The sequence below is a fragment of the Thamnophis elegans genome, chromosome 1, assembly GCF_009769535.1.
Source record: "Thamnophis elegans isolate rThaEle1 chromosome 1, rThaEle1.pri, whole genome shotgun sequence".
In the NCBI taxonomy this organism is placed as follows: Eukaryota; Metazoa; Chordata; class Lepidosauria; order Squamata; family Colubridae; genus Thamnophis; species Thamnophis elegans.
In genome coordinates, this window is record NC_045541.1 from 182,988,491 (window position 1) to 183,060,579 (window position 72,089).

Sequence of the window (72,089 nt, forward strand, 5' to 3'; positions counted from 1 at the left end):
TTGCAAAATCCCCTTTCCCTCCACACTCTGGGGCCAGCCAGAGGTGATATTTGTCGGTTCTCCAAACTACTCAAAATTTCAACTATCGGTTCTCCAAAACCTGTCCGAACCTGCTGAATCTCACCCCTGACTGGAAGGAAATATAATTTCATTGAAAGATTCATTCTCTCCTGGGGATGCAGAACATCCTACCAACTGGACATCAGGTCTGTTGAATCAGGAAACATGGCAGCTATTTGGTGAATAAAAACTGCTTTGCATGTAATATATTTGAAATCTGACTTGTGTCAATCCACAAAGGTTTCGGATTCAGAAGAACTTCTGCTTGAAACTCAAAATGTAATCAGAGACTGAAACAATGATTTCTAGGGACTGCTCCTGTTCAAATAGATCTTCATAATTCTTTGTCTTAGCTGTAGCTCAAATGTTACAAGCCTTCCTTTGTATGCGGAGGTCCCAGTTCCAATTGCCAGCATCCATCTGTGGATTAGGAATGGCACTGGCCATAGTCCTGCATGACCTGTTCTTGGTTTCTGGTAGACCCTGTTGAACCGTCTTCTTTTGAAGGCATTGTGAATATGGAAATAGGATTATGGAGAGCAATAAATAAACCCTTTCAAATCTCTTAGTCATCTTAAGCATTTCTGCTTTCTCTTTAAGGAAGTGCCCTTTGCCAGGTGTGGCATGAAGAGGTGCCAGCCAGGAGAGAGGAGAAAAGTTCCAGAGGGAGAGCAGGTTTGCTGCTACCAATGTGACCTTTGTCCAGAAGGGACCATTTCTAATCAGACAGGTAAAGCAGACCTCAAATGTGGATCTTTCAGCACTAAGCAATCCATTCAACAGATCATGTCATTTTGTTAAGATTGAGATGGTTCAAAGCATTCATATTTTTCAGCAGAAACTCTCAGTTTATTTATCTAAACTCCTCTCCCCTCCCCCAGGTCACCTTTCTCATCTCTCATCAATTTAGAATAGAATAGGATAATAGAGTTGGAAGGGACATTGGAGGTCTTCTAGTCCAACCCTCTGCTTAGGCAGGAAACTCTAATCCACTTCAGACAAATGGTTATCCAATATTTTGTTTAAAACTCCCAGTGTTGGAGCATTTACAACTTCTGGAGGCAAGTTGTTCCACTAGTTAACTATTTCCTGTCTAAGAACAACCTTGAACCAAGGAAGATGTGTCCTTTCCGGTGCATCATAAGATAATCTATTACTTTCTTTTTAAGTTGTCCCCTGCAGGAAAGGAGCCACATCTGAGCCAGCCTGTAGGATATAGAGATTGTCCTTGTGGCAGATGCAACTGAAAAGGTAAGACAAAGAATCTTGATTTCAGATGCAGCTCACTGTGACCCATGCCCAGAAGACCAATGCCCCAACAAGGACAAAGACCAGTGCATTGCAAAGAAGCTCCACTTCCTTGCCTATCAAGAGAACCTTGGATACTTTTTAGTTTCCCTCACTCTTCTTCTTTCTTTGATGACATCTGCAATTCTGGTGATTTTTCTTAAACATTGTGACACGCCAATAGTCAAGGCCAACAACCGAGATCTCACCTATACCCTCTTGACCTCCCTCCTGCTCTGCTTCCTCTGCTCCTTCCTCTTCATTGGTCAACCTGGGAAGATCACCTGTCTCTTCAGACAAACTGCCTTTGCTGTTATCTTTTCCCTAGCAGTTTCCTCTGTGTTGGCAAAAACTGTCATGGTGGTTCTGGCCTTCATGGCCACCAAACCAGGGAACAGGAGAAGGAAACTCTTAGGAAAACCACTGACCAACTCCATAGTTGTAGCCTGTCCTCTGGTCCAAGCACTTATTTGTGTCACCTGGCTGGGAACATCTCCCCCATTTCCCAACTTTGATTTCCACTCACTGATTGGAGAGACCATCTTGGAATGTAAGGAAGGCTCTGCTTTAATGTTTTATGTTGTCCTTGCCTACCTGGGTTTCTTGGCTCTCATCAGTTTCACTGTGGCCTTTCTGGCTAGGAAATTGCCTGATAGTTTTAATGAAGCCAAGTTCATTACTTTCAGCATGCTGGTTTTCTGCAGTGTTTGGATCACTTTCCTCCCCACCTACCTGAGCACCAAAGGGAAGTCCATGGTGGCTGTGGAGATTTTCTCCATCTTAGCCTCTGGGGCTGGTGTCTTGGCTTGTATCTTTTCCCCCAAATGTTATATTATCTTACTGAGGCCCCATCTTAACTGTAAGGAAAATATGATAAGAAACAAGAATCGTTAACAAATGATAGAACAAGCCACAATTTTTATTTGTCTTTAAACCTTATTTAGAATAGGGTGAAATTTCTGAAAGCTCATGTGATGAAATAAGCTTTTGTCAGTTAATAATTGGTTATGACTGGTCACCATATACTAATGTTATCAGCAAAATTAACTTAGCATTTTCTTTTCCATATCATCCATTCACCCCCATTGATGTTCCCGTTCCCTACAGGGAAATAAATTTGATTTTAAAGATGTGTTTATTTCTTGGAAAACATTTTCTAATAAAACTATAACATGTTAGTGTTTTACAGTGCTGCGTTCACTACCAAGGTATTAGAATTGCCACTCAATGAAAGGTTCAAACTGCAGAGTGTGGGGAATGAAAAATAGTGGATGTGAGAGAATAGCAATAGCACTTAGACATATATGCCACTTTACAGTTCTTTTACAGCCCTCTCTAAGTGGTTTACGGAGTCAGCCACTTTTCCCCAACAATCTGAGGTCTCATTTTACCAACCTCGGAAGGATGGAAGGTTGAGTCAACTTTGAGCCTGGTGAGATTTGAACTGCGAAGTTGCAGGATGCCTATCAGTCAGCAGAAGTATCCTGCAGAACTGCACTCTAACCATTGCACCACCGTGACTCATATTGAGAAGCTCTGCATTATCTTTAGGAAATCCTTCAACAGTCAGAATAATGGATTAGACTGTTTAAAAAAAAGAAAAATAAGAAGAAAAACAAGAAGAAACCAATAAGTTTGCACAAAGAATTATCTGATAAACTGAAAGACAAAAAGGTTAAGTACAAAAAATGTAAAGAGGAATACATAAAAAGGCAGAATGCAAGCATATAGCCTGTCAAAGTTTGTTGCAGAAATCAAAGCCAGAAAGCAAACAGGAAACTGATTCAGCAGGATTCATTAAATTCTTTATATACATAATAACACATAAGGCATATATACAATACCAAAAAGTGGTTCTTCCAATGTGGTGGAGAGTAGAGATTGTTTTCAGTTCAGAGTTAAGAGACCAGACCAGATTAGATTAATACAGACAAAGAGAACTTCCTCTAAACAGGGCAGTTAAACTAAGCCTAAGGCATGCCCAGTCTTGCTGTCTCAGCTCCCAAACACCCCTCATTGGCTGGCTTAGTTGCTATGCCTATACATTGGCTGACCTTTGTTACCATGTCCTATTCCAGCCAGTCCCCAATGGCTGACCTGTTGCTATGTCCTATTCAGTTCATGAATATTCTGACATAGCCCGAATCTGCAAAGATGGTCAGTAAAGCTAAAATTCAAAATGAACTAATACTTGAAACAAAAGTCAAAGATAACTTTTTAAAATGTTTCTTTCAACATATAAAAAACAAGAAAAAAGTCAAGGAGACCATCTGCTAATGGGAGATGATGGCAAGAAATTGAGGTGCAGCAGGGAGAAAGCAGAGCCGCTTAATTCTTTCTTTGCATCTATCTTCACACAAAAAGAAGAAATAGTGCAACCCACCAAAACATTAAAAGACAGGGTAGGAATACAAATTAAAATAGGCAATACAATGGTAAGAAAACATGTGTCTACTCTAGAGGAGTTCAAATTACAAGGAACTAATGGATTATGTTCCGGAGTTCTGAAGGACTTGGCTGATGTGATCTCGAAACCATTGAACCGCATCTTTCAAAGCTCCTGGAACACCAGGGAACTACCAGAGGACTGTGATGAAGTAAGCAGTGGGGTAAGCCAAGGTTCCATTTTAGGTCCAGTATTTTTCAATATTTTCATAAATGACTTAGATGAGGGAATAGAAGGAGAACTCATCAAATTTGCAGATGGCACTAATTTGGCAGGAATAGCCGATACTCCAGACTTGAACACTGGCCCCAATCTAATAAAATGAATCTCAATGTAGAGAAAAATAGGAGTTTACCCTCAGACCAAAAAAAAAAAAAAAAAAACAATTGTACAAATACAAATAAGATGAAATTTGGTTCGATACCAGTAACTGTGAGTGGGATCTTGGAGTCCTCGTGGGCAATCATTTAAATAAGAGCCAATAGTGTGCAGGAGCCGCCAAAAAAGTAAATGCAATCCTAGGCTGCGTTAATAGAGGAACAGAATCAAGACCACATAATTCACTTTACTTTATTCTCATTGCGCATGGTACAACGAAATTAAATTAAACTTACATGAAATGTTAATATTGGTTTACAAAGCCTTAGTAAGACCATACTTGGAATACTAAATTCAGTTTTGGCCACCACCATATAAAAAAAAAAGATATTGAGATTCTGGAAAGAGTGCAGAAAAGAGCAACAAAGGTGATTAGGGAACTGGAGGCTAAAGTATATCAAGATATATGAAGTTTGCAGGAATTGGATATGTCTAGTCTTGTGAAAAGAAGGACTGGAGTGACATGAAAGCAGTGTTCCAGTATTTGAGGGGCTGCCCAAAAGGGGAGGGGAGTTAATCTATTTTCAAAGCACCAGAAGGGAAGACAAGAAACAATGGACAGAAACTAATTAAGGAGAAATTCCTAAGGAGGAATTTTCTAATAGCAAGAAAACCAGTGGAATGGTTTGCCTTCAGAAGTTGTGGGTGCTTCATCACTGGAGGCTTTTAATGGACAGCCATTTGTCTGAAATGGTGTTGGGTCTCGTGCTCAAGCAGGGGTTTGGACCAAAAGACCCTCAAGGCCCCTTCCAGCTCTGTTATTCTATGTTCTAATTTTAAGATCTACGGGAGAAATTAGTTTCTAATTTAATATACTGCTATATCAATAAACCAGTAATTCCATCAAAACAGAGGGAATGTTAGATATCCTTCTATTCAACTTTCTTTTAGAATATGGTATGAAGTTTAAAGTCATGGCAGATTCATTGAGACTGGGGGGGGAAATGCCAGTAGGTGGTTGTGTCCTTAAAATCCTAATTAAATGAAAATTGTGGTATAGTGATGGTATAAAATATATAAATTCTATAATGTACAACCCAAACTGAATGAAATATATGTAATGATTGTGGAAGAAACGCACGAAATATACCTGTAACCAATGGATACGCTTTCTACAAGATGCAATGTAAGATAATTTTTTCTTGTGTGCTTCTCTTTAATAAAAACAATATTTTTTTAAAAAAAACATTGGTATGATTGCTCACACCTGCTAGGATTGATCATCTGCCACCATGCCATATTAGCACACTTTCTATCCCAACAAACTATTACGCAAGTGCTTGCTTTCATGTAACTCAAACACCCACTTTCACTTTGACTCTGAGATCCATTTGCTCTGCGAATTAGCAACAAGAGATGTAAACATGTTTTTTCCCATTCTAGTGTCAGGACAACATGTCAGAACAGTAATTGTTAATGTATCCCCTGTAGATTTCCACCCTGACAAATGTTCCAAAGTAAAACCTGTTATAAAACATGTGCTCCTAGTTCTCCCAGTGGGGACAAGGCGTGTCTATCACTTTCTCTTGTCTTGCAAATAGAGACTCCTGGGTTTGCTGAGACTCAGCTGGCCATAGTTTTCTCTTTGGCCACAGCCTGAACACAGATAAGAGGAAACATGGTTGATATAAATTTTCCCTGAGGACATACAGGTAGCAATGGGTGGTGTCTATAGTGCTAAAGCTTTGGGGAGGTTTCAAGTGCTACCTGCAAGTTGGCTTCTCCAAAAACCTTGACTTATGATCTAGGAGGGGAGGTGACCACAATGGCTAGGCTGCCTCTCCTGCTGCTGTTGCTCTTCTGGCTCCTGCCTCCAACAGCTGCTAAGAAGATGCAAACTGCATGTGTGTTGAGAAATTATTTCCAGTCACAGGAAAGCTACTATAGGCCTGGTGATCTCATTATTGGTGGGAATGTGCACCTGGGAATCATTTATCTTTTTGTTGTTCCAGACTTCCAAACAGACCCATTCTTGCTTTCTGTGCCAAGCATGTAAGTTTCACCTGGAGGGATATGATGTAGATAATTGTGCACTTCGTTTTAAATCCAGGGACTCTTTGCAAAATAATACCGGTTGTAGCATCTAGTGTAGTTTAAATCTTTGCTCTTTTTTTCTGTAAAGAGACAAACTCTTAAAAATAGGTAAAATTCTCTATACAGAAGTTTTCATCAGCAAACAAGAGAAGTGAGGCAGGACAAGAGCCTAGAAATTGTGCTAGCCAAGTGAAGAAATTGGGGTATAATATTAATTTGGATGGAAGGAGGAGTGGTAAGGGGAGAGAGGAGAAAGGAAGGGGAAGTAGAGTAGAAAATGATGGAGGGAAGACAGGATGTAGAAGAGTCGGAAGTAGAGGAAAGAAGAAGATAGGAAGAGAGGGATAGGAGAGAGGGTAAAGGGGGAAGATGAGGTGTATAAGGAGGAGTGGGAAGGGGAGAGAATAGAAGGAGAAAGGAAGGGGAAGTAGAATAGTATGGAAGCGGAAAAACACTAATGAGAGGAAGACTGGGAAGCAGAAGGGAGAAGAAAGGTGGGAAGAGAGGGATAGGAGAGAGGGTAAGGGGGAAGATGAGGAGGATGAGGATAAGGAGGAGTGGAATGTAGAGAGAGGAGAAGGAGAAAGGAAGGGGAAGTGGAGTAGGAAAGGAAGATGGAGGGAAGATAGGAAGTAAGAGAGAGGTAGAAGAAAGAGGTGTATGGAGAGTAGAAGAGCTAATAAGGGGTGTTAATCTTTTTGGGGCGTTGAGGACAAGAGGAAATGATGTAATCATTATTTAATACTATATGATACTGGCTATGTATAGTATACATGTGATTGTATGTTATGAAAATGGAAATAAAAATATGCGAACACACACACACACACAAATTTGGACAGAAGCTCATGGTGAGAAGCTTAAAGAGAATTTGATTATTTTCCAGTGTACAGGAGTCGGATAAACTCCCGTCAGTTTTGGAATCAGCAGGGCTGACAGTCTTGAATAAATAGATGCTGAAGAAGATGCTCCAAGAGAGAACCAAATTAAGTAGGGTGCTAGTAGAGCAATGGGGAAGGATTATAATCACGGCAGCAAAGTGAAGAAGGGAAGAACTTTAGAAGGTATAAAATGCTCTGTGATGTGAAAAGAGACACTTTTCTCCTTTCTCACAAAGTCATACAAGTTTTATCAAGAAACATCTAAGGACTCAAACCAATGAAACTTGGGATTTCTGACTCCAACCAACACCCAAAAAATGGCAAGGCAAATCCAACATCATGACTTTTTCTGAAAATTTCCCCACTGATTTTTCTCACAATAGACTCATACCCAAGAGCTACCAGCAGATCCTGGCCATGGTATTTGCAATCAGAGAGGTCAACAAGGATCTGGTTCTCCTCCCCAATATCACACTTGGCTTCCAAATTTCTGACAATCACCAGATTGAAAGAAGTATTTCAATAATCAGCCTTTCCATGCTCTCCACACAAGAACGAATGGTTCCTGGTTATAAATGTGATAAGCAGGACACACTGCTCTCTGTCATTGGAGGCTTCATCCCCAAATCTTCAAGGCAGATGGCCTCCCTCTTCAGCATCTACAAGATTCCACAGGTAAGGGGGATCCAATGATGGACACTGGCACAGACAAACAAGAGAAATACACAGAGAAACCAAAAATGTTTACTGGGACACATCACAAATATGTGACTTAGAGAATCCACACGAGAGTTGAATTTATTTTTATGTTGATGTGCCAAGATCAATTTTTATATAACATGATAATCATTTAAATATGAGCCAGCAATGTGCTGCAGCAGGCAAAAAGCACAATTCAATGCTGCATAAACAGAGGGATAGAATCAAGATCATGTGAAGACTTAATATCACTTCATAATGCCTTGGTAAGGCTATACTTGGAATACTGCATCTAGTTTTAGTTGACATGATGTAAAAAAGATGTGGAGACTCTAGAAAGAATGCAGAGAAGAGCAACCAAGATGATTAGGGGACTGGAGGCTAAAACATATGAAGAACAGTTGCAGGAACGAGGTATGTCTAGTTTAATGAAAAGAAGGACTAGGGGAGACATGATAGCAGTCATCCAATATCTCAGGGATTGCCACAAAGAAGTGGTAGTGAAGATATTCTCCAAACCACCTGAAGGTAGAACAAGAACAATGGGTGGAAACTAATCAGGGAGAGAAGCAACTTAGAACTAAGGAGAAATTTCCTGACAGAATAATTAATCAGTGGAACAACTTGCCTCCAGAAGTTGTGAATTTTCCAACACTGGAAGTTTTTAAGAAGAGATTGGATTTTGTCTGAAATGGTTTCCTGCCTAAGCAGGAGGTTGGACTAGAGGACCTCCAAGGTTCCCCAAACTCTGTTATTCTATGTTAGAGGTATATAATGAGATATTTCCTATATGCTGACCATGCCAAGAGGAATTCTTTATGTAAAAGTTGCTTCCTAATTAACTAATACTTCATAAATTTTAGCCACCCTTTCAGTGCAGTTTATTCCCTGTATCAGATGGATGGTTTGTTTTCTTGCCTTCCGACCTGTCGCAACCAAACAAAATATGTAACTTTTCACTCTTCCTAAGAAGGAAGAAGATTAAGCCTGCCAGTCAAAGTGAATCAGGCTGACTAGTGGGTCAATCAACCATACAATGGTGACCCCCTAAAGTCACCATAAAACTTTACTTTGTCTTTGAAAGAAGATTCTCACTTTCTCCAGCTTGGTGTTGGCTTTGAGTTCTCTCAGGGAGAGAGAAGAGTTTATCCTTCCTTCTTCCCGATTAATCCCAAGGAATTTCCTCAGTATGTGGGTTTAGTCCGGCTGCTCCTATATTTCCAGTGGAATTGGGTTGGGCTGGTGGCCAATAAAGCTGACCATGGAGAACGTTTCATCTCATCTCTGTTGCCAATGCTCATGGAGAAGGAGATTTGTGTGGCCTTCACTGAAATATTGAAACCGGATAATTTTCTTGATACCTGGAATGCATTTGTTCTTTTCTTAAAAAACTGTTGTAAAGCTGAAGTGATTATTCTCTTTGGAGACCCTCATACTAATGCAAATGTCCAGTCAGCTCTGCATTTTTACATAACATCCACCAAGTCATCACCTCAGAAAGTTTGGATCCTAACTTCCCAATGGAAACATAATGCGGGGGCAATTAAAGATGCATTGCCAGTTATAAAGCCCTTCCATGGGGCTTTGCAGTTAAGGGACCACACAGGGAAGATCTCAGAATTCAGCCATTTTCTCATATCTTTAGACCCCTTGGACCCAAAAGGGGACATCTTTCTCTCAAAGTGGTGGGAAAAGGTTTTTGACTGCAAGATCCAGAAACCAGGAAGGATCATTCCAAAGAATTGTACAGGAAAGGAGAATATACAAAATGTGCCCACTCACATTTTTGAAACCAACATGACAGGTGAAAGTTACAATATCTACAATGCCATTTTTGCTCTGGCACACGCATTACATGCCATGCATGGATCCAGAGTTCGACCATCCATGATGAGGCTTGGAAAGAGGATCTCAAATGTTCATTCATGGCAGGTAATTTATGTGACTTTTTATTTATTCTCAGAATACAGAGTAGGATTCCAAAGATGTCCTCATGGGTCCTAGTCTGAAATTTATGAGCTCTTTCTTCATCAAAGACTAAATGTTGGACCATTCTAGATAGTGAAGTGATATAGATGTATTTGTCACTCACAAATTCACATTCACAAGGCCTTGGGTCAAAATAAACATAGAATGAAATTTGGAATACAGAATTAACAGCCTGATATGTAGGGATCATTCCAGTACAGTTGAAACAGAAGAAGCCATGATACAAATGTCCAAAGAAAAACTTTTGTATTGCTGGGGAAGGAGCCAAATATTTGGTTTTACTCCTGGTTGCTCAGGAATGTGTCTAGTTTTTCAGACATGCACCTAAGGTGCTGACGGTCACTGAATGTAATGTATGAGCCAGTAGTGTGCAGCAGCTGCCAAAAAAGCCAAGTGTTAATGCCACTGTATAATGCCTTAGAAGGCCACACTTGGAATACTGTATCCAGTTTTGGTCGCCACGATGTAAAAAAGATGTGGAGACTCTAGAAAGAGTGCAGAGAAGAGAAACAAAAATAATTAGGGGACTGGCGGCTAAAACATATGAAGAACAGTTGTAGGAAATGGATATGTCTTGTTTGGTGAAAAGAAGGATAGAGGTGACATGATAGCAGTCTTCCAATATCTCAGGGGCTGCCACAAAGAAGAGGGAGTCAAGCTATTCTCCAAAGCACCTGAGGACATGACAAGAAGCAATGGGTGGAAATTAATCAAGGAGAGAAGCAAGTTAGAACTAAGGAGGGGGGAGGGGCTGACATCGCAACAACATGACTTGCGATCTCGGTGCTCCAAAATCACAGTCAATATTTCCGCCATTGGATGGTCCATTCGGACCTAAACCATCCCGCAGAGATGGTGATTGAGAAGGGAACCTCCTGCTGATCTCAGGGACACCGCAAAGTCCCTGAAAGATCCAGGAATAGCCTTTATCTCTGGTGACAGAAATGCAGCTAATGAAGCTGCTGAAGTTGGGATAGCTCCAGAGAGAGAAGAAAACAGAAAGAGAAAGTGTGTTGAATTGATGAGGAAATTTTATCATTAGAAAAAGAGATTACCCCAAAAAAATTAAAGCTAAATTAAAATTGAAGACAGAAGAGTGCAAATGGTGAAATTAAATTACATTAAACTTAGTGTGTTATCCTGTTTCTAACTTTTTTTTTTATGGATGGAATTTTTGCAAAGGCTCCCTATTTTTAAACTAAATGGATTAATTTTTCTTCTACTTTTCACTCTTGCTTATGCCTATGAATTAAAAACATTTTTTTTCAATGCTTGATTGGATTGATTGGATTGTTTTTGATCTCCATCTAAGGATCTTTTTTCTTTCTTAAGTTTGGAATATAAAGAAGATATAAGAAGAAATATAAAGAGGGTTGTAACAACAGGAGGAAAAGCAGTAACACTGCCACTTAGAGGCTGGGGGCTGGAAACATTGTTTTTTCTTTTTTCTCTTTGATCATTTGATACTCAAGTTTTTTCAGTTTCTTTACTGAGAGTGATAGTAGGAAGAGATGTTGTTTATACAGGCGCTTTTCGGGGGTTCTATCACTAGCTACTGGAGAGAAGACAAAACCTTGACTTGAAAGATAAAAATGAACTTGTTTGAAGTTAAATAAAAAACCTTGAATCCTATAGTGGCAGTGCCTGCAAAATTGGAAGAATTGCGCTGAAAACTGTAACATTGCAAATGATTACATTTGAAATTCAAAAACTATTAGTTGTAACAGAGAATTGAAAAGAGATTGGAGAATATGGAATACAAAGCAGAAAAATTTGATGGAAAAACTGAGGATGTTTATCAAATGAAGAAAGTGGAGGACAAAGTTCAAAAAATAGAAGAAAAAAATGAACCAAAAGATAAGAAAATTCTGGATACTGACAACAAAGTGAGCATGGTTGGTAATGCCAAGAGCAGAATATGGAAAGGGGAGCTAGATGGACTAGAACTCTATCCCAGACTTCAAAGTATAGAAGAAGAAAAAGAGAGAAAAATTGATGGAGATAAGGAGAGAAACCTTGACAGAAGCACCAGTGATAACCAAAGATAAACTGATGGAAAGAGCAAATGGTGGGTTTCGAGCTTTTATGAGACACAAAAGGAACATGTCGTGAAGAGAAGTTCATACAAGATCTATCAAGAAAGTAACTAGAACATCAATGCCACAAATGGCAAGAGATATAAGACTGCACTATTACTGGAAAGATATAGGTTGATGCAATGAAAATGTAGAACAAAAACCAAGTTAAAATTTAGTTATTTAGTTATTTAGTCAAAGTATGTATAAAATGAAGTGATAATAGCTATAGTTAAATAATGATTAATAATGATAATGCATATAGATATATTAGTTTGATAATATGAAACTTTATATAAACTATAAATAGAGATTATGAGAAGAGATTTAAAAGCTTGGGTATTAAATATAAACAATATTTATTCTTTATTTTTTTCTTTATATAGAATATGTTATAAAGATGTATTGTTATTGGATGATTTTAGGATGATTTAATAGACTGCCATTGTATATTCTTATTCTAGATTTTGAAGGTCACACTTCCACTCTCTGTGACGAGCCTAATGACAGAGAGTGGAAGTGTGACCTTCCTCCCATACTTGGGCATACCAGGGGTTGTGACTTTAAAGTATATACCTCCCACCCTGGCTGGCTGATAAAGGAGTCGTTCTCTGTAGCTCAAATGGTTAACTCCCTGCCTGGGAGGCAATAGAGCACAGGTTCGATTCCCAAAAACTTGGGTATGGCTAGCTGATGAGAGCTAAATAGCTTGAAATAGATCTATACTAGTCTCCCTTTATTTATTTATCAGCATAAATATAACAAATGTAACAAAAAAGGCAACAGTAAAAAATATTGGGTTTCTGTCTGGATGGTCTCTTGTGACGAGCCTAATGACAGAGAGTGGAAGTGTGACCTTCCTCCCATACTTGGGCATACCAGGGGTTGTGACTTTAAAGTATATATATATATATGTATGTATGTATGTATGTATGTATGTATGTATGTATGTATGTATATGTTCGATTCCCGGTAAGGGTATGGCTAGCTGATGAGAGCTAAATAGCTTGAAATAGATCTATACTAGTCTCCCTTTATTTATTTATCAGCACAAATATAACATACACACACACACACACACACACACACACACACACACACACACACATATATATATATATATATATATATATATATGAATTAAAAATATGTGATTTGATATGAAAAGCAGGTGGTGACTATGGAAGAGATGCATAGAAATTTTGTAACCAACCAACACATTTTTGATCATTTGTAATGGAAGATGGTCTTTTCTTTATGTTTGTTTGCCTTTGTCTAAAAATAAATAAAAATGTTTTAAAGAACTAAGGAGAAGTTTCCTGAGAGTTGGAATAGTTAAGCAGTGGAACAACTTGCCTCCAGAAGTTGTGAATACCCCAACACTGGAAGTTGTAAAGAAGAGATTGGATAACCATTTGTATGAAGTGGTGCATAGTTTCCTGCCTAAGCAGGGGGTTCAACTGCGTAGGTCCCTTCCAACTCTGTTATTCTAAGTCCTGCCTCGCCAGCCTTCTCAAGAAAGCAAAACTTTTGAAACAAAGAGCATTTCAAAAGGAACTTTTATTGGAAGACAGTGATAAGACAGTTATTGGAGAAAGTGTAGGCAGAATGTGAAATTTGCATGCTGGAGCATTAGGTGAAACTGCTCCTTTTGAGGCTACTCCCAATATCCAGTTCATCTTTGAGCCAATCCCAGGGAGTGACGTTGCTGTGAGAACTTCAGGCTGAGAAGGTGATAACAGGCAGTTCTCAAGTGCCATGATCTCACTCCTCCTGTTGGTGAAACAAAACAAATGGCCCAAGGCACATTCTCCCCCTTCCCAACTTCCCCATAGGTACATCAAAGGGAAGGAAAGAACAAAGGAAAACTCGATATAAGCATAGCTCCAAACCTTCCTCCTCCCACCAGAATGGCAGGGTCCCGATACAGATCAATGGGACCTGACACAGAATGATAGAACCCATGAGATCTCATTTGTGGCTTTCGGGTTGATTATACTTTAATTTCTGAATGTTTCTTTTCTTTCAGATCCTTGCCTATTTGAGGAATGTCCACTTCAACAACAGTGCCGGAGATGAAGTCTCCTTCTCAGAAAATGGACTCGGATCTGCTCAATATGATCTTCTCAACTGGGTTCTCCTTCCCAATCAATCACTTGTCCCTGTGAAAGTTGGGCAAGTAGATGCTGGGGCTCCCCCAGGTCAAGATTTCATCATTAACTCTGATGCAATTATCTGGGTCACAAAGGTGAGATGGAAGGAAGTGCTGTAAATTTAGGGAAAGATTCATTCTTTCCTGGGGATGCAGAATTTCCTTCTAACTGGAAACAGAACTATTGAGTTACCAAACATGCAGATATTTGGTGGAAAACCTTCTTTGCGTGTAACACAATTGAGGTCAGATATGTGGCAGGTCTACAAAGGTTCAGGATTGGAAAGAACTTCTGCTTGAAACCCAGGATACAATTGGAGGAGACAAAAATAATTTCCATGGGCCTCTTCTGACCTCTTGGTTGCTGCCCCCCCTAAGCAGCCAAATCAGATGAGGAGGTGGCGTGGGAGTCAGGGCGGCATCAAGGCAACCTGAGAGGTCCTAGGAGAAAGAGGGAATGGAGCTGTCAGAGAGAGATGGAGGGGGAGCCTGGACATCCGTCAGCCCTCAGGGGAGCGTCAACAGCCCCCAGGTCTGGACGTGGCTGATGAGGAAGAGGAGCAATAGCAATAGCAATAGCAATAGCAGTTAGACTTATATACCGCTTCATAGAGCTTTCAGCCCTCTCTAAGCGGTTTACAGAGTCAGCATATTGCCCCCAACAACAATCCGGGTCCTCATTTTACCCACCTCGGAAGGATGGAAGGCTGAGTCAACCCTGAGCCGGTGAGATTTGAACAGCTGAACTGCAGAACTGCAGTCAGCTGAAGTAGCCTGCAGTGCTGCATTTAACCACTGCGCCACCTCGGAGGAACAGCTGGGCCCAGTGCCTGATGCACAGATGCACAGAAGGCAGAGGAGAGGAGAGCAGTGGAAATCTATGGGCCAGTCCTTAGGATGGAAGAGCTACCACGGCTAGTGAAGCCCCACCCTAGCTCTGCAGATAAAATGCAGGGGACGGAGATGAATAGGTGTGGCAGACAATGATTCAACTCCCTGCCGGACAGACTTGTAGCCTGCTATGTGTGTGAGAGAAACTTTTTGCTGGCACTCCTAATAAAGGGAACATTTATTTGACTACAGAGGGCTTGTTGTGTTTGAGAGCTGGGTCAGAACAGGACCATTTCTGTTCAGTTGGCTCCTCAAGAATATTTTTTAAGTTAAGCTCAATGTTTTTCCCCTTTACCTCAAGACTGAGCTCCCAGTTCCATTCTCCAGTATCCATTGATGGGTCTTGAACGTTATTGGCCTGAATCCCTCAGGAGATATTCCTGGTTTCTTGTGGACCATGAGTGAACCATTTATTTTGAAGACCTTCTGAACATGGAAAACGAAATGTGGAAATCAATAGTGAAGCACGGCCATTGTTTAGGCTATTCCAAGCATTTCTTCTTTTGTCTTTCAGAAGGTGCCATTTGCCAGGTGTGGCATGAAGAGGTGCCAGGCGGGAGAGAGGAGAAGAGTTCCAGAGGGTGAGCAAGTTTGCTGCTACCAATGTGACCCTTGTCCAGAAGGGACGATTTCTGATCATTCAGGTAAGATCACACTTCAAATTTAGGTCTTCCATGTTCAAGGAAACCATTCAGCACATATTAATGCGTTTTCATATTAATTAATTTTGGTAAGATTGACATGGTTCAAAATATTCATATTCTCAGCAGAATATCTTAGTTTATGGAACTGAACTCACCTTCTCCCAAAGGCCAATTATCCTGTTCCTAACCAATTTAATGCAGGGTAATTTCAGTACAGATACAGATTAACAGAGTTGGAAAGGACCTTTTAGGTCATCTAGTACAATCTACTGCCCAAGCAGGAGACCCTACACCATTTCAGTCAAATGGCAGTCCAGTCTCTTCTTGGAAGCCTCCAGTGATGAAGCTCCCACAACTTCCAAAGGTAACTTCTGTTCCATTGGTTAATATTTCTCACTATCAGAAAATTTCCAGGTTGAATCTCTCCTTGTTCTGTTTCCATCCATTATTCATTGTCTGGCCTTCAGATGCTTTGGAAAATAGCTTGGCCCCCCTCCTCTCTGTGGCAGCCCCTCAAGTATTGGAACACTGCTATTAGTGTTCAACTAATGCAGTCAGTAAACAACTTATGGGTACCTTACTAGCCTTTCTTCTCCTACTTTCACAAGCCATTGGAAGAACAGTTACCAATCTTTTCACAATAGGTGTTGCTTCTTTTTTCAGCACTACTGATCTCCCAGGAAATTGATAGACCTATATGGAAAATAAGAGATTGAGCTATTCCTATCTACTAACCTTCCCCTGGAGGGGAAAATCTGAATGGGCAGATTTGAAATACAAAAAGAGACACTGACCAAGAAAGCTCTCAATGTTGTCTTGTCTCTGCAACTGTCTTTCCTTTCTCTCTCCTATAATCAATTTCCCAGTGAATCACTTTTGAAGGGAAAAAGAGATCTTACAATAGACAATATACAGTTGCATGCCCTTTTCTCTCTCATTTTGTGGTTCCTTCAACCCAGAACAACGGACAAGGTACACAGAAAAAACAAATGCACAGGTAGAGTATATCTGGTACCTGACTCAATAGTAGTAACTGTTAGTGGGATCTTGTAGTTCTAGTGAACAAAATGTGAGCCAGCCGTGTGCAGCAGCTGCCAAAAAAGCCAACACAGTTCTAGGCTGCATAAACAGAGGGATAGAATCAAGATCACGTGAAGTGTTAATACCACTTTATAATGCCTTGGTAAGGCCACACTTTCAATACGGCATCCAGTTTTGGTCACCATGATGTAAAAAAGATTTGGAGACTCTAGAAAGAGTGCAGAGAAGAGTAACAAAGAGGATTAGGGGACTGGGGGCTAAAACATATGAAGAACAATTGCAGGAACTGGGTACATCTAGTTTAATGAAAATAAAGACTAGGGGAGACATGATAGTAGTCTTTCAATATTTTAGGGGCTGCCACAAAGAAGAGGGAGTCAAACTATTCTCCAAAGCACCTGAGGATAGGACAAAAAGCAATGGGTGGAAACTAATCAAGGAGAGAAGCAACCTAGAACTAAGGAGAAATTTCCTGACAGTTAGAACAATTAATCAGTGGAACAGCTTGTCTCCAGAAGTTGTGAATGCTCCAACACTGGAAGTCTTTAAGAAGAGATTGTCTCAAGTGATTTAGGATTTCCTGCCTAACCATGGGATTGGACTAGAAGACCTCCAAGATCCCTTCCAACTCTGTTTTTCTACACATAAACAAAATAGCAAGATTCCTGGCTTACAAAGCTATCAAAATTATGGGGATTCCTGTATAAATTGGGGGGGGGGACTCCAAATTTCATAGTTTCTCTCACTCTAAAATGTACAGTAGGCATTGATGTGTCCAGTGATTGGAGAGACCTTTTAAACTTGTCAAACAGCTCATGCTGAACAGATTCTTGTCTCTGACTAATATACCACCAGTTTCATGGACAATTTGCTTTTTTAAAATTCTCTATATAATACACATAGTTCATTCCAACACTAAGTTTGTGGGTTGGTCACAGCAGAAATGAGGCGGTCATGTCACCCTGAAGGGAGCGATAATGCTCATAGGAGATACCCCTGAAATCCTTAAACAAAGGCTCTTGATTTCAGATGCAGCCCATTGTTATCTCTGCCCAGAAGACAGATACCCCAATGAACACAAGGATCACTGCATTGCCAAGAGGATCCACTTCCTTGCCTATCAAGAGATGCTTGGATACACTTTATTATGTCTCACTCTTATTCTCTCTATAATTACACTGGCAGTCCTGGTGATTTTCTTTAGACATCATGAAACACCGATTGTCAAGGCCAACAACCGAGATCTCAGCTACATCCTCATGGTTTCCCTCCTGCTCTGCTTCCTCTGCTCCTTCCTCTTCATTGGTGAACCCAGGAAGCTCACCTGCCTCTTCCAACAAACTTCCTTCGCCATTATCTTTTCCCTTGCTGTTTCTTCTGTGTTGGCAAAAACTGTCATGGTGGTTTTGGCATTTATGGCCACTAAACCTGGGAACAAGACAGGGAAACTCTTAGGAAAACCACTGACTAACTCCATTGTCATAGCCTGTCCTCTGGTCCAAGCAGTTCTTTGTGCCACCTGGTTGATAGCCTCTCCCCCTTTTCCTAACTTGGACTTTCATTCTGTGTTTGGAGAGGCTATCTTGGAATGTAAGCAGGGCTCACCTTTCATGTTTTACATTGTCCTGGCCTATCTAGGCTTTTTGGCCTTTGTCAGTTTTACTGTGGCCTTTCTGGCTAGGAAATTGCCTGACAGCTTTAATGAAGCCAAGTTCATTACTTTTAGTATGCTGGTCTTTTGCAGCGTTTGGATCAGCTTCCTCCCCACCTACTTAAGCACCAAAGGAAAGTCCATGGTGGCTGTGGAGATCTTCTCCATCTTGTCTTCTGGGGCTGGTCTCTTAGCTTGCATCTTTTTCCCCAAATGCTTCATTATCTTACTGAGACCCCATCTGAATTGCAGAGAAAATATAATGAAGCACAAAAATCTGTGATTCATATGGGATTTGGGAATTTTTATTTTGACTTTGGTACATTTTGTCAATTTTTCCCAGAGAAGCTTTATTGATAAACATGGAAATGAAGATTGAGATTAAATATGTGTACAATAATTTCCAGCATTAAAGGTTCTGCATTTATTTTTGTCAAAAGAGTTTTAAAAAATCGGTTAGATTCCACAGTGATCTTTTTAAACATATTTCATTCCATAGATCTCTGAAGTTTTACTAAGTGTCCTACTAACATCTTCATTCAAAAACTATAGTTTTTTAATCCTAGAATTCTATGAGTCTTTTTTTACTCTTTTAACTTAATTAATGTATTTTAAAACCCTGCCTGCCTGCCTGCCTGCCTGCCTGCCTACCTACATACATATATATACATATACATATACATATACATATACATATACATATACATATACATATACATATACATATACATATACATATACATATACATATACATATACATATACATATACACATACACATACACATACACATATATACATACATACGTGTGTGTGTGTGTGTGTGTGTGTGTGTGTGACGTGCAGTGAGGTTTATGGCTGGTGAGGCACTGATGTCATCACAAACTTTTTATTAAAATGCCTTTGTAATACAGGGGTTTTTAATAAAAGGATCCACACCATTTTGTCCCATCCTTGCGCGTTTCGAAGGGGTGGCGGGCAAGAGCATATCGCCGAAGACCATATGCAGTGACCACCAGTGGCCAAGAATGACAAAAAAGAGAATTTTTTTGGGTGGGGGAAGCAAGGAGCCGAGGAGTTCCTTGTTGTGTTTTCCACAAAGGACGACAGTCCCTCCAAAGGGGGAGGGAGAAGAGAGATATGATGATGATGATGATGATGATGATGATGATGATGATGATGATGATGATGATGACGACGATGACATTTAAGTATCAAAAGCCTTTTGAGTTTGGCAATATAATACGCTATCCAAAATTTTAAATAATCTTATTTTGAGATGCATTTTTTCCCATCTCTGTTATTTTCTTTTTAAAAAATCAGACTTGCTTCCAGTTTGTGTCTTCTGGCAAGCTACAGTTTTCTTGGCAAGAGATCTAGTCTGCCATTGTTTTCATCATTTTCATTCAAGATGTTGTAGGGTGTAGTACAGAGTCAAATGTTTGGTTAATGAGGGATGAGGGGGAAATAGAAATAAATCAAACTGATCATCCATAAGGTTCATAGAGGCAATATCTTCATATAAGGTCCTGAAAACTCTTCAATGGTTTCCTGAATTTCAGGAGGTGACTATCAACCCTGAAGTTGGCTGAAGTTCGTTTTCACCAGATCTTTGCTGGAATGATATTTCTAATAAAGCAATTCCTTGAGGATTTCACCTCCCTTGGAGTTTTGATTGATATGGGATTATTACTTGGAACTCTGACAGTGACTGTTTCATGCTGTCAGCCCAGAGCAAGATGACCATCTGGGTGCAAAATGATCCAATAGGGTAGATCTTGTCCTAGTGGTCACCTTTCTAGAAGTTCCTCAGTTTCTCTCAGGATGTAGCCTGGATCCACTCTGTTTCTGGTCTAAAAATTCATCAAACTTTTTTACATCAAAGACTAAATGTTGAACCTTCTTATAGAATCCGTGACAATCCATGGCAGACGTTTCCTTCCACATGGCCTCACTTAGTCAGATCCAGTTCCTGCGTTCTGCTCTCTTTGTCAATCAGCTAGAGAAATTTCATGGAATTGCACATCTGTTTCAAAGAAATTATTTAATCATTTCTAAAATACATTTGTCATTTGTAAGACCTTGGTCCAAAATAAAGTTTTTAAAATGCATGTAGCCAAGTAAAGCATTAGGAAAGCCAAACAATGACATTTGGAGTGTGGTGTTATAATCTTTGTAGCAGTGGTGGGTTTCAAAAATTGTTGGAACCTACTCTGTAGGTGTGGCCTCCTTTGTGGGAGTGGCTTGCCACCCATGTGACCAGAGGGAGTGGCTTGCCACCCATGTGACCAGATATGAAATTATGAATTAGTACTTAGGTTGGTCCAAGTAGCTATTCAGAAGTTAGTGGTTAGGAGCAATGGTAAAGCAAGATATGGAATTAAAACCAGAAATATTTTGTTGGCTATTTGAAAGGGAGTATAATATATATTTAATTTTACACATGTTAGCAGCTGCTGGGATGGTGTTTGCACAACAGTGGAAAAACAGAGATATGTAAATGAATAAATATTACAATGTGCAGGAATAAATAAATTGACAATTAAAATCAAGAAGGCTTTGAATACTTTTTCACGTGGGATTGGTTTTAGCAATTGCCAACTAATGGAAACAGAAATTAGAAATCCAAAAGTATGAAAGGAAACACCAATTATGTAAGTAAAGGTCCCTAAAATGTATAAGGAAATATTACTAGATCATTATTAATGCGTAGATAACCGCGGGACATTACACACCCACCAGTGGTGGGTTTCAAAAATTTTTGGAACCTCTTCTGTAGGTGTGGCCTGCTTTCTGGGTCCACTGGTGGAACCTCTTCTAACTGGTTTGGTAGATTTGACGAACTGGTTCTACCGAATAGGTGCGAACTGGTAGGAACCCACCTCTGCTTTTTAGGTATGAAACATTTGTTTAAAGTGGAATTGAAACTGCCATTGATACAAAGGCCCAATCACAATGGCAAACCTTTGTGGGTTTTTTAAAATATATATATTTATTTTAGACAAACATACACAAGACTACCTATGTGCCTTCTAAAGAAATAGTTGAAGCTGCAGAGGCTAAAGAAAAGCAATTCCGGCTGGGAGCCTGGCGAAAGGAACTAAACCCCAGGATTCCCTCGCACGTGGAATTAGAATTATCAGATGAAGCCTTGGGATTTATGACTTCCAAAGAATGTCTGCTAGAAGGAGAGGGGGACACCAGGGAAGCTCCAACAGACGACTGGATGATGGCTAGAAGGTCTGATGAATGGAGATCTCAGCCACCCTCACGCAGTCATTCTCTGATGGGGCTCCCAGACCAATTTGGATGGCTAAACGTGAGTGGAATAAACTCCCTCTCCTCTTCAGGACCACATAAGTGGAATCTGGCACCGCCCACATTCTCCTTTCCTAGCAGAGAATTTGCTACGCAGTGGAGTGGAGATCTTGGCTCCTTCCACACAGCAACTAGCGAATCAACCCACACCCTTACTGCTGGGGTAATGCCAAGATCAGTCACATCAGCACCCCTCCCTCCTTCTGGAGTGCAACCAGGGCCCCCACAAAATTGGATAGTTCAATCCAGCCAGTAGAAAGAGGCCTGGAACACATTCATCTCCCCCCAGCTGCAAAGGGGTGGCTCTGAGTCCATGAATCAAGCAAACCCAAGGTGGGTACCAGAACCCCTGCCAAAAAACCTTTGGCTCACCGTATGCAGAGGCAGCAGGCTGAAAAGCCTCCACCACTTGGTGGAGGTGTTCAGTGAGGAAGATAGAAACTACCTTCCACCTCACCGCCCCACAGATTGTGCCATAGACTTGAAAGCTGGGGTAACCTTACCAAAGCCAAAAATGTACTCTATGACTCCCAAGGAGATGATTAAATTGAGGAAGTACATTAAATAAAGAGGAAATCTACTTCAAGGGTCAAGATATAGAAGAAGATAAAATTAAAAAACCTATGGACTTAAAGAAAGAAATTCCACTAGCAAAAGTTTTGATAACACTGCTGACAATCAAAGACAAACTGAATAAGGAAACAGAAAGAGAGCATCAAGATTATATGGGAGATCTTATAAGCAAGGAGGTGCTAAGAGAAGTCCATACAAAGTTGACCAAGAAGATGACTAGAGGATTGGTACCACAAACGGTAGAAGATATGAGATTGTTCTGTTATTGGAAAGATACAGGTAGATAGATGGAAGAATATAATTTAAAATTAGTTAAACTTAGTTAAACTTAGTAATAATAGATATAACTAAATAAATAATTGATAATGATAATAATGTATACAATGTATAGTATTATGATAAGTAATAATTGGATATGAATATTGAATGGTACTCATGAAAGGAAGATTAGAAATCCTTTTGGATTATATACAAAGGTTAATAAAAAAAGAATCAAGCTAGATACAGTTAAGTTTTCATTATTAGGGGTAAAATGTTATGATACAGGATATAGTCAAATAAAGGAGGGATAACGATGACAACCTATATACATATACATTAGTATAATATAAGGAAACTAGATGAAAACTGCAAACAGTGTTCCGGAAAGGAGGATTAGAAAAGTCTGTTATTAAATATAATGGATGTTTAGCTAGAATAGGACATAAGGATTCAGTGTTATTGGAGGATTTTAGAAATATTAAACGAAATGCCAGTATGTGGTTGTGTGTTAAATTTTGGTATAGTTTATGATGAAGGAAGTTTAAATAATTATAGTCAAACATAAATGGAGGTATAAGAGTAACATGTATAAATATTTGAGTTAAAATACTTGAATTAATATGAATTATGCTTCATGACTGTGGAAGAGATGCATGAAAACCTTTTGTAACCAACTGATACACTTTCTACAGTATGTATGGATGAGAATTTTTAATGTTGTTTTTTATGTTTAAAAATAAAAATAAAAAATAAAAAAAAAATGGTGGATTTGAGTTTGAGGCTTCTGGATATGAGATTTTACCACCTTTGCCCCAAACAGGTGCAGTGTATAATCTGAGGTCGTTCATAACTCCTGGCTCCTGCTCAAAGTGTAGTTGGCAGTTGTATCTAGGAGATCCTTTACAAAGGTGTGTTTGGGTGCCAGTTGCACCCGTTCCTGGTTCATGAGGGTCTGTTCACAATTATTCATGCCCTGGTTGTAATGAATTCTCCTTGGGGCTGATCTTGAACAGCATTTAGTTTGTGCAAAACACAGCATTGCGGGAAGTTATGTGTGCTCCCAGAACAGCACATCACATCTCTGCCTTATGAAGTGCATAGGTTGCTGGTTCGTTTCCAGATGGAATGAAAGGTAGTGTTTTGACCTTCAATACCCTACATGGATGGGACCAGGTTATTTTGAGGAACCCCCACTCTCTGGTTTCACCTATCGGGTCAGCAGGAGGGGAAAGAACAGGTCCCATCTGCAAAAGACTTCCATCTCTTCAGACCCAGGAGACAGGACACTTCTGCTATGGAACCCAACCTTTGGGACATTTATTTTATTGATCAAATGCTAAATGGCCCATCTGACTCACAGAGGGACTCTGGGTGGTATACAAATCAAACATTAAAAACATACTTTCTCTGCTGATGTGGATTGGGAGATGCTACACTAATGGGATGAAGATGGTTTCATAGGTAACCTGGACCAATGCCATGTAGGACTTTAAAGGTCATAACCAACACCTTGATTTGGACCCTGAAGGAGATTGGAACTCAGTGAAGCTTGTGCCACAGAGGTTTCATGTGTGCCCTTCATCCGGTGCCCAAAGTTGCCAGAAAGCTGCATTCGGCACCAGAGGAAGCTTCCAGATACTTTTCAAGGGTAGCCTCAGGTGGACTATTCAAACAAGAGATGACTGGTATCTGTATGGGGGACTTTTAAAAATCCTCCCCAACACTTCCGCCCCCCTTTGCATCTGACCCACCTAGAAGCTTTAGGAAAAGTCATGGGTTGCATAATTGATGATGTGAGGTCATGTCACCTTCCCAACTTTAGATAGGATATTCAGAATAGACAAATGATAAAGCTCTTCCATCTGCTGATCTTAGAAATACAAAAACTTCATGCCATACAAAGCAATAGTTTTAAATTTAAAAAAACATAAGTAATACATCTTTTCTATCAAGGTATACTTCCAAGTTGATCACTGGAGCCTCACTGAAGACAACAAGAGGAAATGAAAAATGAAAGATGATTATCTGATATTTTATGGTCAGGCAAATCATTTGATTGCCAATTATTTAATATTCATTATTTTTGACAAATGTGATTAAAAAAAATCAAAATTAAAGTTTCCAATCCCTGCATAAACCAGAGATTCTTGCGCCTCATTATATTTTCTCTCTGATTCATATCAGGTCTTAGTAGAATAATATAACATTTGAGGAAAAAGATACAAACCAAGAGACCAGTCCCAGACATCAAGATGGAGAAGATCTCCACGGCCACCATGGACTTCCCTTTGGTGCTCAGGTAAGTGGGGAGGAAGCTGATCCAAACACTGCAAAAGATCAGCATGCTGAAAGTTATGAAATTTGCTTCATTAAAGCTATCGGGCAATTTCCTTGCCATAAAGGCCACTGTGAAACTCATAAGGGCCTGGAAACCCAGGTATGCAAGGACAGTATAAAACATTGAAGCTGAACCTTCATTACATTCCAAGATGGTCTCTCCTAACAAGGAGTGGAAATCCAAGTTGGGAAATGGGGGAGAGATTATCAGCCAGGTGACACAAAAAATTGCTTGGATCAGAGGACAGACTAAGGAGTTAGTCAATGATTTTCCTAAGAGTTTCCTTGACTTGTTCCCTGGCTTGGTGGCCATGAAGGCCAGAACTACCATGATAGTTTTTGCCAACACCGAGGAAACTGCAAGGGAAAAGAGGATGGCAAAGGTAATTTGTCGGATGAGACAGGTGAGCTTCTTGGGTTGACCAATGAAGAGGAAGGAGCAGAGGAAGCAGAGCAGAAGGGAGACCAGGAGGATGTAGGTGAGATCTCTGTTATTGGCTTTCACAATTGGTGTGTCACGATGCTTAATGAAAACTGCTAGGACTGCCAATGTGACCATGGAGAGAGAAAGAGTGAGAGACACTAAAATGTATCCCAGGGTCTCTTGATAGGAAAGGAAGTGGAGCATCTTGGCAATGCAGTGGTCCTTGTCCTTGTTGGGATACTGATCTTCTGGGCAGGGGTCACAGCGATTCAAGAAATGAAATTTTTGAGCATTATTTCACCCTCGTTATTCCTTGCCCCTTTTACTATGGCAAGACTAGCCCCATTCTGCTATCGCAAATCCACGAAGTAAGTGATGGAACAACCCATTTCATGATGGATGGATGGGCATTTCATGATGGATGAAACAAGGCAATTATGTTTATGTTATTGATGATGCTTCAGCTAGTTTAGCCAGAGACAAGGAAGTGTTCATATATATAGGGCACTTCCATGACTATTATGGCTTTCAGTGTGAGAGAGATTGCCATTTCTTGATTGCAGTGGGGAAGGAGGAAAGAATGATCTAAAACAGGAGTGTTAAAGTCCCATCATCACAGCGGCATCACATGATGTCTTGGGACTTTCCCCCCCCCATTCTGAAACCAGTTATGGTCATGGACAGCAGGTGATGCTTCTGGCCCATGGACTGATACTTTGACAGCACTGATCTACAAGTACCGTAGCACTGTTGACTCAAGTCCTTTGTAGTTCAAATCTGTTGATTCTGATTTTTGTTGTTCTTGTAGGAGAGTGTTAATAGCAACAGCAATAGCACTTAGACTTATATTCTGCTCCAAAGTTCTTTACAGCCCTATCTAAGTTTTTTACAGAGTCAGCCTCTTGCCCCCAACAATCTGGGTCCTCCTTTTAGCCACCTTGGAAGAACAGAAGGCTGAGTCAACCTTGAGCCTGGTGAGATTTGAATTGTCAAATTACAGGCAGCCAGCAGTCAGCAGAAGTAGCCAGCAGTACTGCACGCTAACCATTGTGCCACCATGGCTCATCATATGGTTAACATACATGAATAGATGTATCTCCTGTTCCTCTGATGGGTCTATCAATTTCAGAGGTGATTGACAGTGTTGATAGAGGAAGCATACCCTAAAGGTTAAAAAACAAACTGAAATACAAGTTTTTCAGGAAAACAGTGGCATCTAGTTTTCTCATTGGTATGTGTCACTACCCTGCATGAAATTCTTGTGGCATGACAGGGTTGGTTGACCTGTGGGGTCAGGACAAATTATATCCATAAACTGAGAGATTCTGTTGTAAAATATGAATACTTTGACAGATACTGATCCTAATAGGAGCCTCAGTGGTTAGAGTACTGTATTATTTCTGATGACTGACTGCTGACTGCAATTTGGCAGTTCAAATTTCATTTTTTTTCATTTCATTTTATTAGCATTTATAGGCCGCCCTTTTCCCTGAGGGGACTCAGGGCGGCTTACAATGATAGGGGAGCAGAGTGCAGGACAAAACACAAAAAGAAAATGTGAATAAAAATAATTAGCAATAAAAACCCAACATTCATTCAACATTCGGGAGGGGCGAGAGTAAAGTCTTATCCCCAGGCCTGACGGGATAGCCAGATCTTGAGGGCTGTGCGGAAGGCCTGGACGGTGGTGAGGGTGCGGATCTCCACTGGGAGATTGTTCCATAGCGTCGGGGCTGCAACTGAGAAGGCTCTCCTCCGCGTAGTCGCCAGTCGGCACTGACTGGCGGATGGAATTCGGAGGAGGCCTACTCTATGCGATCTGATGGGACGAAGGGAGGTAATCGGCAGAAGGCGGTCTCTCAAATAGCCAGATCCACTACCATGGAGCGCTTTATAGGTGGTAAGAAGGACCTTGAAGTGCACCCGGAGACCAACAGGTAGCCAGCGCAGCTCACGGAGGATCGGTGTTATGTGGGCGAACCGCGGTGCGCCCACAATCACTCGCACGGCTGCGTTTTGGACTAGCTGAAGTCGCCGGATGCTCTTCAAGGGCAGCCCCATGTAGAGCACATTGCAGTATTCCAGCCTAGAGATCACAAGGGCTTGAGTGACTGTTGTGAGGGCCTCCCAGTTCAGGTAGGGCCGCAACTGGCGCACCAGGCGAACCTGGGCAAATGCCCCCCTGGTCACAGCTGATAAGTGGTGGTCGAAACTCAGCTGTGGGTCCAGGAGGACTCCCAAGTTGCGGACCCTGTATGAGGGGTATAAATTTTGACCCCCCCAGCCTGAGCGATGGAACGTCAGCCAAATTGTTGGGAGGAAAACACAACAGCCACTCGGTCTTGTCCGGGTTGAGTACCAGTTTGTTAGCTCTCATCCAGTCTTTAACAGCCTCAAGACCCCGGTTCATCACGTCCACCGCTTCATTGAGTTGGCACGGGGCGGACAGATACAACTGTGTATCGTCCGCGTATTGATGGTATTTTATCCCGTGCCTCCGAATGATCTCGCCCAGCGGTTTCATGTATATGTTAAACAGCAGGGGGGATAAGACCAAACCCTGCGGCACCCCATAAGTTAGGGGCCTCAGGGACGATCTCTGCCCCCCCACCGACACCGACTGCGACCTGTCCGAGAGGTAGGAGGAGAACCACTGCAGAACAGTGCCGCCCACCCCCACCTCCCGCATTCGTCGCAGAAGGATACCATGGTCGATGGTATCGAAAGCCGCTGAGAGGTCAAGGAGAACCGGGATGGACGTGTGGCCTCCATCTCTGGCTCTCCAGAGATCATCGGTCAATGCGACCAAAGCAGTTTCTGTGCTGTAACCGGGCCTGAAGCCTGACTGGAAGGGGTCAAGATAGTTAGCTTCCTCCAAGGTACGCTGAAGCTGGAAGGCCACCACCTTCTCAACAACCTTCCCCACAAAGGGGAGGTTGGAGACTGGACGGTAGTTATTAAGAACAGCTGGATCCAAGGACGGTTTCTTCAGGTGGGGTCTCACCACCGCCGTCTTAAGCGCGGTGGGGAAGTACCCCTCCCGAAGTGAGGCGGTAACAACCGCCTGGATCCAGCCTCGTGTCACCTCACTGCTGTTGGCAACCAGCCAGGAGGGACACGGGTCCAGTATACAGGTGGAGGCACTCACAGCTCGCATAGCCTTGTCCACATCCCCGCAGGCAACATCCTGAAACTCAACCCAGAGATGGTTTGCCAAGTCATTCCCTTGTGTCTCGGCTGGATCTGCGGGGGTGGAGTCCAGGTCCGACCGAAACCGAGCAACTTTGTCCGCCAAGAACTGAACATATTCATCAGCCCTGCCCTGTAAGGGGTCCCCCGTCTCCCTCCTATTTAGGAGGGAGCGGGTTATCCTAAACAGGGCGGCTGGGCGGGACTCGGCGGACGCTACCAAGGTGGCAATGTGTGTTCTCTTAGCTGTTCTTAATGCCCGGATGTACTCTTTGGTGCATGCTGTCAAATCTCACCAGGCTCAAGGTTGACTCAGCCGTCCATCCTTACAAGGTGGGAAAAATGAGGACCCAGATTGTTGGGGGCAATATGCTGACTCTGTAAACTGCTTAGAGAGGGTTCAAAGTGCTATGAAGCGGTATATAAGTCTAAGTGCTGTAGCTATTGCTAATAAAAATAGCAATGAAGTTAAAATTGTGATTTAATGATTGACTTTCTTCATCCTGGAAGATCTGATTTGATATGTGCTCTACCTGTTTGATTAGAAACGGTCCCTTCTGGACAAGGAGCACATTGGTAACAGCAAACAGGCTCGCCCTCTGGAACTCTTCTCCTCTCTCCTCCCTGGCACCTCTTCATGCCACACCTGGCAAAGGGCACCTTCTACAATAGAAAAAGGGAAATGGTTTCGCTGCCACAAGCAATGAACCTGCTTTGTTTGTCCAATTACACATTTTTATTTCAATCAAAAATATGAATTCAAAGGAAATGATTCCCCTGAAACCAAAAAAAACAGCTCCAGGGTGATTGAGGCCAGCAGCATTCCGACCCATCAGTGCGTGGTGGAGATTGGAACTGGGACCTCCACATGCAAAGGAGGGTTTGTGACATTAAGCTACGTCTTTGGTGAAATTGTAAATGATGAGGAACCAATTGTACAGCGTGAGGAGTCAGTGGAGGAGTGCAACGTGTGAGCAAAAGAGAAACAGGAGGAATGTTTGCTAATTGAGGCAACATTGAAGTACTTCATTCTCAGCACACTTTATCAAAATTTCTATGGCAATATAACTGATATGCTTCTTTTTATTAAGACATTAATTCTTTCTTGAGGTCAGAAATAGTAAAAAGGTAGAGAAGTAATTTGACTCCTTCTGTCAGTAGGAGTCTCTCCCATTGTTTACTTTGATGCATACTGATAAATCCTGCAGTGAGATTTGATTCTTGGTTTGGGGGTCTCGTGTTTGATTCCACAGGGGGAATAGTCCACAGAAATCATCCTGACCTTCAAGAAGTTCTTCCCAATATCAACCCTTTCTCGACCTCACACAAATCAGAGCTGAAATGTGTTATGTGCAAATCAGATTTTTCACCAAATGGCTGCCATATTTTATCTTCCAATAGAGCCATTTTTCAAGTTAGTAGGACGTTACGCATCCCAAGGAGAGGAGAGAACGAATCTTTCCTTGATTTTATAGTGTTGCCTTTCAACTCACCTTTGTGGGCCAGACGATTGCATCAGAGTTAATAGTGAAAACTTGGCCTGGGGGAGCCCCAGGATCGATTTGCCCAACTTTCACCAGAGCCATTGATTTATTGTGAATGGAAACCCAGTTGAGAATATCATAACTAGCAGATCCCAGCCCATTTTCTGAGAGTGAGATTTCTTCTCCAGCACTTTTGTTGAACCGGACATTCCTCAAATAGGGTTGAAGCTGAAACAAAGGGGATCTTCAGAAATTGGAGCAATTGGCTGAAAGCCACACATGAGACAACGTGACACCCACCATTCTATCATGGCCCTCATTCTAGCAGATGGGTTTATGTCTGAGAAGTTCTACCTTTGAGATTTGAGCAGTCAGGGGAAACACCAAGTGCTACTTCCTCAATAAAAGAAAAAAAATGCCTTTGAGACTGGGAATTTGTATCATGGCTTCTTCAACCACTTTGAAGTGGTATCTACACATAAAGATCTTAATGCCAAACTCCAAATTTCATTGTTTGGTTTTCTTCATGTTTTACTTGACTCTAAAGGTTTTTAAGTCTTTGCATGTAAATTTGTCTTGCGACTGATAAATACATTTTAGGAATGATTCAATGATCACTTTAAAAAGAGAGTGGCATGGTGGCCTAGAGGTGAAGATGCTTGCCTCTCACTCCCAAAGTTGAGAGTTCAATCCAAGGCAGCGACAGATGTTTCTCTATCAGGGCACAAAGAGAAAATATCTGCTGTGAACTCTGCATAGGCATCAGGAAGGGCATCCAGCCAACAAATTCTCTGCTTTATTCAGATGCCCTGATTCTACACACTAAAAAAGATTAGAGAAGGAAAAAAGATTTTTTCAAAATGTTGTGTAATTCCCCTGACTTTTTATCATAGACAAAGAAAGAAGAATGCAGGAACCAGAGCCATAGTGACACAGTGGTTGGAATGCAATATTTCAGGCAAACTCTGCCCACTGCCATGAGTTTGATCCTGACTGGTTCCAGGTTGACTCTGCCTTCCATCCTTCTGTGGTCGACAAAATGAGGACCCAGATTGTTGGGGGCAAGATGCTGACTCTCTAATTCACTCCGCTATTATTTGTATTGACACTGGCAGTATTAAATAGAAATATCAGACAAGATACAGAGATAAAAGGTATGGAAATAAAAAAAGGAAAAGTATAAATTACAGGCATTTGCAGATGACTTAGTTTTTATTTTGGAAGATCCACAAGAAACGGCCTAAATTAATAAAAAATAGAAGAATATGGAGAAGTGGCAGGACTGAAAATAAATAAAGAGAAAACTAAGATTTCCAGTCCTCCCTCACTCCGAGTCGCTCTGTTCTCTGCTTCCTGTCCCCCATGGAACCTCCTCATATCTTTTGATCTTGCTTTGTCTGCTGGGTCTTTCCCCCCCATACTAGGTACCTGCAGGACTTTTATTGCTCCCCAAGTTTCCACAAGGGTTGGGCCCCTTCCCTACCTCCATCACCCTTTGTGCATTTATCTTTTGAGGATTTTCCAGAGCTTCTGATCTTTTTGCAGAGCTGTGCAGATGGCAATAGGAAAGCAGGACTTCTGGTGAAGTTGGCTGACTGATGACTAGATCAGGGAGGTTCCCTAAGGGGGTTTTCTCTGGATTATGGTGTTTTCAACTTACTAACAAAAGGAAAAGGCATTCCTTCCTTTTATTATGACTCTCCTGCATTAGGGAGAGTGCTAGAATCACCCCACATGACCCTCCATACAGCAGAGGTCTGCAGGAAGCCTCAGGAGCTGTCCTTTGAAGCAGTCAGAGCGCCGCTCACTTCATTGTTGGAAAATCAGCCATTTTGGAATTTGTTTTTCAAATGGACACTAAGTCAAAACTTTCATTTCTTAATCGCTTTCTGGGATTATTATTAGCTAAAAGAAACTCTTTTAAAGTCACAGCCTAGTGATTCTTTTTGAGTCTATCATATTTTTGAGATTTCTTTATTGTTAAACAAGGAAGAGGTTTTCTGGAAGCCAGACAAAATAAGGAAGTATAAAATAAAAAGGCTGAATGATTGTTGTTGATCACAGGTATATTACAACTAGTTACAGCACTTGATAGAAATATTTTAATGGAAAAATTCATCCTCCATGTTATCATAGTTTAGAAATTTTATCACATTCTAAATATGCCTCAAAAACATAAATGAGGCCAATTGTTGCATTAGTTAAAAATTCTTGTTCCTTACTATATTTTCTCTACAATTTAGATCCGGCCTCAGTAGAATAATGTAGCATTTTGGGAAAAAGATACAAGCCAAGAGAGCAGCCCCAGATGCCAAAATGGAGAAGATCTCCACAGCCACCATGGACTTCCCTTTGGTGCTCAGGTAGGTGGGGAGGAAAGTGATCCAAACACTGCAAAAGACCAGCATGCTAAAAGTAATGAATTTGGCTTCATTAAAACTGTCAGGCAATTTTCTAGCTAAAAATGCCACTGTGAAACTGATGAAAGCCAAAAAACCTAGGTAGGCGAGGACAATGTAGAACATTAAAGCTGAGCCTTCCTTGCATTCCAAGATGATTTCTCCAAATAGGGAGTTGAAGTCCAAGTTAGGAAATGGGGGAGAGGTTCCCAGCCAGGTGGCACAAAGAACTGCTTGAATCAGGGGACAAGCTAAGACAATGGAGTTGGTCAGTGGTTTTCCTAAGAGTTTCCTTGTCCTGTTCCCTGGCTTGGTGGCCATGAAAGCCAGAACCACCATGACAGTTTTTGCCAACACAGAGGAAACTGCAAGGGAAAAGAGAATTGCAAAGGCAGATTGTTGGAAGAGACAGGTGACCTTCCCTGGTTGACCAATGAAGAGGAAGGAACAGAGGAAGCAAAGCAATAGGGAGACCAGGAGGATGTAAGTGAGGTCTCGGTTGTTGGCCTTGACAATTGGTGTGTCATGGTGTTTATAGAAAATCACCAGAACTGCAGATGTGATCACTGAGAGAAAAAGAGCAAGAAAAACTAAGATGTATCCCAGGGTGTCTTGATAGGCAAGGAAGTGGACCTTCTTGGCAATGCATTGGTCCTTGTCCTTGTTGGGAAGTTGGTCTTCTGGGCAGGTTTCACAGTGAGCTGCATCTGAAATCAAAAATCTTTGTTTAAGGATTTATTCAGCAACTACCATGCACATTATCCCCCCCACATAAATGATATGAGTGTTGCCTTTCTCTTAATGACCTACCCACAAAGGGAGTGATGAAAGAATCCACTGAGCAATTTATTGGGCATCAAAAAGAGCAAATCATCCTTTCTTTATGATGATCCTGGGGATAGATTAGCCAGAGACAAGGATTCCTTCAGTACCAACTATCCATCCACTGCATTTCCATGAATAATGTGGGTTTTAGTTTGAGATTACTGCCTGTTTTTCCTTTATAATGGAACCCACAGAAGAAGAACAAATCTGTTATCCAGGAATGCTGTTGTTTTGTTTATGTGTACATTACCCCTGCCTTAATCTCTTTGCTTTGTAAACTGAAGATTTGTAATCTTCAAATGTGTTCATTCAGATGTTTTTGATCCCTCCTGCTCTATCAAAGGGACATAGATTGTTGAATGTCCTCTTTCTCTGGCAGGTCTATTTCCTCAGAGGTTGGTAGTGTTGAGGAAGGAGCATATTCTGAATAATAAAAATTAAAGTGTGGACTATACACCCCACTTCCTCAGGAAAAGATTGGAAGTTGGTTTCCCAATTGGATGTGAAAGTAGAAAAATAAATTCATGTTGGGGACTCATAAATTATGCCTTCAAACTCCCTTGCTGAGGGCCAGGAAAGGTGGTCTCTATGGTCAGGGGAGTTTAGATCTCTGTTGTGGCCCAGCAGGAGCTGTTGGAGCTGCCACCAGACTCCGACAGTGAGGGGCCCTATGAGTCGGCTCTGGAGGATGTGGAGGACCCTGGACAGGGTTCCGACTCTGAGAAGGGCGCAGAGAGGCTGGTTGGCCACCAGGAGGCGCCTGAGTCTTGGACCAGTGGTGAGGAGACAAGGGAGAGTGATCTGGACACCAGCAGTGAGTTGTTCCTGGATGCCCGGCACCGAAGAGCTAATAGGCATCAGGAACAGTTGCGCAAGTACAGGAGGTAATTGCACCCAGCCGGTGGTCATTAGGCTCCTCTCCAGACTATAAAAAGAGGGGCACACGCCCCTCTTGCAGAAGTCAACACATTGACTAAAAGTTGGAGAACTTTGGTAACTAGCTTGGCAGGCTGGATTGCTGCCAAGGTTTGTCTGAGTTGCTGCCAAGGTCCTTATCTGTTTCTTATGCTTGGCTTTCAGCCACCAAGGTTTTGGTTTCTTGCTATTAAAGTACATTCCAGTTATGCTTGTCTCGGCATTCATTACTGCATGGAGGAGCAGGTCAAAACAGATCTCTAAACTGAAAGTTCTACTGAAAAGTGTGAGTGCCTGTCAATCTTATCAAAAATGATACAATAACAAATATATATATATTGATTTAATGAATGTCTTCCTTGATTATGGAAGATGAACATTTGAAGTCTGCTCTACCTGTCTGATTAGAAAAGGTCCCTTCTGGACAAGCATCACACTGATAGCAGCAAACCGGTTGGCCCTCTGGAACTCTTCTCCTCTTTCCTGCATGACACCTCTTCATTCCACACCTGGCAAAGGGCACTTTCTGGAAGAGAAAAGAGAAATACTTGAGATGACCTAAGCCGTGAACCTGCTGCATCCATTCTTTTCCCTTTCCTATTTCCCTTCCTTATTCCTACTTCTATGATCAGAATCTTTTCTAAAGAAATACATTGCCACTGTCTATCAGAAATCAGGAACAGTCCTGGGGTAACCAGGCCAGGAGCATTCCTGACACACCCATAGGTGTGGGAGATCGGATGGGGAGTCTCTGCCTGCACAGGAAGGCTTGTGATGGGATGAGAGGATTTCTAAAAGAAAGAACTGTGATGATACAACAATGGTCCATGGAAATAATTGTTGCTGGCTGTAATTGAATCCTATGTTTCAAGGAAACAGTGTTCCCAAGCCTAAACCTTTGTGGAATGACATTCATCAGAGCTTAAATGTGTTACATGCAGAGGAGATTTTTCACCAAACGACTGCCATAATTTCTGACTCAATTGATAATTTTTCAAGTTAGGAAGATGTTCTGCATCTCAGGAAGAGAATGAATCTTTCCCTGAACTTACAACATTTCCTTTCAGCTCACCTTGGTGGCCCAAATGATTCCATCAGATTTAATGGTGAAATTCTGACCTGGGGGAGCCTCAGGATTTACATGCCCAACTCTTATGGGGACAAAGGATCTATTAGGGAAGAGAACCCAGTTGAAAAGATCATAACGAGCAGATCCCAGTCCATCTTTTGAGAAGGAGACTTCATCTCCAGCACTGTTGTTGAACTGGATGGTCCTCAAATAGGCAAGAATCTGAAAGAAAGGAGACTTTCAGAAATTGGAGTATTTGGGATAGATGACCTCCAATGTCTATTTCAATACTGTGATTCTACAAATGAGACATCATGGCTTCTATCATAACATGATGGCCATCTTGAGAACATGGGTTTATATTTGATAAATTAGTTCCATCTCTTGATGGTGATCTGAGGAATTAGGTGTATGTAACTCTGAAACTAAAAGTTTCCCCTTTGTCATGGTTTCCATCTCCAATTTCACCAAAAAACAAAAAAATTAGTTCCACAATCTAAATTTAATTTTAGGCTTTTTCCCTTGTGAGGCATGGCCACGTAGACTTTCAAATAGTTACTTGGCCCAAGGACTTGTTAACTGATGAATGAATGTTTGAAATGAATAAATCATTTCTATTAGAACCATAGAAAATTCCACTGGTTTTCTCCAGCTTATTGTCAAAGGCAATGACAATAAGGATCCAGCTGGAACCAGGTTTGATCCACTGGGCCCTGTGGAAGGAAGCATCTGACCTGGTTGGTCACTTTACTATTCAGAGAGGTCCAACATTTTAGCCTTTTATGCAGGGAATTCTGATGAATTTCAGACCAGGAACCCATCAGGATCACTTTGAATCTTGCTCTGTGCTGTGGTTGTCATAGAAACAGAATCACAGTATTGGAAGGGACATTGGAGGTCTTCTAGTCCAACCCCCTGCTCAAGCAACAGACCCTCTACAGTTTTAGACAAGTGGCAATCCTGCCTCTTCTTCAATGATTCCAGCAATGGGGCACCCACGACTTCTAAATGTAAACTGTTCGTTAAGAAAGTTCCCCTTAGTTCTACGTTGCTTCTCTCCTTGGTTAATTTCCATCCGTTGTTAATCTGAAGCTCTTTTCACACAGCAAGCTGAGTAGCACAACGAATGGTAAAAAGGGCAGGGTCTCAGATGAATTGCTATGAGAGTACGAAGACATTTAATCAGGAGCAGAAGAAATTCATATGGGGAGCTTCCGAACTAAGCGGACTGAGTCAAAAGCCACAGAAACTACCTGCCATGACTGGATGTCTGAGATCCTCTTTCCAAGCCTCATTGGTCGGACTCTGGATCCATGCATTGCATGTAAAGCGTGTGCCAGAGCATAAATGGCATTGTAGATATTGTAACTTTCACCTGTCATTCTTGTTTCCAAAGTGTAATTGGGCATATTCTGCAGATTCTCCTTTCCTGTACATTGTTTTTCCCCCTTTGGAGGGATCTTTCCTGATTTATGGATCTTGCAGCCAAAGACTCTTTCCCACCATTGAGGGAGAAAGACGTCTCCTTGGGGGTTCAAGGGGTCTAAAGACAGGAGGAACTTGCTGAATTCAGAGACATCCCCAGAATGGTCCCTAAAATGCAGGACCCCATGCAAAGTCTTTATAAATTGCAATGTTTCTTCAGATTCTTCCACGCCAATTTTCCAATGTGAAGTGAAGATATAAACTTTAATTAAGGACACTTTTCTGAGTTTTCCAAAATAATGTACCGTCATTACTACATTACTGGTAATAGTGAAGTCTCCAAACATAATAAACACTTCTGCTTTAGACCAGGTATGGAAATTGAGAACAAACTTTTTCATCGTGATTTGAACATCATCTAGTTTCAGCATTATAGTGAAGGCCAGGCAGATCTCCTTCTCCTGGAGCATCGGCGTCAGAGTTGAAATGAAACGTTCTCCATTGTCATCTTCAGGGGCCAAAAGCCCAACCCAGTTCCACTGGAAATGCAGGAGCAGCTGGACTAAACCCACACACTGAAGAGATTCCTTGGGATTAATCCGGAAGAAGGAAGGATAAACTCTTCTCTCTCCCTCAGAGAACTCAAAGCCAACACCAAGCTGCAGAAAGGGAGATTCTTTTTTCAAAGACAAAGTAAAAGTTTTATGCTGATTTTAGTAGTTACCCTTGTGTAGTTGATGGCCCTCGCAGTCACACTGACTCACTAACACATGACCCTCGCAGTCACACTGAATCTTCTTTCCTTCTTAGCTATTTTTAAAAAAAATATTTTATTTTGTTTGTACAAACTTCATATCTTTGCAACACATTACATTTTTTTACATATCTGTTGTGATTTTTTTTATCTATACAAGTAAACCTTTTATAACTATAGCTTTGTATATTTGTGCACTTACATTATTTCATACATTGTTTTCATTCTATATGTAATAATCTATATATTCTATATATGACAATTTTTACTACATTTAAGTCATTTTGTATAATATTTATTTAGTATAGTCTATCTCATATGTCTATCTTTTAAACATTTTCCAGTTTTGTAGTGGTCTATTGACTTGTTAATCTTTTTTCCTTTCTTTTTGGCTCTCCTTCTTAGCTATTTTCATTGGTTGTGATACTTTGGAAGACAAGAGAAGAAACCAACAACCCGATACATCAAATAAATGACACTAAAATGATGGCTACCCTTTAAGAGTCTAAATTTCATTATATGCTCCCCAACCCCCCCCCCCCCAAAAAAAAATTACCTTTAGTTTCATCTTTGGCTTCTCTGTGTGCTTTTGATCTTTGTCTATTCCATACTGTATCCAAGAGAGCTCTCTTACCTGTGGGACCTTAAAGATGCTGAAGATGGAGTCCATCAGTTGTGAGGATTTGGCACTGAGACCACCAATGGCAGACAGCAGAATGTCCGGATGATCACATTTGTAACCTGGAACCCCTTGGCCTCGTGAGGAGAGCATGGAGAGACTGTTTAAGGAAATATATATCTCCCTCTGGTAATGGCCATAGATGTGGAAGCCAAGGGTGATGTTGGGGAGCAGAAGAAAATCCTTATTGGCCTCAGAGACAGCAAACATCAATGCAAGGAACTGCTGGTAGTAACTGTGGATGTACCTGTAATGAGAAAAACATTGGAGAACATGACAGGAAATCTTGTGCATGGCTATAGAATTTGCTTCACTGTTTGGGGGGACTTTTGGGGGAAGAAACTCCCAAATTTTATTGGTTGGGGATTTTTTCAAAGCTTTTCCTTTGGCTAAAGTTGGATGACTTTGTGAGAAAGGAGACAAGCCTTTATATGGATATTATGGATTGTTTTATAGTCTCAATCATCCCTGCCATATTCACATTGCTGCAGTGGCTGCAATCCTTTCCAATTGCCCCCCCCCTTTCACCGTAATTATTTAAGCTGCTCTCTTGGAGCAGCTTCTCCAGGTGGGATAAGGATTGCTGAGCACAGGACTACAGTGCGGGGGTCACCTCATAGATTTAATGAAGGCTTTTATTCATCAGCATGGCTGATTCCAAACTGAGAGGGATTTTTGCAACTCCCCAAAACTTGAAGAGTGCTGAGCTTTTATTTGAATTTTCTACCACAAGTTACTCTTCAGATTAATATTATAATTTGACTTCTTCACTAGGCCAGCACAGCTTCCCTCTTCATTTTTGTGGTTTATCATCTTCCTGATGAAGAGACTGAGAATTCCAACCGATTTTAAGAGCTTGGTAATTTATTGAGAAAAGCAGAACATGTGCACTAAACCAGGGCAGTACAAATATTAGAAGTATTTCTGAAAAGAAGTCCCTAAATTTAAAGCAAAGAGAATAATTATCATGCATGTTTTCCCTCCAGCTGAAACTTACGCATTATTGAAAAGAAGATTCAGTGTATTAAAGTCTGTGACAGAAGACTCTAAAATGCTTCCCAAGGGCAAATTCCCACCAATAATGAGATCACCAGGCCTATAGTAGCTTTCATCTAAGCCGATAAAACTCCTGCAGACACATATGGTGCGTAGCCTTTTCAGTGTAGTTGGAGCCAGGAGCCAGAAGAGCATCAGCATCAGCATCAGCATGACTCCTGCCTGTCATTCTTATCACCTTCCCTCCTAGAACAGAAATCAAGGTTTATGCAGAAACTGATTTGAAGGTTGCTTCTGACATCTCACTGGACCTTTAGCAGAGCAGTCACCACCTGTGCCACCTGAATGGCACCAAGACAAATTTATAACAACAATGCTTCTTCTTAGCTGTGTTTGGGCTGTGACCATAGAGGAAAAAAAGTCGTGTGAGTCTCTTCAAACCCAGGAGTGAGCTCTTTCCAAGACAGCTAAAGTGACATGTTTTGCCCCCGCTTGGAGAACTCAGACATATATTTTAAAGCAGGTTTTATCTTAGAAGAGATAAATGCATGTCAAGAAATCCACAGGGGATACCCAAAGAATTACTGTACTTCTGATAATTGCAAGGGAAAGTAATTGTTCTACCCAAGTAGCAATAGCTTCTCATACACCAGAATGAAAAAAAACAGCATGTTTGTGTTTCTTGTAATGCACAGAGCAGATGGAGTCATGGTGAAGTTGTGAATTTGACCTCCATGAAACTGATCTCCTGCATAAAAGATGGAGCTTGGCTTGGGCCATAGTTGGTCAGCTAGTATGAGTGCTAATGGGGGGTTTGTTGACAGATGAGAATCAGTTATACTTTTGTAACTGGGAATAACTAGTTTATTTGTCACCGCAGAGTAGCAGATGAAATTAGAAACGGGAGGAACAGAGAATTTGTGCATCCTGTTATATGATTCTCTCCTTCATCCAAAGGTGGACCAATTCAGTGTTGGTTGGTGGGAAGAGATTGAGCCCAATCCACCATCTTTCAGAGTGTATGAATAAGGCCTTCTCAGTTGACATCAGGTATCTTTCTTAGGCTGATGATATTCAGTTGTTCAGTTTTGCCCTCATGGACGAAGGCTGCTTTTACAGAGGGATAGAATCAAGACCATGCGAAGCATTAGTGCCACTTTATAATACCTTGTTAAGAAGACACTTGGAATACTGCATCCAACTTTGCTATCACATAAAAGAGATACTGGAGCTCTAGAAAGAGTGCAGAGATTAGATGGCTGGAGGCTGAACACTAAGATGAACACATGCAGGAACTCATGCCGTAAAGGTGCTTTTTCAAGAGGCAACTGGACTTCCTGGGTTTTTCTTTGAAGACATTTGAGGCTTCTCTTATCTGAGAAGCTTCTTCAGCTCTGACTGGATGGCAGGGAATGGAAAGATATGAATCCAATGCAAGGATATAGAACCTTCCATTCTCCACCATCCAGAGTTGAAGAATCTTATTGGATGAGAAAGGAAATGTCTTCAAAGAAAAAAAACCAGAAAGTTCATCTGTCTCTTGAAAAACCACGTTTGGTACAACCATGACCTTGATGACTGAGAATCTCCATAGACAAATTACAGATTAACAAAGTTGGAAGGGACCATTTAGGTCATGTAGTCCAACCCCCCATCCAAGCAGGAGACCCTACACCATTTCTGACCATTGGCAGTTCAGTCTCTTCTAGAAAGCCTCTAGTGATGAAGCTCCCACTACTTCTGAAAGCAACTTCGCTTCCATGGGTTGATTGCTCTCACTGTCAGGAAATTCCTCCTTATTTCTAGGTTGAATCTCTCCTTGTTCAGTTTCCATCCATTATTCCTTGTCTGGCTTTTAGGTGCTTTGAAAAATTACTTGACCTGACCTCTCTGTGGCAGCCCTACAAATATTGGAAGACTGCGATCATGCCTCCCCTGGTCCTTCTCTTCACTAGACTAGCCACGTCCAGTTCCTGCAATCGTTCAATGTATGTTTTAGCCTCCAGTCCCCTAATAATCTTGGTTGCTCTTTTCTGCAATCTTTCTAGAATCTCAACATCTTTTTATAGTGTAGTGACCAAAACTGGATGCAGTATTCTAGGTATGGCCATAGAAAGCCTTTATAGAGTACTATTAGTACCTCACTTGATTGCACCCCTCTGTTAATGCAATTTAGGATTGCATTGGCTTTTTTTGCTGCTGCCACTCACCGTTGGCTCATATGTAATTGGTTGTCCAGTAAGACTCCAAGATCCCTCTCACAATTACTGCTATTAATCCTGGTTTCACCCAGTCTATATGTGCATTTTTGGTTTGTTTTGCCTAAGTGTAAGACTTTACACTTACGCCCGGAGTCCTCCGGGATTGGGTGGCCTATAAATCTAATAAATTAAATTGAATTGGATTGAATTTATTTTTCTCTACATTGAATTTCATTTTGTTAGATGGGGCATACTGTTCAAGTATTCAAGATGCATCTGGATATTTTTTTTTAATATTTTTTTTTCCAAAACAAACACAACACATAAAATCTTCCTTCCTTACATACTGTAGAAAGTGTATCAGTTGGTTACAAAAGGTTTTCATGCATCTCTTCCACAGTCATCAGGCATAATTCATATTAACTCAAGTATTTTAACTCAGATATTTATACATGTTACCCTTGTACCTCCATTTATATTTGGCTATAATTATTTAAACATCCTTCATCATAAAATATACCAAAATTTAATACATAACCAAATAATGGCATTTCATTTAATATTTCTAAAATCCTCAAATAACACTGAATCTTTATGTCCTGTTCTAGTTAAACGTCCATAATATTTAATAACAGACTTTTCTAATCCTCCTTTCCAAATCGCTGTTGGCAATTCTCATCTAGTTCCCTTATATTATACTCATATATATGTATATAGGTTGTCATCGTTATCCCTCCTTTTTTGACTATATCCTGTATCATAACATTTTCCCCCTAATAATCCAAACTTAACTGTATCTAACTTAGTTCTTTTTATTCACCTATGTATATAATCCAAAAGGATTTCTAATCTTCCTTTCATGGGTACCATTCAATATTCATATCCAATTATTACTTATCATAACACTACACATTGTATACATTATTATCATTATCGATTATTTGTTTAATTATATCTATTATTACTAAATTTCAGTATGTTTATCTAGTTTTAAGTTATATTCTTCCATCTATCAACCTGTATCTTTCCAATAACAAAACAATCTCATATCTTCTGCCATTTATGGTATCAATCCTCTAGTCATCTTCTTGATCAGCTTTGTATAGACTTCTCTTAGCAACTCCTTGCTTGTAAGATCTCTCATATAATCTTGATGCCCTCTTTCTGTTTCCTTGTTCAGTTTGTCTTTGATTGTCAGCAGTGTTATCAAAACTTTTGCTAGTGGAATTTCTTTCTTTAGGTCCATAATTTTATCTTCTTCTATCTGTTGGCCCTTGAAGTATATTTGCTCTCCATTTAATTCCTCTTTCTGTATTTCATTCTTTCCATTTTCAGGAACAAACCAATTACCATAGATATCAGCAGGTTTAGTCTCTTTATATTCATTTTCCACTTCGGTGTTTTGAGTTTCAATCACACTGTTTTGCATTTGATGAACATTTTCAATTTTTTCATCTTATTTTCTTGTTATGTGTTCTAAGTATTTGAAGTTTTTCTTCTTTATTTAATAATTTATGCAATTCTGAAAGTATATCTTGCAAAGTCAAGACCTATATTTTTTCTGGGTATTGTGTCATTCTTGACAAGCACAGCAACCTTAGCTTGAAAGATTTCTCCTCTCTGATCAAATTTCAAAGGGACATCTGTGCATTCTTTTATCAGTGTGTAGCCAAAACAAGGCCTTGGGGTGTCAAGTTAGCAATCCGTGAAATAAAAGAAAGGAAGAAACGTTCCGTTTTGAATATTTAAAGAGTATTCTGCTGCTTTTAAGAGCGTAAACACTCTTAAAGAGTTTATTTTTGTATATAGCCACAGGGATAAAGAGGAAAGCTTTAATCTGTGAATTACAGAGAATCACAAAGAGAGATGAAGAAAACTTAATATTTGTCACCGGCTTGAAGATCTTCTCTTGCTTCTTTCGAGGATTTTGCGATATCCCCGAGATCAGCAAGACGTAATCTTCCTGTTCACCATCTCTTCGGGACGGTTTAGGTCTGTTGGCGCCACCCAGTGGCAAAAGTATTGGCTGTGGTCTCAGAGCATTGAGACCACACAACCATCTTGTCGCGACATTGGCTCCTCCTCCCCAAGATGCATCTGGATCTTGAGCCTATCATCTAGGGTGTTGGATATTCCTGCCAGCTTAGTAGCATCTGCACATTTGGTAAGTTCCCCTTCTATTCCCTCATCTAAGTCGTTTATGAAGATATTGAACAGTACTAGGCCTAAGACGGAACCACTACTTATTTCCCTCCATGTAGATATAGTACCATTAAGGATTACTCATTGAGTACAGTTTGTCAGCCAGTTACAAATCCATCTGATGGTGATGCTATCGATCCCACTTTTTTCTAGCTTAACAAGAAATAGGTTGTGGTCTACTTTGTCGAATACCTTGATGAAGTCTAAGTATATTATGTCGACAGTATTTCGCTGGTCTACTAATTCAGACTAATTTAATGTAATTTAGATTGCAGGAACTGTGTATGCCTAGTCTAACAGAGGTGGACATGATAACAGTCTTCCAATATTCGAGGGACTGTCACAGAGAAAAGGGGGTCAACCTATTCACCAAAGCACCTGAAGGCAGGACAAGAAGCAAAGGTGGAACTTTATCAAGGAGTGATCAAACTAGAACTAAGGATAAAGTAGAATAAAATATGGATTAAACATATAAGAATGAAGACATGGCAAAAGGGACAGTTAGAAGCTTGCTTAAAGGGACAAGGAAATGTCATCAGCCTCTAACCACAAGATGTTCTAACCAATGTCTCTATGTCAAAAGTCCAAACCACAAGGTTCAAATAAAGTTTCCTAAAGACAGGTAGTCCATACCTGTGTCCCAAGACAAAAGGAGAAGTAAGATCCCCATCTACTTAAAAGGCTTTCCCCCAAAAATAATCAATCAGAAATGAGTTAAGTATTTTCGTGTTGCGCTGCTTTTGAGAATGTATAAGAAGGCGTGCTTCGATAATGAAGGTTGTTCAGAACTTGCAATGCTAGTCATGGGTTAGCTTTCTGAACCTGGCTGCCAAATAAACTTTTCCTGTATCCTGAGAAGTCTAAAGCCTGTCATTTTCTGCAATAAGGAGACATTTCTTGACAATGAGGACAATTTATCAGGGGAAGGATTGCCCTCCAGAAGTTGTAGGTGCTGCAACACCAGAGGCTTTTAAGAAGGGACTGGACAACCTAAAATGGTATGCGGTTGTGTAGCCCACCTGCTGCCAGCAGAACTGGCGGCAGACTCAGATGAAGAGGAGGCTGGGGAGGAACATGGGCCAGTCCTGGAATATGGGGAAGGCTCTGATAGACGCTCTGCTTCGGAAGCAGAGATAGAGCCAGGGCCGTCCAACATTCTCCAGCTACCTTCAGAATTGAATATAAGTGGGGAAGAGGAACAGCTGTGGCGTGTTCTAGATGCGCATATGTGCAGAGTTGTCTGGAGAGAAGAACAAATGAGGACCATGGGCCAATTCGGGAAGAAAGGGGATGCTGAGCGCTCCCTCTCTGGCTGGGGAATAAATAGAAGCAATAGGAGAGTGGTGTTGTAGGAGACAGCTGTTTGGATTTCTTTAGAAATATTTGTTCATCATGATTCGTGTATCAGAGATTGTTTGAGAGAGCTTAATGTATAGCTTTGTGGCTGGAAGCTTCTGGCCTGGCAATTATCCAAGGAATTGATAAGGTCGATACTTCAGTTAATGATTATTGCCTGGACTTTTCTGTGTGTGAATGCCATGAATTCAAAGTAACTACATAACTACAGGGGGTTTTTGAGACAAGGAATCTGTTTCTTGGTTCTGCTAAGGCTGGGTCAGAACAGGGGTCTCCTGCTTGAGCAGCGGGTTGGACTATAAAACCTCCAAGGTCCCTTCCAACTCTGTTATTCTGCTTTAACATGAAGAACAGAAAAGCATATTCAGAAGTGCAAGATTGTGTTAAAACCAGGCAGATGTAGACGCTCGGTCCTCCCAGATGTGCAACTTTTCATCTTTGGTTCTGCATGACCGTTCACTGTCCTTCTTAAGACTCTTGTGCAATCTGGTAGTTTTGTTACCTATTAGTTTCATTAAGACTAATGTGAAGTTCCAATTAGACTGATTTATTACTAGACATGCCTATCCATAGGAATCTAATAAACTAATAGTTAGTATATATTTGGGTGTTAGATGAGGGTCAGTGGAATTCAAGAGGGATAGGTCTTAGTCAATTTGTGGCTACATAGAGAGTTTAGGCTGATTCCTCTATTGACTCCATGCTCAATTTCGGTCACTCTTCCTACAGCTTCAGTTTTTAAAAAGAACAAAATTGAGCTGTGATTCTGAATGTCTACAAGAGCAAGAGAGCTAATAGAGGCAAGGGAAGAGTGGAGGCAGAAAATCAGGAGTTATTAGGAACAAACCTATAGTTCAAATGCACTCAGCCTGAATTCATCCTTGAGAAGTGGGGTTGTTCACCCACCTAGGAAGGATTACTTGGTTTATGTCAGCCTCTGTTTCGCTACTTGCTTTCGGCTGCCATTGAAACGGGGAGGGGAGGCCTGGTATTTGGGAAGGGAAGTTTTAATTACAGGAGAGATTGTGTAAAGGGAGTTTTGTTCTCACCATCTACTGCTCATGCTGGAGATAGTGATGGGAGCTGCCAAGGCCAACTGTCTTGCATACCAACCTGATTATGCTTTTTGAAGATGGAACTCACGTGACACCTAAAAGATTTGCAGATTGGACTAGGGATGGGGTTACCAGGGGGAGGGAGTTGGGTCACATATTGACATGTATGATTTCGCACGCTTTTGCCTCAGATCTTGCTTTGCTTAGCTGCTATCTTTTCATAACCAGTAAAAGTACTCTTAATTCTGTGAAATGGAGTTAAGTGGTTTCTTTCTTGGTTGCTGAGGGAGGCTGGCTTGACATTAAGCAAGATCTCACTTTTGCACTCATCCCGGAGCTAACACCTTCCAAGGGGAGTGTAAATAAAACCAAAACCTTCAAAAGAATGTCCTACCCAGGCAGCGACCAGGAGGACAACATGGGGGCAGCTGCATCCTTGTGTCCCTTGGAGATGGAGCGGATGGCAGATCTGAATTTGGAGGAACGATCCATCCCCCCAGGTGGTCGTTGGGAGTGGGACAGAAGTTTTTAGCAATAGTTACAAATTTCTGTTGTGGTAGCCTGAGGGTAGCAATTGTCATCCGGGTGTCTCTTTTGGTCTTTTGTGGTGCTGCTCCCCAAATTGCCATATCTGAAACTCTTTCCTTTAAGATTCATTCACAGGACCAGTTGGGATCCTTACTACTGTAGCAGCCTTCCTACTGCACAGCAACCTCCATTTCTGGCCTGGCTTCTCGTTCCATAGAAGCCGGTGCTAAATATTAAAGATTTCTACAGCCTCCGGAGTCCACCAACAATACCAGCAAAGCCCCCTGGAAGGGCTTGGTCCCAGGAATCCTGTAAGGGCCAGCATTCCGTCGGCAGCTGCCTGTGGCCGTCCCTTGGAGCAGCAGAACCACGGCGGCTCGAATCAGCGATCTACGGCGTGAGAGAGAAGATGGCGGCGCCACGCTGCCGATCTCAGCGTTTTGCAACTTTGTAACTTCTCGGCGCTCCCTCTCTCTCTGCCGGCTGTGACGGACTCGGAGTGGTGCGGTGAGCTCGGGGGGCTCAGTTCTTTGTCATCTGAACAGTGGGGGTTATTAGAACTCGCCGGAAATCATTTGGGAGCTGTGGGTTGGGCGGCTGGTTGTATTTGCCACCGCCGTAGCCCCCCCCCCTCCGGACATTCCCCCCCCCCCGTCCTACTCTGTTGTTCTATTGCCAGCTGCCTGCTTATCCTGTGGTCCTGCGATCCTCCGGGCCGCTATCTGTTCGGCTGGGGACTGAATGGAGGATGGAAAACGGAGCCTTGAGTAGCTCTATTATTATTCTACGCTTTGATCTGAAGAGAAAAGAGGCCTGAACGCTCCTCCTCTCCCCCATCCTCTGGCCCCTTTATCATCACAGCTGCCTCAGGCATTGCTCCTTTGTCGCTCCCCCCTGTCATTGGGGAGCTTTTTCTGACTTTCTACCATCTCATCGATTGCCTATTAGGAGCAATAGATGATGGCAGCTGTAGGGACAAGGCCTTGGCACCAAGAAAACTGGTGCTTTCTCCCCCTCTGCCTTGAGCAGCTGGGGCCAGCTTCAGACTTTGGCCCATTGGACTATGGACCTTATATAACCTCAGGAAAGAGACTGTCTTCAACGTGGACTGCTGACCTCCTCTGGGACCTTAAGAGGGACAAGACTGGACAGACTCTGCTTACAAACATCAGGCATTTTTGCCTTGCCCCCCCCCCCACATGTGACTGCCTTGTATATCATTAATTTCTGGCCTTCCAGCTGTGGACTTTCCTTTGGGACATAGAAGAGGGAGAAGAACGGAGCAGCTCCCTCCTCATTTGTTACATCACCGCCTGATAGCGCACTGTTGCAGTGCTCCGTAATTTTTAATCTTTAATTTTAATTTTTCACTGGTATGGTGAGTGCATGGGATTGCTAGTGATAGAATGAATGATCCCACTTTTATTATTCCATTTTGCTGTATTTTTGTGTTTTAATTACCACGTGGGGACTGACTGAGTGAATACATGAGTGTGACTGATTCGGAGGGCCTGCTGGGGAATGCGGGAGCCATAGGGGTGGCTGAGGGAACCACGTCCACGGGAGTGGGTCGGGGCATTACGGTCATAACAGGGAGGGGCAGATATGGCGGGGACTTTAGGGCTGGCCATTACCGGGGAAGGAGGGTTCGCTACGTCACAGAGATCCCTCCTTCCGGCCCTATGAGTCCCACTCCGAGGCCAGATGGCGCGGGTAATCAGGACCCTGGTCTCAGGCTGTTGTCGCTAAATGCCAGGTCTGTTGTTCACAAGGCTCCCCTCGTCCGGGACTTAATTTTAGACGAGAGGGCAGACCTGGCATGTATTACTGAAACCTGGCTGGGCACAGAAGGAGGAGTCCCCCTTGTAGAGATGTGCCCAGAAGGATTTCAGGTGCTTCATCAGCTGAGAGCCCAGGGAAGGGGTGGCGGTGTGGCTGTTGTTATCCGGGAGTCTCTAGTACCTCGTAGGGTCCCTGCTCCGGAGCTTGTCGGGTGTGAGACTCTGCTAGTGAAGTTGGACCTCAAGGGTCAAGTGGGTCTGCTGCTAACGTACCTGCCTCCCAACTACGTTGCAGCAGCCCTCCCCTCGCTCCTCGAGTCAGTAGCCGAGCTGGCAATTGAGTTCCCCAGGCTTATGGTTCTGGGGGACTTTAATTTGCCATTGCTCGGTGAACACTCTGATGGGGCGCAGGAGTTCATGGCTTCCATGACAGCCATGGGCTTGACCCAGGTAATTCAGGGCCCAACCCACTCAGCGGGTCATATGCTCGACCTCGTATTTCTCTCGGAGCAGTGGATGTGTGATCTTGGTCTGAGGGGTAGTGAGACCATACCCCTGTCGTGGTCAGACCACTGCCTACTGAGGCTCGACTTCCGGAGGCCAAACCCCTACCGTAGGGAGGAGGAACCGACCAGGTGGTTCCGCCCCAGGCGACTGATGGACCCTATGAGGTTCCAGACGGAGCTAGGGGTTATTCCTGATACCCTCGCCCACAGTTCGGCGGAGACTCTGGCTGCTGTATGGTACTCGGCGGCATCGGAGTCTCTCGACCGGATTGCGCCACTACGGCCCCTCCGGGTCAGCGGATCCCGGAGGCCTCCTTGGTTCACCGAGGAGCTCCGGGAGAAGAAGCGCCGGAGGAGACGCCTAGAGCAGTGGTCCCCAACCCCCGGTCCGCGGACCGGTGCCGGGCCGTGGAGTACCTGGCACCGGGCCGCGCAGCGGCCGGGGGCCATGCAACGGCCGACTCTTCACTCATGCAGCGCCGTCGCCGGAGGGGGGGGAGCTGCGCGGAAGCACAGGAGCAAGTGAGGCGAGGAGGAAGAATCCCCCGCTACTACACCACCTCCGCCCCCTCCCCGAGTCAGCCGTCCCCTCAGTGAACGCCTCCGCCTCTTTCTCCTTTCTCACCTCAGTCGGCTCGCCTGGAAGCGAGGCGAGGAGGGGGCGGACCATGCACTGGAAGCGGAGCCCTTGGAGGCCCTGGCGGCTTCCCCGCCCGGCCTTGGCTTGTGAGAAGGAACGGCGGGAGAGGTAGAGAGAGAGAGAGAGAGAGAGAGAACGTTGGGCAGCTGAGGGCGGGGGGGGGGGTCTTTTGAGGGGAGATGGGGGGCAGCGCACGGTGGAAAAGCGGCGGTCTTGCCCACCCCTTCCCTGCCTCCCGCCCGCTCCAGTTGCCGCAGCCAGGGGTGGGGGCTCGGTGCCTGAAGTCTCTTGCCTCTCTTCCAAAATTTCGCCAACGGGCATCGGTGAAGCGCGCTCTTTCTCTTCCTCACAAAACACATTTCCTTTCCCCCCACGCGTAGTTATTGGCGATATGAACTCTTGGAGGCTGCGCTCCCGGGTCGCGTTTCCTTTTTGCAGCCCACGAGAATGCCTGGTTCTGAGCCTCAAAAAACGAGAGTTCTCTTAAGGCTGCAAAAAAGGAATATACTTTGGTCCTTGAAGCGCTTTTCCTGTTATTTGGACATTATATATATACGTACGTACATACGTACGGTATGTATATATGCATGTATGTATGTATGTATGTATATGTGTGTGTGTATATATACATATATATACATATATATACATATACATATACATATACATATACATATATATATATATATGTAGGTCTCTAGTTGTTCGGGTTTTCTCCCGCGTAGAATTGGAGATGTCTTGGCTGTGTGGTTCCCCAGACTTCTGGTATTGATTGATGTCCATTTAATATTCCTGGGGCTGGCGTTAGAGGCATTTCAACATGGCCACCATCATTCTTGGCTCAAGTCAAAACAGATCATTTCTAATATGATCTGAGGAGGAGCTATCCTTGTCCCCTTTGTCCTGGCCAGATCATGGCCTGATGATCTTGAGATTCTTTTATGCTGCCCCTCTCTACAGGGAGGCTGGATCTATTTGACCAGTCCCCTCTTAGTGACTGATGGGGTTCCAAAGAAAACTGGGGATTATAGCCCAGGATCTGCTGCATGGTCTGTCAGGCCTGCATTTATATTCCTGCCACACTTTCTCTTATTTCATTATGCTGTTTCTTTAAGTATAGTCAATGGGAGGGGGGATTAGAAGGAGTAGGATTTTGGAATGTATTGTTTTTCATTCTTTGCTAGAAGTCAAGGTCATCCTTTGTCTCCACACCAGTACGCCTGACCGGAAGAAGCTGGGCATGGACACCAGCATGGAAGGAGAAGATTGGACCATGTGATGGACTGTGGGTGTGGGGACAAGATCATGAACTTTTAACTGGGTGGGATTCTGATGTAACTTCCAGAATTGGGATCCCCACAGCTATGTTCCAACATCCCTGCTTTATTAAATTGGAACTTTAAGCATAGTTTTGCCTTCGATTCTGATTTGATTCTACATGATATTTGGAACGCTGACATGGTCCTTCTGAGGCCTTGGCTACTACCTGGAATAGGAAAGCTACTGAGGCCTTGGAGGGGATCACTGCATGCAACCTCTCTTGGTCCGTGGTTCTCAACATGCCCCATGATTCAATTGAGGGAACTGAAAAGGGTCAAGGGACATCCAGAGCTGTGCTGAAGGAACATGAGGGATGAATCTGACCATTGGGGGTTTCAACTCCAAATCCTCAAGGCTGATGGCCTCCATCTTCAGCATCTTTACGGTCTCTCAGGTAAGGAGGAGCTCCAGATACGTTATGGAGTAGACAAATGACACAAACAAACATAGAAGCCAAAGATGAAACCCAAATTATTTGGGGGGGGGACATATTAGGAGAATGTGATTTAGTGAATGCATGTTATGTTTTATGTATCAAGATATGCTTTTATATAACCCCAAAGAAATAGATGGTGGGATAATTCTGAAATTATCTATGTCCCAAGAGGAATTCTTTCCTAACGTATTATTTTTAAAAAATCAACCTTTGGGTAAAGATTATTCTCAGTATCAGATTGATGGTTTTTTCCATTGGCATCTCACCTGTCACAACAAGACAAAATCGGTAACTGGTGGCTCTTCCTAAGAATGGAAGTGTCAGGCCTGCATTTATATTCCTTTTGGAATTTTGGCCTGCCACACTTTCTCTTATTTAATTATGCTGTTTCTTTAAGTATAGTCGATGGGAGGGGGGATTAGAAGGAGTAGGATTGTAGAATGTATTGTTTTTCATTCTTTACTAGAAGTCAAGGGCATCCTTTGTCTCTGCACTTTCACACCTGACCGGAAGCAGCTGGGCATGGATGCCAGCGTGGAAGAAGGAGATTGGACTATGTGATGGACTGTGGGTGTGGGGACAAGATCATGAACTTTTAACTGGGTGGGACTCTGATGTAACTTCCAGAGTTGGAATCCCACAGGATGATGCCAACATGCCTGTCTTATTAAATTGAAACTTTAAGCATAGTTTTGCCTTTGACTCTGATTTAATTCTGCATGGTATTTGGAACGCTGACAGGAAGGAGATTAAAATTAAAGATTAGTGGGGCAAGAAAAGACACAATGGTCACCCTCCAAAGAGGTAACATCAACTTTTACTTTGCCTTTGAAAAAAGATTCTCATTTTTTCCAGCTCGGTGTTGGCTTTGAGTTCTCTGAGGGAGAGAGAAGAGTTTATCCTTCCTTCTTCCGGATTAATCCAAAGGAATCTGCTCAGTATGTGGGTTTAGTCCAGCTGCTCCTGCATTTCCAGTGGAACTGGGTTGGGCTTCTGGCCCCTGAAAGTGACAATTGGGAACATTTCATTTCAACTCTGGCGCCAATGCTGAAGGAGAAGGAGATCTGCCTGACCTTCACTGGAATGATCAAATAGGATATTTTCACTACTACAAGGATGAAATACTTCATAGTTTCAAAACCTGGTCTAAAGCTGAAGTGATTATTCTGTTTGGAGACTCCTATAATATTACAGATTTAGTATTGTCAATGAATGCTCATGAAGAATGGACAAAGACATCATTTTGCAAAGTTTGGATCTTAAGTTCCCATTGGAAAGTAAGTGTGATGGGATCTCAAAACATATTGAAATTATAATGTCCTTCCATGGGTCTTTGCATTTTAGAGAGTACACCAGTAATCTAAAGAAGCCTCTTTACCTGTGGAACCTTGGAGATGCTGAAGATTGGACTATGAAGTAATCAAATTCCTGTGTTAACTATTATTGCCCCAAAGGTGCTTTTTAAGAGGTAACTGGACTTTCTGTTTTTTCTTTGAAGACAATTGTGCTTCTCATCCAAGAAGCCTCTTCAGCTGAAGAAGCTGCTTCTTGGATGAGAGCTGAAGAAGCTTCTTGGATGAGAAGTGAAACGTCTTCAAAGAAAAAAAAAAACAGAAAGCCCAGTTACCTCTTGAAAAAACACCTTTGGGACCACCATGACTTGGGTGACTGAGAATCTCCATAGACAAATCTATTACAGCAATAGCACTTAGTCTTACATACTGCTTTGCAGTGCTTTACAGCCCTCTTTAAGTGGTTTTACAGAGTCAGCATTTTGCCCCCAACAATTTGGGCTCCTCATTTTACCCACCTGGGAAGGATGGGAGGCTCAGTCAACTTTGAGCCTGGTGAGGTTTGAACTGCCAACTTGCAGGCAACCAGCAGTCAGCAGAAGTAGCCTGCAGTACTGCACTCTAACCACTGCGCCACCATGATCTTGATTCTATCCCTCTGTTTATGTAGCCTAGAACTGTGTTGGGTTTTCTGGCAGCTGCAGCACATGGCTGGCTCATATTTACCGTATTTTTCAGAGTATAAGATGCACCTTTTTTCCTCTAAAAAGAGGCTGAAAATCTGGGTGCGTCTTATACACTGAATACAGTATTTTTTTTGCCTCCTGAAGCCCCGCCCCTTCAACAAAATGACTGTGCATAACCTTATGGAGGCTTTCAGAGAGCTCCTGGGGGCTGGGGAGGGCAGAAATAAGCATAAAACAGGCTGTTTTTTGCCCACCCACCCCAATGCCCAGGAGCAATCTATAAGCCTCCATAAGGGTATGCATGCAATTTTTTTGACAAAAAAATGGTCTGTTTTTGTGAAAAACGGGCCATTTTTTGCTCGTTTTTGCCCCTCCGAGCACTCTGCAAGCCCCCCGAAGGCTATTCATGCCTTTTATTTGAAAAAAATCAGGCCCATTTCTGCGAAAAATGGGCCAATTTGGGGAGTTTGCAGCGTTTAAAAACTTTTTTTTTTCTTTTCGGAAAGTTGTTTAGAGTGATTGATGAGAATTACATTGATCAAGTGCTGTGCCAGCAGTAACAAAGTTTTAGGTGCTATAGGTTGTCAGCGATTTCCTTCTCCAGCACATGGATAAATACACCTAGAAACATCTACCTACCTACCTACCTACCTACCTACCTACCTACCTACCTACCTACTCTCTCTCTCTCCCTACCTACCTATTGTATTGCTCTCTCTCCCCTCTATCTACCTATATACCTACCTACCCTCTCTCTCTCTCTCTTCCTAATGTATTTTCTCTCTCTCTCTCTCTCTCTCTCTCTCTCTCTCTCTCTCTCTCTCTTTCTCTCTCTATCCCTCTACTTACTTACCTATCTACACACTCTGTCTCCCTACCTACCTACCTACTGTATTTCTCCCTCTCTCTCTATTTCTCTCTCTCTCTTTATCCCTTTACCTACCTACTTACCTACCAGTGGTGGGTTTCAAAATTTTTTAGAACCTCTTCTGTAGGTGTGGCCTGCTTTGTGGGAATGGCTTACCAGCCATGTGACCGGGTGGGAGTGGCTAGCCAGACATGTGACTGGGTGGGCATGGCCAACTTGTAAAATGTGGTGAAACTCACTTAACAACGCTCTTGCTTAGCTTAGAAACTCTGGCATTTGAAGCATGCAAGTCTTAAAGCTGTCAAGTTACAAGACCCTTGCACCCCTAACCCTTTAGAAAAAAAAACCCCAGGGGTGTTCAAACTTGACAGCTTTAAGACTTGTGGACTTCAACTCCCAGAATTCCTCCTCTTGCTCTTCATCTTGATGATGTGCGGATGGGCAGGGAGGGAGGGAGCTGGAACCAGTTCTAAATGGCATGGAACCTCTTCTATAGAAGAGGTTAGAACTGGCAGGAACCCACCCCTGCTACCTACCTACCTAACTACTCTCTCTCTCCCCCTACCTACTGGATTCTCTCTCTTTCTCTCCCTCTCTATCCCTCTATCTATCTACCTACATTTTTAAAAAAATTGCCTCATCAAAACCTGGGTGCGTCTTATACTCTGAAAAATACGGCAAATGGTTGTCTACTAGGATTACAAGATCCCTCTCATAGTCCCACTATTCAGCAAGATACCACATATACCTGTGCATTAAAGTCGTCTTCTCCTTCCTCTTTGTCCCTTGCAATCTCCCCCAATATATCTTATGTCCTATATTCAGGGTCCCCAACCTGTGGCCCTGTGGCCCACTACCGGGGCAGGCCATGGGCTATTTGCAACCGGCTCACTGTCACTTGCAGCCCCAGTCATGTGAGTAGCGGCCACCGGTGCTTACAACCCCACTTGTGCGAGTGGCGGGTGCCGGCGTGCCCAGTTCACACAAGTGAAACTAAGCACGCACATGTGCATGTTGTGCCCTGTCCCTTGCACAAAATCATTCCACCTCTTCCCACCATCCCTGTCCCCCCACACACTGGGCTGCCAACCCAGAAATGTTGGGGAATGCTGCCCTGTTTGATTGGGAAGTAGATAATTCCCCTTCTAACTAAGAAAAGGCTTTTGTAGGAGTTAGTGGGGGAGGTGGGAGGTGAGGAAGGAGAACTTTGAAATTGCAGACAATTTAAACATGGAGGTGAACTGGGTTACTGCCTTTTACTTGCTAAATGGGTGAATGCAATTTTCTCTTTCTTTTTTGAAAAGATTTTATTGATTTTCTATTGTTTACATTTTGTTAGTGTTTAAAGACAGCAATGTATTCTGGGTTATTTAATTTGCTTAACAGTACAGATGATGTTCTTAATCTCCACCTCTTTTTTCCAACCACTGGTGGAATAAAGTCCATGTTTGATAATGTTTGGTGTCTTCTTTCTGTTTAATCTTCAAACTAAATTCGTGCATTTCTGCACAATCTAATATCTTCCTAAGTATCTCTTTGTCTCCAGGTGTTTCTACATTTTCCAGTAATGTGAAAATATAATCCTCGTTGCTGTTAAGATGTGCAATATTACACCTATACTTTGCTTATGGGGTTTTTCTGATGTTATAGCTAATAAAAACAGTTCAGCCAGAAGCCCCCCCCTTCCAGCCCCCTGCGATGATCGCACCCTGGCTTCTGGATGCCAGCATTGGCAGCGAGCCGATTTGGGGGCCGCTAAGGGTCCCGGTCGGCCAAGGGTAAGGGCAGGAACCGAAAAATCATAAACCTTCTCTTTCCCGTTTCGCCCTCTGCACGCTCTCAGAGGCGGCGCTGTCTAAGTCCCGTTTACAGATTCCTTAAATTGCAATAGGCGCTCCTGCCCTTCGAGGCCCCTGGGCACTTTGCCTACGCTCAGAGGCTAGCTTGTCTGGGTGGTCTCGCCCCCGCTGAGCTTCCCCTGTCCGCTGTCTCCCATTCTCCTCCGTTCCGCAGGATCGGATCCGGCGGAAGAGCCGCTCCAGGAGCAGTGCGAAGGGTGGAGAAAGTCTGGCGTCGGGGACGGAGAAGGCAGGCGGGCGGGCTGCAGCTGGGGGAGGCCAGAGAGCATCGGTTCGGGCGCCGAATTCTGCCGCCCCCTTTTTCCTGTTGGGGAAGTTGGGGGGTTCCACTTGGGACAAGAGGTCAGCGGGGGTCAAGGGGGAGAGAAAGAGACAAAAGCCCCTGAGCGTTCTCACTTCGGGGGTTAGATAGGAGACCTCCCCCCACCCCTCGCGTATCCTTAACTTGCTCGGGCGGAGCGGCGATGCCAACCGGGGAAATGAGATTAGGGGGCAGAGGTGGGTCTCCTCCTCCCGTCTCCAACTCCCATCGCTCCCTTTCCAAGAGAAACAGCTGGGAGTGATGGGGAAGGGGACTGGAGTGAGCCTCGGAGTTCTTCCTGGAGTGAAGGGGCATCAACGCTGTTTCTTATTGGAGGGAAGAGACTCCCCGTCCTGCCTTCGCCCAACCCACCCGACTCTCACCCGGGCCAGAAACGGTCAAAAGGCAACCCGAGACAGCCACGGCAGCAAGGCGGGCGTCGGGACTGAGGAGGCGGGCGGGCGGTATTTGGGGACCTTGGAGAGCATCAGTCCGGGCGCCGGAAGGAGAGGTAGGAGTAAGCGCTCTGCGTCCTTCCTCGGTGGCATTGATGGAGGGGAGGGGAGATCCCCGCCCTGTGTTCGCCCAACCAGCCCGAGCAGAAGCGACCACAAGCTGGAGGGGGCTTCACTGTCCCTGGCTGAGCTTCCTTTCTCTTCCCGATTAGGGGTCTCTCTTCATCCTCGCTGTTGTGGACTCAGCCTTGCATCCTTCCGAGCTGGGTAAAATGAGGACCCAGATTGTTGGGGCGACAGGCTGATTCTGTAAACCACTTAGAGAGGGCTGTAAAGCACTGTGAAGTGGTATATAAGTCTAAGTGCTATAGCTATTGAAGGGAGGGGAGGTCTCTGCTTCTCTCCTACAGATGGTTAAGGCAGTGAGGACAAGGATGGGGATGAGTTGGGCCAGAAGTCAGAATAGAAGAATGGCACCATCAACGCCCAGCCCGACTGCCACTTATCCTGCGTCACTAAGAGAGGCCCCTGCAGACCAACAGCAGTAATTCATCACTTCAGCAAAAAAGCAGTGGCAGCTCATCCAATGCTACCATCTCAGAACTCAAGAGTGGAATCGGTTGCTAACAGGCAGGGAGTGTCGTGCTCCAGCATATAACTTTTTATATATACGGCCGTTCCCCTTCATGGATTACTGCCTTGTCATGGCAATGGGGCTTGTGTAGCTCAATGAAGCTACGAGCTGTGCCATGCTGGGCCACCCAAGACGGCAGGTCGTAGCAGAGAGCTCTGACAGGTTCCTTGCATGGAGGAAGAGAAAAGGATAACCATAGGTCGGCTTGACTGTTTTAGTGAGCCTTTCTGTCACATCTTTACCTTCACACCCAGGAGACAATACACTTCTCTTAAGCAGCTGCCTGGTCTGCAAATTGTTGACTCTGGTCCTTTGACTAGTGAGTCACCAACCACCAACACAGACCTTTGTTGTTGATTTTGAATGGCATCCAATTTTGGAATGCGCTAAGACAGATAAGATCTCAGAAGACCTCATTTTCTGCATGCAAAAATCCTCTTTAACACATTGCAAAGTACACAATGTACAGAACAGGCTGGCCCCAGGGCTAGCAAAGGAAAACCACAAGAGTACATCTCCTCCCTGTATTTATTCAACTTCTATGCCGCGGAATTAATTGAGGCAATTAATATATACTGTAAGAATGTGAGCCTGGATTTAGGAACAAGCATCAACCACCAGTATTACGCTGATGTCATCATGCCCACAGCCGAATATGCACAGGATCTGCAGGCTGTAGTAAAACGAAAAGTCAAACCACACCGAGAAAGACTGGGATTAACAAATGAGGTGAGAAAAGTCGCAAAGCCTTTTAAGATCCACCATCAACACCCAAGGTCAGCCCAGCCTCAACTTGAGAGTATGATGGAGGCCTACTGGACGATAGGTTAAATATGAGCCAGCCCTGAGCAGCAGCAGCCGAAAAAGCTAACGCAATCCTGGGTTGTATAAACAGAGGCATAGAATCAAAATCACATGAAGTCTTAGTAGCTCTTTATAAGCTTTAGCAGCCTGGATAGAAATTGATGATTTTTTAAAAATGGATTTTTTAAAAATTTAAATTGGATTTTTTTTAAATTTAGTTTTCAAATTTATTTCAATGAAATGCTTTTGGAGTAAAAATATATCTAAGAATAATTTTCCATTGAAAATACATTAATACTTTAATTTATTCAGCATGGAGTGGAGCTTAGTTATGTAACTTGAGGCTGCATATTCTGCAATATTGGGACTATCAGTGAGTCAACAGCGGATCAGAGGAGGAAAGAGATAACAGTTGTTCTTTAAAAATTAGGATTTAAATTGAGTTGTTTTAAATAAAGCCTCCTTACTAGTGATTGTAATTATGCTAGTGATTGTAAATGATGTAAATTGACTTGATTTAAATCAAATCCACCCTGAACCTTAGTAAGGCCACACCTGGAATCCTGCACCCAGTTTTGGGCATCACATTACCAAGAAGATGTTGAGACTTTGGAAACAGTGCACAGAAGAGCAACTAAGATGATCAAAGGCCTGGAGACTAAAACATAGAAAAACGGTTGCAGGATTTAGGTTTGGGGAGTGTAGAGAAAGGAAGGATTAAGGTGGGGGGGATGATAGCAATATTTTAATATTTGAGGGGTTGCCACACAGTACAGGGGGACACCTTATTTTCCCAGCTCCAGAAGGCAGGACAAGAAACAATGGATGGATGTAATGTATACAATGTGTAGTGTTATGATAAGTAATAATTGGATATGAATATTGAATGTTACCCGTGAAGGGAATGCTAGAAATCCTTTTGGACTATATATAAAGGTTATTAATAATACTAACAATAAAAAAGGAACAAAATTAGACACAGCTAAGTTTTAATTATTAGGGGGGAAATGTTATGATATAGGATATAGTTAAATAAAGAAAGGATAATGATTATAAATTATATACATGTATGGGTATAATATAAGGGAATTGGATGTAAATGGTAAACAGGGATTTGGAAAGGAGGATTAGAAAATTTTGGTGTTAAATATTATGGATGTTTAGCTAGAATAGGATAGGAGGATTTAATGTTAATGGAGGATTTTATAAATAAGTAAATGAAATGCCAGTATGTGGTTATGTATTAAATCTTGGTATATTTTATGATGAAGGACGTTTAAATAATCATAGTCAAATAAAAGTGGAGGTATGATGATGGTAATATAATAAATATCCGAGTTAAGATATTAGAGTTAATATGAACTATATTTGATGATGGTGGAAGGGATGCACAAAAGCTTTTTGTAACCAACTGATACACTTTCTACAGTATGTAAAGAAGTATGTTTGTTTTGAAAATAAAAATATTTTTTTTAAAAAAGAAACAATGGATGGAAACTAATCAAGGAAAGGAGCAAACTGGAATTAAGGAGAAACTTTTTAACATTGAGGACAATTAACCAGCGGAACAGCTTGCCACCAGAAGTTGTGGAGGCTTTTAAGAAGAGACTGCTAGACAGTCATTTGTCTGGAAAGGTGTAGGGTTTCCTGCCTGAGCAGGGGGTTGGACTAGAGGACCTCCAAGGTCCCTTCCAACTCTATTCTGATTGAAGTTGTGGACCTGGCACCCCAAAGAAAAAATATGCAAGGTCGCTGAGAGCCTCACTGGGGGCTCGAGAGGTGCCGTTTTTGCTTGCTGCATTCTCTACACCTTCACTGCCGTGGTGGGGCAGTGCTTAGAAGGCAGTACTGCAGGGCTAACTCACTGCTCACTGCCAGGAGTTCGATCCTGACCGACTGAAGATTGACTCAGCCTTCCATCCTTCCGAGGTCTGAGAACTGTACTAATAAAAGAGAATATTTGTAGCTCAGGGTTGAAAGGAGAAGTACGTGGTGCTCTCTGAACTTGTTTTCTTGCAGACGTTTCATTACCCAACTTGATAAGATCATCAGTGCCAGAAGGGAGTAAGATTTGCAGAGTGGAGGGGAAGGAGTAGGAAGAAGAGGAGTGTGGGGGTCCTTGGTGCTCTCTGAGCTTGCAGACGTTTCATTACCCAGCTAGGTAACATCATCAGTGCTAGAGAGAACAGGTCAGGCAGCCATATCTAAGTGGTTTACAAAGTCCGCATCTTATCCCCAACAATCACAGTACTCCTTTTACCTACCTTGGAAGGCTGAGTTTACCTTGAGCCAGTGAGAAATATTCCGCACCCAGCTCCTTCTTCTCCTTTAAACAACTTTCACACCCAAGTTTCTTTTTTGAACCTCTGCCAAACAAGCTCTTAATAGAGATAGAAAGGACAGAGTGTTCCCTGTTTACAGAACTTCTTAATTCATTAACCTAATTAGAGTTATTATCTGTGCCCTGAGGGTCGCCTAAGTCAGAGAACAAATGGGTGCGGAACCTTCTTGAAGATTGCTAAAGGGACTGTCTGGTAGACAGGAAGGGTTGAATCCCTTCCCGGCTGTTGACAGAGGGCTGGTCAATTTTAATAAAGATGGCCATATTGACCCCTCTTTCTATCCAATGGTCCTCTCTGTCCAGTGCTAATGACCGGATGCATGTAAATCCTAATAATGAAGAATATTTGTAGCTCAGGGTTGACATGAGGGGTCCTTGGTGCTCTCTGAGCTTGCTTGTTTCTTACTAGCACTGATGATGTTACCTAGTATGGATAAAGAAGGGTCTAAAAGACCACAAGCAAGCTCAGAGATCACCAAGGACCCCCAATTCTCCTCCTCTTCCTCCTCCTTCTCCCCACCATTCCCTCCTCCTCCTCCACTGCAAACCCCACTCCCTCCTAACACTTTTTTTTAAAAAAATTGAATAAACATTACAAGCATTGGACATAGAGCGATCTTTCAGGCTTTGTCATTTCCATACATATTTTAGCATAACAACAAGTACAGTTTCTACTTATCGTACATAGCTACATTAATCTTATTAACACATCCCTTATCCTCCTTTATATAGGTATCTATGGATGATCCAGCTCCAATATTACAATCCTCCCAAATGTTCTGTTCTGACTCCTCTTCCTCATTTCCAACCATTGATCCATTTTGTTCCAGATTTCATAATATTCTGTCTCGTCTCTATTTTTGATTTCTAGTGTCAGTCTGTCCGTTTCTGCACAAATCTAAAATTTTCTTTATTATCTCTTCTTCGGTGGGGACATCTCTGATTTTCTAATTTTGCGCATATACTAATCTTGCTGCGGTTATCACATGCAGCATTAAATATGTTCGCTTCTTTACTATATTTTTCTTTTATTATTGCTAATAGGAGTAGTTCTGGTTTTAAATCTATCTTTTGATCTAACATCTCTTCCAACCATGTCTTTATCTGATGCCAGAAATCCTTGGCTTTTGTATATAATCACCACATATGATGAAAAGGTGAATAAGTTCTCCCCCTCTACTTTGTGGCAGCCCCTCAAATATAGGAATATTGCTATCAAGTCCCCCCCCTAGTCCTTCTTTTCTCTAGACTAGCCAAACTGTATGTTATGTTGGCTCAGGGTTGAAGTGAGAGGTTCTTGTGCTCTCTGATATTGTGTAAGGTCCTGCCTCACCGTCTTTCTCAGAAAAGCAGAACTCTTGAAATGAAAAGCATTTCAAAAGGAACTTTTATTGGAGGACAGTGATAGCAGAGAGAGTGTAGGCAGGATCTGAATTTCCCACGCCAAAGCGTTAGGTTAAGCTGCTTTCCCCGAGGCCGCTCCCAATGTCCAGTTCAACTTCCAGCCAATCCCAAGGGGAGAGCTAAATAGCTTGAAATAGATCTGTATTAGTTTCCCTTTATATCTTTGTCGGTAAAACATAAATTCAACACAAAAATGGTTTGTCCCAAAATCGACTGCCTGAGAAAGATCCTAGATTGGGGCTGAAAGGCAAAAATGAAAATGGAAGCAGTACACTCCACCCCATAATTGGGTAGACCAGGTTGCCCTGGCAAAAAAAAATCCTTGCTCTCAATTTCATTAGTTTTATGGGAAATACGGCTAAACTCAGCATAGCTCTTCATACCTTTCCCTTCCTTCAGGCCACCATAGTTTCCACCAAATCTGTACAGCACAAAATAATTGCCCTTCCTTCTTTCAGGTTCTTTTGGGAGGCTCCCCTCACTTCCCCCCATCCATGACCTTTTTTTTTCCAGATGGCAAATGGGAACTAAGGTTCTGCAACACTCTGGCAAGGGCTTCGTCTGAATAGTTCGCTCCAGAGGTGGTATTCAGCCAGTTCTGACCGCTTCTGGCAAACAAATAGTGAAAAATTTGAGTAGTTTGGAGAATCAACAAATACCACCTCTGGTTTGCCCTGCCCCCATCTATCCTCTGCCTCCCGGGTCCCAGCTGATTTGAGTCCCAGCTGATTGGCTGGGTCCTCTTATGTTGCCTTGCACCAGAGAATGGAGCTGGAAAGCAGGTTAGTGGAGTGGGGAGGGAATGGGGATTTTACGGTATCCTTCCCCTGGAATTGGGTGGAAATGGATATTTTACACTATTCTTCCTCTGGGGTGGTGTTGGAATGGACATTTTACAGTATCCTTCTCCTGGGATGGGGAGGGAATGGAGATTTTACAGTATCCTTCCCCTGGAGTTGGGTGGAAATGGAGATTTGACATTATCTTTGCCCTGGAGTGGGATGGAAATGGAGATTTTGCAGTATCCTTCTCCTGCCACACCCACCAAGCCATGCCCACCAAGCCACACCCACAGAACTGCTAGTAAAACAAATTGAATCCCACCATTGGTTCGCTCAATTCCTCTGCCAAATACAACTGTTTTGGTATTTGATATATTAATTTGCAAATATATTCAACAAGTATGTATTTCAAATCTAGGAAACATTTATTTTGACTTCTGAGAAAATATTTATTCTCATCCATGCTTCTTTCCTTTCTTCCATTCATCTCTTCATCCTTCCTTCTTCATCAATAAACCATAAAAAGTAGTAACAATTAGCAGGGACAGAAAAATATTGTTAATATATACTTTTAATATCTACTATTGTTACTATCTTACATCTTCATAAAGTATTTTTCAATTAATAAAGAGAAAAACAATGTGGATTATTTGAATTCTATAATTTATTTTAAAAGAACTAGTAATCAGTTGAATGAAAAAATTAATAAGAAATTCAGAAAACTTTCAGTGAACTATGGAAACAAACGTGCTTAAAAATAATGATAATAAATCCACCCCAACATATTTTCTTAGACACTTTTGATTCAAATAAATCCATCATTTTGGAAAGGAATATTTACATCTTTAACATCCAGATTTATTTCCAAGATGATCAACTCAAGGAGATTGACTCAGAAGAGAAAATAAAAAAAAATAAAAGGGAAGTGGCTGTTTCAGATTAACAGGTACTTTGTAATGGTTTGCATCATCTGATTATTTCATGGAAAAATCCTTTCCTCATTTCATATTTTAAAGAAAGCTGATAAAATAAAAGAGTCCAAAAATCAAATAAAAGTTCTCAAAAACTACATTAGTCAGAGATTCTTGGGTCTCATTATGTTTTCTCTACAATTTAGATCGGGTCTCAGTAGAATAATATAACATTTGGGGAAAAAGATGCAAGCCAAGAGACCAGCCCCAGATGCCAAGATGGAGAGGATCTCCACGGCCACCATGGACTTCCCTTTGGTGCTCAGATAAGTGGGGATGAAGGTGATCCAAACACTGCAGAAGACCAGCATGCTGAAAGTAATGAACTTGGCTTCGTTAAAGCTGTCAAGCAAGTTCCTAGCCAGAAAGGCCACAGTGAAACTCACAAGGGCCAGAACACCCAGGTACGCAAGGACAGCGTAAAACATTAAAGCTGAGCCTTCATTACATTCCAAGATGGCCTCTCCAGTCAAGGAGTGGAAATCAAAATTGGGAAATGGGGGAGTGGTTATCAGCCAGGTGGCACAAAGAATTGCCTGGATCAGGGGACAGCCTAATACAATGGAGTTGGTCAGTGGTTTTCCTAAGAATTTCCTAGCCCTGTTTCCTGGCTTGGTGGCCATGAAGGCCAGAACCACCATGACAGTTTTTGCCAAGACAGAGGAAACCGCAAGGGAAAACAGAATGGCAAAGGCTGTTTGTCGGAAGAGACAGGTGAGCATCCGAGGTCGCCCAATGAAAAGGAAGGAGCAGAGGAAGCAGAGCAGGAGTGAGACTAGGAGGATGTAGGTGAGATCTCGGTTGTTGGCCTTGACAATTGGTGTGTCATGATGTTTATGGAAAACCACCAGTATTGCAGATGTGGTCACAGAGAGAAAAAGAGCAAGAGAAACTAAGATGTATCCCAGAGTCTCTTGATAGGAGAGGAAGTGGAGCATCTTGGCAATGCAGTGGTCCTTGTCCTTGTTGGGATACTGGTCTTCTGGACAGGGGTCACAGTGAGCTGCATCTGAAATCAAGAGTCATTTTGTATTTCATGATGGATCAAAAAGGGTTAATCATCCTTTACTGATGACCCTGATGACAGGTTAGCTAGAGGCAATGATGTTTTCACCTCTTTGGCTCAAATTCTCTGCTTTCTGTTTTGCAATTACACTTTCAGGATTTTGTTGCAGAGGAGAATACACAGATATAGCTGGATAGAACTTCTCATTCCCCAACAGGTCTATAAATTATCTGGGACTGAAAAATCATACTCTAGATAAGAAATATTGAATCTCACACTCCTCCATGAAAAGATTTGTAGTGGGATTTCCCAATGGGTTGTAAGAGAAGGAGTAGAAAGTCAAGGAGGTAACACATGAAGAGCACTAAGGACTCCTCAACACATGAATTGTGTCCCAAACTACCTTGAGTTAAATTGCTGAGCAGCAGGACAGGTTGTCTCCTCAGGACAACCTCAGGACAACCCTGACACAGGTGGCCTGGGGTGGGAGGTGGGCAGGCAGTTTAGATCCATGAAATCAGAATTTCTGCTGAAAAACATGAATATGTTGAAGAATGTCAATTTACGAAAAATAACAACAAAATTGATATTGGCTTCTACTGAGTGGTTTCCTGGATCACAGAAGATCGAGATTAAAAGTTTGTTCTACCTGTCTGATTAGAAATGGTCCCTTCTGGACAAGGGTCGCATCGATAGCAGCAGACCTGCTCTCCCTCTGGAACACTCCTCTTCTCTCCTGCATGGCACCTCTTCATGGCACACCGGCCAACAGGCACTTTCTAAAAGAGAATAAAGAGATACTTGAGATGGTAAAAGCAACAAACATGCTTCACTGATTCATTTGTACATTTCTGTTTCCATTATCAAAATGTCTTCAAAAGAAATGGTTAACTGGGCTCTAGCAGAAACTTGGAAAAGGCACAGGGAGATTAAGGCCCATTCCTTTCCAGACCACCAATGGATGCTGGAGATTGTAACTGGGGCTTGACATGCAATAGAAGGGTCATGAATTGAGCTACAGCTTTTCTGAAGCAAACACTGATGGAGATCCAACTGAATGGGAATGGTCCATGGAAACCACTATTGGCTGCTCCATCTGCATCCTGGGTATAAAGTAGAATTTCTTCCTAATCTCAACCCTTTTGGATCTGTCACAAATCAGACCTCAAATATGTTACATGCAAAGTAGTTTTGTCATCAAATGGTTGCCAAAGTTTTGATTCAGTAACCTGTTCTCCAGTAATGGAGATGTTTTGAATCCCCAGAAGAGAATGACTCTTTTGCTGCATTTATTTTAACTTCCAGCTCACCCTTTTTATCCAGACAATTGCATCAGAGTTAATGTTGAAATTCTGGCCTGGGGGAGCCTCAGGTTCTATCTGTCCATCTTTTCTGTGGACAAAAGATAGATTGGGGAAGAAAACCCAGTTGAGAAGGTCATAACGAGCAGATCCAAGTCCACTTTCTGAGAAGGAGATTTCATCACCAGCACTGTTGTTGAAGTTGACCTTCCTCAAATAGGGAAGAAGCTGAATGAAAAGAAATTGGAATAACTGGTTTCTATCATTGTGTGATGGCCCTCATATTAGGGGATTCATATCTATCTGAGAATCTAGAAGAGTTTCCTTGTTGAAGATCTGAGCAATCTAGAATAACATCATTTTTTTACCTACTTCCCCTACAAAAGTTTCTCTTTTGAATTGGCCATTACAGCTACTTCAGCTGCAGTTTTTAACAGAATGGTGTCTACATACAAATATGTCAAATTCAAAATTCCTTGTATGACCTTGCTTCTGTGATACTAGGCTCTTTTTAAATGTTGACTTTGGCCCAAAATCTTGAAAATGAGTAATGCATTTTATGGATGATTAAATCATTTCTACCACATCGGTGTAGATTCCCAGTGACTTTCTCTAGTTGGAAGTCAAGGAAAGCAGAATGTGGGAACAAGATATGACCAAGTGGGGCCATGTGAAGGAATTTCCTGCCCCAGTTTGTTATTCTACTGTCCAGAAGAGGCCCATTAACCTTTAATGCCAAATTGTGTGCTTGCTTTTTCCCTTCTTGCCATTTTCTTCCATTAATGGATCAATTGTTTCCTTGACTATTCCTTCTTTTTTAAATGTTGAAATAAGCTTTTTATTTTTATTTATTTTTTACTTTTGTAAAAGTTTCATAAAAGTAAAAGTTCCTTGTAATATGCCAATTAGCAAACATTCCTTCTTTGTTTCTGTTTTACTAATAGTCCCTTCACTCCTCTAAGGATTTATTTTCCACTCAGTGCCTGCCCTGATTTGTGGCTTCACTGGCCAAAGAGATCCGTTCTTTAGCCTTTGAGGCAGAAATAAAAACATCTGATGAATTTCAGACTAGGTTGAGTCCAGTTCTGTGTGGTAAATTTGACAAAGGTTGCTTGGACACAACAAGCTGTTCAGTACAACACGTTGCAAACTAAAGACAGGAGGAAGGTCACACAGCATGCTAAGCCATAGGAACACAAACCAAGGTTAAAATCAACTGAGTTTAGTATCTTTTAAAAAAGTAGTGCAAGATTGGAAAATGAGGAGAAATCTGGACCACAGAATCACCAAAAGTCAGGCATGATGGATAACATCATCATCATCAAGGGTACATCCATAAGGAAACTGAGGTGGTTCTGCAAATGTGCCCACTAGGACTGTTGAAGCATCTGGCAAAATTGCCATCTTGTTCTATGTTCTCTCTTACTCCTGGATGGTGCTTCCTCCCTGGAATGTCCACTTTATGAAACTCAGGCAAACCTTGAAGACCTTTGAAGAACTTTTAGGAAGGTCTTTCCTACATGAACCTCATGGGCAACTGGCTTGGATTATTTCTCTTCTCCCCTCCACCTCTCTCAACAAAATATTTTGTTTAATTCACTTTACTGTTGTTTTCTGCTTAAATACTGTTTCAGTCTTGTTTGATGCAGTAGTATGATGCCATGCATATATTTGATGAAAGAAATACACATTGTGAGTTTCCTATTTAAAGATGATGATGATGATTGCAGAAATTACCTGCCATGACTGGACATTTGAGATCCTCTTTCCAATCCTCATCTTGGCTGGTTGCCCTCTGGATCCATGCATGGCATGTAACGCGTGTGCCACAGCATAAATGGCATTGTAGATGTTGTAACCTTCCCCTGTCATGCTTGTTTCAAACACATAAGATGGCAGATACCGTAAATCCTCCTTTCCTGTACATGGTTTTCTCCCCTTTGGAGGGATCCTGCCTGGTTTGTAGATCTTGCAGCCAAAGACAAATTCCCACCACTTTGGGAGAAAAATGTCCCTTTGTGGGTTCAAAGGGTCTAAAGACAGGAGAAAACGGCTGAATTCTGAGACATCCCTGGTGTGATCCCTAAAATGCAAAGCTCCGTGGAAGGGCTTTATACTTTTCAATAAGTATTGAGGTTTCAACACATTAAATTTCCAACTGGATGTAAAGATCCAGACTTTCAGAAATGATGCATTTCTCTCGGTTTCATAAGTAAATATAAGCGCCTGTACATTTGTAATAGTATTGGAATCTGCAAACAAAACAATCACTTCACCTATAGACCACGTGTTAAAAATCTGAAATAATTTTGAATCTGAAGTAGCAGTAAAACCAGATTTCATAATTTCAGTGAAGGCCAGGCAGATCTCCTTCTCCTTCAGCATTGGCACCAGAGAGGAGATGAAATGTTCTCCACTGTCATTTTCAGGGGCCACCAGCCCAATCCAGTTCCACTGGAAATACATGAGCAGCTGGGCTATACCCACGTACTGAGGAAATTCCCTGGGATTAATCTGGAAGAAGGACGGATAAAGTCTTCTGTCTCCCTGTGAGAATTCAAAGCCAACACCTAGCTGGAGAAAGTGAGAATCCTCTTTAAGAGACAAAGGACATTTTAATGCTGATTTTAAGGGTCCCCATTGTGTTATTTATTGTCCCACCAGTCAAGTTTATCCACTTCAAGTGGCAGGTTTCATCTTCCTCCCTTCTTAGGAAGAGCCGCCAGTTTCCGGTTTTGACTGGTTGTGGTAGATCAGAAGTCAAAGGAACCAAACATCTACCTGATATAGAGAATAAACTGCATTGAAAGGGGCAGAAAGATGATCAACTTCTATGAAAGTTAGGAAGTAGTTCTTCTTTCAGAATTATATCAATATCTCTTTGTGGTTATATAAAAATGTATCCTCATATATAAAATCCAGAAATCAATTCAAATACAGGATGGATTATTTCAATCATATTTCCCTGCTATCCCCCCCCCCCACAAAATGTTGCTTTCACACTTGGCTTTTGTTTGTTTGTCTACTCAATATTGTATCCCCCTTACCTGTGGGATCTTGAAGATGCTGAAGATGGAGGCCATCTGCCCTGAGGATTTGGGGTTTTCACCTCCAATGACGGAGAGAAGGGTGTCCTGCATGTCACATTTATAACCTGGAACCATTCGGCCTAGTGTGGAGAGCAGGGAGAGGCTTTGTAAGGAAATGTGCCTGTGAAACTTGCTATTCTCATGGACGTGGAAGCCAAGGGTGATGTTAGGCAGGAGATCCAGATCCTTGTTCACCTCCATGACAGTAAACACCAAGGCTAGGAAGAGTTTTTAGAGTTTTTAGAGTTTTATTGGGATTTATATGCCGCCCTTTTCCCTGAGGGGACTCAGGGCGGCTTACAACCACAAGGGAGGGGGGTGCAGTGTCAAAAACAGAACAGTATGTGAACAAAGAAAAAATAGTAAAAAAACACAACTTTCATTCAGCAATCAAACACTCGGGCGGGTAAATTGGGAACCTATCCCCAGGCCTGCTGGGAGAGCCAGATCTTGAGGGCTGCGCGGAAGGTCTGGATAGTGGTGAGGGTACGGATCTCAACGGGGAGGTCGTTCCACAGGGTCGGAGCTGCAACAGAAAAGGCTCTCCTCCGTGTGGTTGCCAGTCGGCATTGACTGGCAGATGGAATTCGGAGGAGGCCCAGTCTGTGCGATCTAATTGGTCGATTTAGGGAGGTAATCGGCAGAAGGCGGTCTCTCAAGTACCCAGATCCACTACCATGGAGTGCTTTAAAGATGGTCATCAGTACCCTGAAGCGCACCCGGAGACCAACAGGTAGCCAGTGCAGCTCGCGGAGGACGGGTGTAACGTGGGCGAACCGCGGTGCGCCCACTATCACTCGCGCGGCTGCATTCTGGACTAGCTGTAGCCGCCGGATGCACTTCAAGGGCAACCCCATGTAGAGCCCATTGCAGTATTCCAGCCTAGAGATCACAAGGGCTCGAGTGACTGTTGTGAGAGCCTCCCGGTCTAGGTAGGGCCGCAACTGGCGGACCAGGCGAACCTGGGCAAATGCCCCCCTGGTCACAGCTGACAGCTGGTGGTCAAAAGTCAGCTGTGGGTCCAGGAGGACTCCTAAGTTGCGGACCCTATCTGAGGGGTATAAAATTTGACCCCCCAGCCTAAGCGTTGGTGTATTAGCCAAATTATTGGGAGGGAAGCACAACAGCCACTCGGTCTTGTCCGGGTTGAGTACCAGTTTGTTAGCATTCATCCAGTTCCTAACGGCCTCCAGACCCTGGTTCATCACGTCCGCCGCTTCATTGAGTTGGCACGGGGCGGACAGATACAGTTGCGTATCGTCCGCATATTGGTGGTATTTTATCCCGTGCCTCCGAATGATCTCGCCCAGCGGTTTCATGTATATGTTAAATAGTAGGGGGGATAAGACCGAACCCTGCGGCACCCCACATGTTAGGGGCCTCAGGGACGATCTCTGCCCCCCGACCAACACCGACTGCGACCTGTCCGAGAGGTAGGAGGAGAACCACCGTAAAACAGTGCCTCCCACTCCCACCTCCCGCAGACGTCGCAGAAGGATACCATGGTCGATGGTATCGAAAGCCGCTGAGAGGTCAAGGAGAACCAAGATGGACGCATAGCCTCCATCTCTGGCCCTCCAGAGATCATCGGTCAATGCGACCAAAGCGGTTTCTGTGCTGTAACCAGGTCTGAAGCCGGACTGGAAGGGGTCAAGATAACTAGCTTCCTCCAAGGCCCGTTGAAGCTGGAAGGCCACCACCTTCTCAACAACCTTCCCGATAAGGGGAGGTTGGAGACAGGACGAAAGTTGTTTAGAATGGCTGGATCTAAGGATGGTTTGTGCTTCTGCACAAACCTTGGTTTTTGATCTAGGAGGGAAGGTGAGAAGATGGTACTGGTAGTTTGGGGGTGTGAGTCTGTAATGAGAAAAATATTGGGGATCATTGTATTCTGTGTTCTGTTGAAGTTGGAATTACCTTTGTTGGATGTCCTTGGAACAGAAAGTCACAAGTTTAATTGGGTTTTTTGGGGTGGTGGTGGCGGTTGTTTAAGGATGTTCCTTGACTCAACTTGGGTGGATTTCTGGGTAAAGAGAAAATCTAGGTCTTCCTTATCTCAGATCATTTTACCCCCCCTTTGTTCTCCCTCCTTCCTTCACTTGGTCTGAAATCCTCCCCAGTTGCTCTTCTTCATCCCTAATCATTTTTTCCCTCTCCCGGAGCAGCTTCTTCAGGTCTGAGCAAAAGACTCCAGTGAGGGTCAAAACACAGACTCACTAAGGGCCATTATTCATGAGCTCTGCTGATTCCTAGCCTATTTCTTGAATTTGCCTCTTTATTGAGACAAGGACTAAGATCTGAAGATCCCCAGAATGAGTATTTCTTAAAAGAGGCCCTGAATCCAAAGGAAAGAAAATAATCACCTACATCTTTCCCCTTCAGATGAAACTTACGTGACTTTATTACCTAGATGGAATGGGTCCTTTTGAAAATCTGGGATTCTGGACATCAAAGAAGTGAGCAGGGCCAAATTCCCTCCAATAATCAGATCACCAGGCCTGTAAAATTCCCATGGATATCGAAAGTTAAACAATTTTTGGGATGCACATACGGTTTGAATCTCCTTAGCAGCAATTGAGCGAAGGAGCCAGAGGAGGAGCAGCAGCAGGAGAGGCAGCCCAGTCATTCTTCTCACCTTCCCTCCTAGATCAAAAATCAAGGTTTGTGCAGAAGCTGAATTGCAGGGAGCACTTGAAATCTCAGCAGAGTTTTAACACAATAGACAGCTTTGGTGCCTTCTAGATGGCCCCAGGACAAATTTATCTGCTGTCTCTTTGTAGTAACGCATTTGTATTATGTCACTTTATTTCTTCTTATCTGTCATATTCTGAAATTAAACTATGTGCTGTATTTTATACTATTTTAATGATAAGGTTGCAAGACTAATCAATCAATAAAATACTGTATCAACCATGCTTTCTCTTACCTGTCTTTGTGCTTTGATACGAAGGCCAGCTGAGTCTCACCAAACCCTGGAGTTAGCTCTATGATAGACAAGGTAAGGTCTCCCAGCAGTGTGAGAATGTAGAACATATATTCGAAAGCAGAATTAACCTTGGAAATTTTTTCTGGATTGAAATCCACAGGGGATACAATACGAATTACTGTTCTTCTGATAATTGCAAGGAAAAGCCATTATCCTACCCACTGAGCAATAGATGTTGTTTGTACATCAGATAAGAAAAAACATGTTTGTGTCCCCTGTAGCTAATCCACAGAGCAGATGGACTTGAGAATCAAAGTGAAGTAAACTTGTTGCCCTATCTGAAAGTGAACATCTGCATAGAAGATGGAGTTTGATCTGCATCATAGTATGCTCAGACAGAATGGGTGCTGATGGGGCAGGGTGGCAGTCAGCTGTACCCTAGTAAGGGTGAGCAATCATGCCAACATTT

The 72,089-nt window shown here is 42.5% G+C and overlaps 1 protein-coding gene across 1 annotated transcript; it reads right to left on the reverse strand.

Annotated features, from left to right (window-relative positions):
* Positions 1–32,015: 32,015 nt before the first annotated feature.
* Positions 32,016–39,089, reverse strand: LOC116506820 (vomeronasal type-2 receptor 26-like). The gene is made up of 5 exons (XM_032214744.1): positions 38,878–39,089; positions 37,758–38,127; positions 36,276–36,986; positions 35,026–35,244; positions 32,016–32,849 (listed from the first exon to the last, which is right to left on the reverse strand). Exons 1-5 carry the CDS (start codon positions 39,087–39,089, stop codon positions 32,016–32,018), a joined length of 2,346 nt encoding a protein of 781 aa, XP_032070635.1.
* Between the last annotated feature and the right edge of the window lie 33,000 nt (positions 39,090–72,089).

What these genes read in the sequence shown, in the direction of transcription:
- LOC116506820 (XM_032214744.1), bottom strand. Translation starts at nt 39,089, where the DNA reads ATGCTGATGCTGATGCTGATGCTCTTCTGGCTCCTGGCTCCAACTACA. An exon ending in AATCTTCTTTTCAATAATGC is followed by an intron (nt 38,128 to 38,877) that starts GTAAGTTTCAGC and finishes TTCTCATTACAG; the next exon opens with GTACATCCACAGTTACTACC. An exon ending in AGCCAAAGATGAAACTAAAG is followed by an intron (nt 36,987 to 37,757) that starts GTAATTTTTTTT and finishes CTGCATTTCCAG; the next exon opens with TGGAACTGGGTTGGGCTTTT.